The sequence below is a fragment of the Ceratotherium simum genome, chromosome 17 (assembly GCF_057802395.1).
Source record: "Ceratotherium simum simum isolate JZ-2026a chromosome 17, ASM5780239v1, whole genome shotgun sequence".
In the NCBI taxonomy this organism is placed as follows: Eukaryota; Metazoa; Chordata; class Mammalia; order Perissodactyla; family Rhinocerotidae; genus Ceratotherium; species Ceratotherium simum.
Genome location: NC_141916.1, coordinates 54,471,321 through 54,540,686, shown reverse-complemented (window position 1 = coordinate 54,540,686; position 69,366 = coordinate 54,471,321). Strand labels below are relative to the sequence as shown.

The following is a 69,366-nucleotide window of genomic DNA, read 5'->3' as shown; positions in this document are numbered from 1 at the left end:
TTGTGCTATGTTATATCCCCAAATTACAAAAAGTCATTAATGGCTCAAAAGTGCTTCAATGACTCATAAAAATGGCTATGAAGGGGCCGGCCCAGTGGTGTAGTGGGTAAGTTCGCCCGCTCCGCTTTGGCTGCCCAGGGTTCACAGGTTCGGATTCTGGGCGTGGACCTACACACCACTCATCAACCCATGTTGTGGCAGCATCCCGAGGAAGATGGGCACGGATGTTAGCTCAGGGACAATCTTCCTCAGCAAAAAAAGGAAGACTGGCAACAGATGTTAACTCAGGACCAATCTTCCTCACCAAAAAAAAAAGAAAGAAAGAAAGACAAAATAGCAATGAAAATAGAAATAGAGATCTGACAACTCAGAACAGTGTCATCCATAAACAGGCAACAGGATTTTAGGGGGGATATGTCTATAGGTACCGGGGATGAAGGAAAATGGAAGAGTGATTACTTTGCATGATAAGCAAAAAAAAAACCTGCAAATAGGAACTACCACAAAGGTTATCTGGAAATTGAGTTTTATTGACTAGTCATCTCTTGTCCCCAAGGCATTATCAGCTGTGAAATGTCAAATCCTGGCTCAAAGTCATCAGAGATTTTGTATTGGTCACAGTCAGAGCCTACTGATTTTTTTCCACAAGAAGCATAAAACAGTATTTCCCAGAAGAAAAATTTAATTTTGTGCCAAAGACAGAGAAAGGCACCAAGAATATAGCATGTGACTCAAAGTTGCCCTCACTCCTCAGAACAAATACAGGTACAAGTCACACCACGACAGAGAAGACAGACACACCATGAGTGACGTTCATGACATCAATACTTGGCAGTTTTATCAAATGTCACTGTCGGATGACACATAACAACGGCAAGCAACCACCTTCATGCATGCGTGCTGGCATTCAGTTCTCTTTATGGTTGGCTAAAATCCTCTTATACAGACTGTGAGATAGCTTTTAGAAGGGGGAAAACATATATGATGGCAAAGTATTCAATGAATTTTTGTTCTGCTTATCTCTAAAATTCCCTACTACTAGAGAAAAATATTTTGTGTTATTAGAGATTATTTTGTGAGTGAAAAAGACACATTGGAATCAATACAGATGAAACACTGGCTTTGGGAGCAAGAAGGCAGGGAGTTGAAATTCTAATAAAAGAGGTTGTCCCTCTCTCTGCTTTAGTTTTTCTCTCTGAAAATTGGGAATGACAGTGATAGTAATAATAATAATACCTATTTGATACATTTGTGGCAATGATTATTGAAGAAATACATAGAAAGGATTTAGGGCAATGTCTGGCATATAGAAAGTACTCAATAAAGGTTAATTATTATGATGATGATCATCATCACATGAATGCCAGTTCAAACACTGTTTACTTCACAGAGAATGACTGACAGTTCTCAGTAAACTTCCTGAACCCAACTCAGTGTTGAAGGAAATAGAAAATATTTTCACCATGATTCAAATTGCAATCACTAAGCATACATTCTTTTCAATGTGTTCATGTAGAATTGGCAGCAATTACAAGAAACTGCGTCCTTCCCTCAACCCCTGCAAAGTTCACTGACTCTAGAGAGCAAAGGTGCTCACATAAATTTTGTTGTTTTGTTTTACCATTTTGATTGAGATGTAATTACATAGCATAAAATTCACCATTTTGAGGTGTACACTTCAGTGGTTTTTAGTATATTCACTATGTTGTGTAACCATCACCACTATCTAATTCTAGAACATTTCTATCACCCCAAAAAGAAACCCCGTACATATGAGCGGTTAGTCCAAATTCCCTTCCTGCCCTCCATCCCCTGGCACCTGTGGATTAACTTTCTGTCTCTATGGACTTGCCTGTTCTGGGCACTTTATATCAATGGAATCATATAATACCTTTTGTGTGTGGCTTCTTTCACTTGGCACAATGTTTTCAAGGTTCATCATGTTGTAGCTGTGTCAGTACTTCACTCTGACTCTATGGCTGAATAACGTTCCGTTGTGTGGATACACCACGTTTTGTTAATCCATTCATCAGTTGATGGACGTGGGGTGGTTTCTGCTTTTTGGCCATTATGAATAATGCTGCTATCAACATTCATGTACGAGTTTTTGTGTGAACATATGTTTTCAGTTCTCTCGGGTATGTACCTAGGAATGAAATTGCTGGGTCATATGGTAATTCTATATTTAACCTTTGGGAAACTGCCAAACTGTTTTTCACAGCAGCTGAACCATTTTACCTCCCTAGCAGCAATGTATGAGGGTTCCAATTTCCCTACATTCTCACCGACACTTGTTATTCCAGCACCCCCCACCCCGCTTTTTTTTTGTTTTAACTATCCTAGTGGGTGTGAAGTGATATCCCATTCTGGGTTTGATTTGCATTTCCCTAGGAACTAAGGATGTTAAGCGTCTTTTCATGTGTTTTTTGGCCATTTTTATATCTTCTTTGGAGAAATGTCTATTTAAATCCTTTGCCCATTTTTCAATTGGGTTATCTTTTTATTGTTGAGTTGTAAGAGTTCTTCATATACTCTGGACACTAGACCCCTACCAGATATATGATTTGTAAATATTTTCTCCCATTCCGTGGGTTGTCTTTCCACTTTCTTGCTAGTGTCCTTTGACCCACAAAAGTTTTTAATTTTGATGAAGTTCACTGTATCTATTGTTGTCTTTGATTCCTTGTGCTTTTGGTGTCGTATCTAAGAAACCATTGCATAATCCAAGGTCATGCAGACTTTTACATATGTTTCCTTCTAAAAGTTTTATAGTTTTACCTCTTACATTTAGGTCTTTGATCTATTTTGAATTAAGTTTTGTGTACGATATGAAGCAAGGGTCCAAATTCACTGTTTTGCATGTGGATATCTAGTTGTCCCAGCATCATTTGCTGAAAAAGCTATTCTTTCCCCCCTGAATGGTCTTAGCACCCTTGTCAAAAATCATTGACCATAAATGTATGGGTTTATTTCTGGACTCTCAATTCTCTTCCATTGATCTATGTCTATCCTTGTGCCAGTACCGCACTGCCTTGATTACTGTAGTTTTACAGTAAGTTTTGAAAGTGGGAAGTGTGAGTCCTCCAACTTTGTTCTTCTTTTTTCAAGATTGTTTTGGTTATTCTTGGTCCCTTGCATTTCTATATGTAATTTAGGATCAACTTGCCCATTTGTGAAAATAAATAAATAAATAAAGCAGATGTGATAGGAATTTCATTGAATCTGTAGATCACTGTGGAGAGTATTGCCATCTTAACAATATTAAGTTTTCCAGGCAATGAACAGGGGATGTCCTTAGATTTATTTAGAATTTCTTTAATTTCTTTCAACAGTGTTTCATAGTGTACAAGTCTTCCACTTCTTTAGTTAAATTTATTCCTAAGTATTTTATTCTTTTTGATGCAATTATAAATGGAATTGTTTTCTTGATTTCACTTTAGGTTGTTCATCGCTAATGTATAAAAATGTAACTGATTTTTGTATATTGATCAGATATCTTTCAACTTTGCTGAACTTATTTATTAGCTCTAATCATTTTCTTTTTTGGTAAATTCTTTAGGGTTTTCTATATGTAAGATCATGTCATCTGCAAATAAAGAAAGTTTTACTTTTTCCTTCCCATTACATGAGTTTTTGAAACGTGGGTGACACTTCATGACATTGATAGTGCTAATAGAGAGCATTTCTCCAGTTGCAAATGATTTGCTCAAGTAGTGTACCTCAGTGATATATCAGAACATATCACTCAGGACAAAATTTCACAGTTTTAACATTGGGGATAAAATATCAGGATTTCTTAAAGCTAGAACTCTGGCACAGCTGCATCATCAAAGTTTTACTATTTCCCAAAATTTAATTGTTTTTGAGAAAGAAATAAAAAACATATTATTGGGTATATTTTAAAACCACTTTGATAAAATGGTAAACTTTATGTTATGCATATTTTACCACAATAAAAAAAAAAGGGTGGGGCCGGCCCGGTGGCGTAGTGGTTAAGGGCACGTACTCCACTGCAGTGGCCCGGGGTTTGGATCCCCGTAGAGGACCGACACACCGCTTGCCAAGCCATGCTGTGGTGGTGTCCCACCACAGTATAAGGTAGAGGACGATGGGCACAGATGTTAGCCCAGGGCCAATCTTCCTCCGCAAAAAGAGGAAGATTGGCATCGGAAGTTAGCTCAGGGCCAATCTTCCTTGCCAAAAAAAAAAAAAAAATATATATATATATATATATATATGGAAAAAAAATGTGGGACCTATTAAACAAAGTATTTAAAAGAAAAAAAAAGAAAGAAAAGGGTGGTCAGCCCCATGGCCTAGTGGTTAAGTTCCACAGGCTCTGCTTTGGCAGGCCAGGTCCGGTTCCCAGGCTCAGACCTACATCACTTGTCAGCCGCCATGCTGTGGCGGCAACCCACATATAAAATAGAGGAAGATTGGCACAGATGTTAGCTCAGGGCGCATATTCCTCAGAAAGAAAAAAAAAACGCACTTGAAATTCTACATCAGGACAGGAAGTAGTACCTTCCAAAGCTGAATAACACAAAGGATTGGATGAGGAATCCATTTGCACCCACCTTCCAGGTTAAAACAGTCAATCCTCCAACTTTTGAGCATAATATGCTTGCAGACTTAGGTCCTGGTAGTTGGGCAAACCATCTCCACAGAGAATGCTCCCCACAGTTCTGAGTTCACATTTCATCTGCGTACCCAAGACTGTCTGGTGAAGCACTTGATGTTAGTCCTTAAGTTTTCCTAATTTAGCAGAGATAGTTAGAAAAAAGACTGACTAGACACAGGACTTGAGCTATGACATCAAGCTGAATATAAATGCTTTAGTGAAGATTACAAATAATATCTTTCTCATTGATTTAAAACAAAACCATTGTTGTTACTTTTTAAATGTTTTCTTGCATTATTTTAAAATTTGCAACAATTTAAAATTTATCAAAATTTTTGGCACCTTGCGTGTACCAGACACCCATTAAAAATGGTCCAGGGATGCTCAAGTTTGAGAAACACTGATTTAGCAGAAAAAGTGCTGGACTGTCAGCCACGAGTTCTCGATTTTGTCCTGGTTTTGACCTTGGCTATATTTGTCAACCTCTGTAAGCCTTGGTCTCCCCATTTTAGAATAGATTGATATTTCCTGCTCTGGCTTCCTCACAGGGCTTCTGTGAAAAGCAAATGGGAAAATGCATGCACAAGTGCTTTGTAACCTGTAAGGCTTTGTGCAAATGATAAGATGAGATAACCAGCCCTGGTGGTCTAGTGGTTAAGATTTGGCACTCTCACTGCCCCTGTGTGGGTTCATTTCCCTGTCAGGGAACCACACCACCCATCTGTCGGTTGTCATACTGTGGTGGCTGCATGTTGCTGTGATGCTGAAAGCTATGCCACCGCTATTTCAAATACCAGCAGGGTCACCAGTAGTGGACAGCTCTCAGCAGAGCTTCCAGAGTAAAACAAGTGAGGAAGACGGACCTGGCCACACTCTGAAAAAACTGGCCATGAAAACCCTGTGAATAACAGCGGAGCGTTGTCTGATATAGCACTGGAAGGTGAGAGGATAGTCAAAAAGACCAGGCAGAGTTCTGGGTCACTAGATGTCGGAATCAACTCAACGGCAACAAAAATAGGGTGAGATAATCTTTTAAAAAGCCATCTGTCCCTTGGGTTCCCTTTCTTTTGGTTCCTTTGTGTTCCATTTGTCAAACATCCTGGTCCCTCTAGATTTGCACTTGTAAATCTGGCTTATCGACCCCCAACACACCATCTTGGGGCACATACCCCACTTGGCCCTGGTGAGGAAAGTAGCCAGGTCCCCCAAATCTTGCTCTAACCCTTCTGTGCCCCAAGGTTCTCTGTCTCTCTCTCCATTTCCTGGGGTCCTGCCATAATTATTTGGAAAGAGCCGGGCTTCTGATCAATTTGGAGCCTGATAGTTCTCTCTCACACACTGCACGTACCCCTAGGCCCGTCTGCAGAGACTTGTCCCTTTAACCTCACTCGGCTCCTTGCCCCAGCCTCTCTCTCATCCCCTCCCAAGGAAACCCACACCTGAGATTCTACAGACAAAGATACTTTGTCCCCACATCACCTCTGCTATAGGCTGGGAAGTTCTGCTGGGTTCCGAATCAGAAAAGGGAGAGGGCAGCCCCACCCTGAGACCCCACCCTCTGGGAATGGATTTATGCTTCATTGTTGGTGGCAACCATAGAAACCACAGGTGTCCATGAGTCAGATAGTAGTAAACAGGATTCTTTACTAACAGAAGTTGCCTGGGGCAACCCTGGGAAGGCCGCGGCCCTGGATTTCTTGGTTTGGCCTCTGAGAACTTCCTGGAACAGCAGAGCTCCCGGACTGTGATATTAGGTAATGCTAACAAGCACAGATAAATCATTTGCCATTCTTCTGGAGTTCCTTCTCAAGACCCCCAAGATCCTTTGAATGCTTAGCTCCCCCGTCCTGAGCTTCTTTCCTTCCTCAGACTCACCCTGCCGTCTTTTGGCTCTTGACTTTCCTACCTGAGCTTCCTACTCCCTGAAATTCTCTTCCCTCTTCTTTTTACTCAGAAAACACCTATTCATCCTTTAGATCTCAGGCCCTTTATATGTCAGGGCCTTCTCTGATCCCTGGAAGTCACCCCAAAAGATGGAATCTTATTTCTCTCTCACACCAGTAAAGTCTGGAGATACAGGGTGCTCTCCATGGATTCCACAGGGTCCCAGGCTCCTTCCAAGTCTGCCAGCCCTAGGGTGAGTCCCTCAGCCTCGTGGTCCGAGACGGCAGCATCTGAGTTCCAGACAGCAGGATGGAGACAGGAACAAGTGAAGAGGCCGTTAAATCTGCCAAGGAGTACTCAGCACAGTTGGAAGGCAATCAGTTTCCACCAAGTCAAATTCCCTGTAGCCCTCTTCCTAAGATACTCCTGCCTTCAGTCAAGGCATCTGTCAGCTCTTGTCCCCCTGTCCATTGACATGAGCCACCATTGTACCACTTTATAAAAGAAAGTTAGACCTCTTATCAAAGGTGTGCAAGAGCAGAATAGCAGGGATTGTCCCCACAGCCCCCAACAAGGACAGGCAATAGGGTGCACTGTCTGTAGAGAATTTTAAAACAGTAATCAACCAGAAGCCGGCTGCTCTTTATTATCACCTCGGCCAGCACTTCTAAACAACAGTGATAAAACATTCCTCCCTGAAAAAACATTTTTTTGGTCTAAGTTCTACGTCTTGGTTACCATTGACTTTCAATAATAGATACGTAAACTTCAAATTGACCTATTTTTATAACTTATCCTTTAAGAAACTTTATATTCTACGTAGAATTTAATCTGGGAAACTCCCATTATACAGTGAGCCCCTGGATCCCGCCGACTTGGCCCCATGTGCCCCTTTCCAGAGTGAGGCTGTGAGGGCCCCTCCTTTGGAAGCCTCTGAGCTCCCTTCACGCAGCTTGGGCCTCTGTCCCTGGGAAGCACACATCTCTGCGTTGAAACAGTGGATTCAAAGGACACAATGTCAGCAATATGATTATAAAAACGAAGGAAATCGAGTTATTGTACTTCTGTCTACTTGGATTTCCTATTTGTGCCTAAAATACTGAAATGGAGGACAAATCGCAAATTGGACTTTGTTTGGTAAGGGCAAACATGAAATGTAATCATTTCATTTCATGATTACTACTGAAAATAATTTTGTCTAATAGAGGAGGCAGATGTTAAAAACTAATCTGTGCCATTGTCCAACACTGTAGGTAGGCCTCAGCCCCTCTCCACTCCCGAATTTTATTAAGATGTAATGCTTGGAGGGTGAAAGCGTCGTGGCCCCAAACAAGAAGACACCACAACGTAGGTTTTGGTGAATCCTCTTTTCATCAAATCACCCCAAACCTGTGGCAGGTCTTCATGTCTTCTCTGTCATGTTTATATTTTTGTTATGGGCACAATGTGAAATTAAAAAGAAGATATTTTGGCCCATGTTGAGATGTTCTGGATTCAGATATATCATAGAATGGGGCAGCAGGAGTGATCGCAGTATGTTTCCATACGCCCCAAATAGTCCAAGAATGCCTGATTCCTGAGGAAGAATCCCTTGAGTGCAAAGCAGTGAAATACTGAAGGCGATGGTACCTGATATCATGCAGGTGACAAACTCAGGGCAGAGCTCCATGGCTTATCTATTTATCTTAAAAATATTCATGATTCTTTTTTTTTTTTTTTTTGTGAGGAAGATCAGCACTGCACTAACATCCATGCCAATCCTCCTCTTTTTTTGCTAAGGAAAACCGGCTCTGAGCTAACATCTATTGCCAATCCTCCTCCTTTTTTTCCCCCCCAAAGCCCCAGTAGATAGTTGTATGTCATACTTGCACATCCTTCTAGTTGCTGTATGTGGGATGTGGCCTCAGCATGGCCGGAGAAGCGGTGCGCAGGTGCACACCCGGGATCTGAACCCAGGCCGCCAGTAGCAGAGCGCGCGCACTTAACCACTAAGCCACGGAGCCAGCCCCTATTCATGATTCTTAAAAAGCATCTGGGCAACGCCGATCTGCTGTGACGCCGTCCGTGCCCTCGCCGGTTCTCAGGGCGGGAGAAAGAGCTTGGCCAGCACCCTCAGCGGTCCTGCCTGGGTCTGGTCTCCTTTGCATATCTGCATGAGGAGGAAATACCTCACTTCAAAGAGGAGGAAGTGAAAAGTTTCACGTTTACTTACAACAGATGAACACGACTTCTTTAAATAAGAGGAACATATATCAGAGGTACTTTAGTGTTTTATATTTTTGTAAACATTTGTTGACTTGTAGAAAAAAATTTTTCCATAACTTTTGCCTCCAAATTGTTGGATAATGGAAAGTCACATTCTTTTTTTTTTAATTTGGGTACATGTGTCCTGCTTGCTGTCAATCATCAATCACTTTTTGGCTCATGGCTTATTCCTACCATTCCAAGAACATTCCTACTATGTCCTTATTAGATTAATTTAACAATGTGATGTGATTCTCCTGCAAATAATGCATTTAACAGCAATCAATGCATCATTTGTAAGACTCCAACTTACTAGCGATAGAATCTCCTGTTAATTTGATCTGAACCCTAGTTTTTCTAACAATAAATGATTATTTGCCCATTGATGCATTCTATTTATATCATAAACACAAATTGTGCTTATAATATATCAGGAAATGTTCTAAGCTGTTTATAATATTAGCTTATTTGGTCCTCACCAGGACTATATGAGATAGATACTATTATGATGAAGATTTTGAGGCACAGAGAGATTAAATAACTTGCCCAAGACCACACAACTAATAAGTGGCAGAACCTGGATTCAAATCAAAGCTGCCTGACCGCACACTGAGCTGAACTGCACTCTGCTGCCTCTCTGAAGAATTTCGGGAAATCGAGGGGAAGCTCCGCCTGTCCCATCAGGGAAACACAATTCCAGTAAAATTTTTCTTTTTAAAATATATTTATAGGGGCCGGACCCGTGGCTTAGCGGTTAAGTGCACGTGCTCTGCTACTGGCGGCCTGGGTTTGGATCCCGGGCGCGCACCAACGCACCGCTTCTCCGGCCATGCTGAGGCCGCGTCCCACATACAGCAACTAGAAGGATGTGCAACTATGACATACAACTATCTGCTGGGGCTTTGGGGGAAAAAAAGGAGGAGGATTGGCAATAGATGTTAGCTCAGAGCCGGTCTTCCTCAGCAAAAAGAGGAGGATTAGCATGGATGTTAGCTCAGGGCTGATCTTCCTCACACACACACACACACACACAAATATATATATATATTTATGTTTTGATCAATTTTACACTAATAATAATTCTAATGATACGTAGAGTGTAGGAGAGAGAAAATGGGGCTAAATTTTAATAACTGATGAATCTAGGAAAAAAGTATACAAGAAATCACTATATTATTTTGCAAATTTTTTATAAATTTTAATTTTTTAAATAAAAAGTGAAAATAAAAGTGAATAGTTTTATTTTTAAATGTTAATATTGATAATATGCTAAAACTTACATTTAAAACTATAAAGAAAAGTTTTAGATCTAAAAAAATATGCAAGGATGTATATAGCTTTCCAAAATTCTTATGGTAGTGCTAACAAGTACAAAGTTTGAAGACACCAGTCTTAAGGAACATTCAGGAAGCTGCCATGTGAGTCTTTTGCTTTCATCCCATTGGCCAGAACTTGCCATGTAGTCACTTGCATCCCCTCTCACAGGGGAGTTCCAGGAAATCAGACTCCAAGATGGAGATATGAATGGAAGAGGTTTATTAGAAGCACTCTTGGATTCAATCCGTCTGGTGGAGAAAGGAAGCAGGACTGGGCCGAGGGAGAAGGAGGGAGATGATGCAGTCACAACAAAGGCCTTAGCAGATCCCACAGGCAGCTCCGGAGCTAGGATAGCCCTGCAGAGGTCCCAGTTGGAACAAGGGGGCCAGACCCTTCTACTTCCACATCAGCCAGCCATTGGATGCAGGCTGCCCCAGGGAAGGCGCCAGAACCTTGGTGAGCAGCTCTTCAGCTGAGGCAATCTCTGGAAGAGGAACTCAGCTGCAGGCTGTCAGCAGCGTCCACTACAACCCCACTTTACAAAGAATTTGAGATACCTAGACATTAAATAGCTTTCCCAATGTCACAGAGTTGGTAAATGTTTGTATCAGTTATCTATTGCCACATTAATGCTGCACAACAAACATCCACAAAACCTCTAATAACAGGCTGATAATAATTATTTACTTTTGTTCATGAGTCTATAGGTCAGCTAGGAGGTTCTGCTGATTTGGGCCAGGCAAGGCTGACTTCAGCTGGGCTCACTCATGCATTTGTGGCCAGGGGGCAGCTTTCCTTTGCCTGGCCTAGGAAGGCCTCATCTGGGATGACTTGGGTCTCCTCCATGTGGCCCCTCGTCCTCCAGAAGGCTATCCTGGGCCTGTTCTCGTGATGGTGGGAAGGTTCTAAGAGAGAATGAAAGCGCACGAAGCCTTTTGAGGCCTAAGATTGGAGCTAGTACATCGTCACTTCTTCCACTCTATTGGCCAAAGCAAATCACCAGGCCAAGCAAGCCCAGAGTCAGTGTGGAGGATGGTCCCAGGTGGCATAGATCCACAGAGGCAGGAGAACCCAGGGATGATCTACCACAGTGATGGAGCCAGGATGCACATTCCAGAGACTTCACTCTTAACCATTATCCCGCAGTCACCTCCCTACCAAACCTTTGGTTAGTATCTATTCACGTTCCATCAATTAGTGTGCCCAGCACCTTGATGGGCACTGTGGAGGGACAAGTCCTACTCTTTTTTTTTTTTTAATAGATTTTTTATTTATTATTTTTTGTGTGTGCGAGGAAGATCAGCCCTGAGCTAACATCTGTGCTAATCCTCCTCCTTTTGCTGAGGAAGACAGGCTCTGCGCTAACATCTATTGCCAACCTCCTCCTTTTTTTTCCCCCAAAGCCCCAGTAGATAGTTGTATGTCATAGTTGCACATCCTTCTAGTTGCTGTATGTGGGACGCGGCCTCAGCATGGCCGGAGAAGTGATGCGCCGGTGCGCGCCTGGGATCCAAACCCGGGCCGCCAGTAGTGGAGCGCGCGCACTTAACTGCTAAGCCACGGGGCCGGCCCAAGTCCTACTCTTAAGGTGCTTCCCGACTAGTTGAGGAGATGAGACACCCACCACGGAAAGTTTGCTAACAATAAAGGCCAGACAAACCATGGCCTGGAGAGGTCAGGAGGTTCGGGCGGGGAGTGATCTGCGTCTTGCAGGATGTGCAGGGTTGAGTCAGTGAGTAAGAAGGGACAAACAACTCCAATTCTTCTCCCTCCCCCAGGCACTGATGGAGGGGAAGGAGAACAGAGAGGTCAAGGGGACCCACGAGAAAAGTGGTCTTCTAAATCCCCTCTCAGTGGTCTCCTCAGCTCCTTAGGGTTTCCTTCTGTCTGCCCTGGACGCGCACTGAGTGCCCAGCGTGCCAAGGACAATCATATTCAGTTCTTATAGTTTACTACCCACCTTTTGAGCAAGGTGGGCTCCCAGAAAAATCTTTGATTTTACTGGGCAGAAGAATGGACAGAGCTGCCAGAGGGATGACAAGCATAGCGGGCTTTATAAAGGAAGGCGATGGAGCCACGGGAGGGAGAGATCAGGAAGAGGGGCTGGAAGGAGATGGAAGAGAAGGGGAGAGGTTTGAACAGATGCTCTGAAGAGTGATATTTTGGGGACAGGGAGTGATGTGTGAAGACGCATTTTTAAGGAAATGTTGCTGTGTGGTAAGCCGCGGGACCCTGTGCTCCCAGACAACAGCCTTGAGCAAAGCCCAGCATCACTTCTCAAGGCTGTGAGTTAGATTTCTGTCTCTTTGAATGCTGAGAGGACCTTTGGGATCGAAACACGGCAGTCAGCTTTCTTTGGTTTTCTTGCCCTGTGGCAGGCTTACACACAACAACCATTCCTTCTCCTCTAGGATAGTGGTGAAAGGGGCAGGGTTTGGAGGGAGAAAGATTTGAGTTCAAATCCCGGCTTTTCTGCTGGCTGACTTCTCCGTCTTGCAGGTGTTTTGGAACCTTGCCGAGTCTGTTTCCTCATCTGTTATGGGAGGATAATATCTAACTCCTAGAGGGGTTTTTGTGATGATTAAATGAAATAAATCGTGTCAACTGCTTAATTGTGCCTTGCACATGGTAATTGCTTTATTAAAAAGTTAGCTGTTATTATTATAATGATCCTAAAATGTGGTATTATTATCCTCAGTTTACATACAAGGATGGAGACAGAGAAATCAAGTCCGCCTGTCCCAAAAGCCTCTGTGAAGGGCTTGCCTTTGAACAAAGACACTGACATTAAACCAAGAGCAGTAAAGCACATATAAGGCCACGACTGAAGGTCATTTAGGCAGACGGAAAGGATTAATGCAAAATTAGGGTAGAGACCAGCATAAATGGGAGTGAGCTCAGAGGAAGACATCTCCTAAATGCTCACAGGGGTCTCCTATTTGGAGGCTAGTAGTTGGACCAAATGCCTGCTCTGAAGCCTTGGTAGACTTGGGGATTGGATCCCAGCTTGTTCCACATGCTGGCTTTGTGACCTTTGCCGAGTTACTTCACCTCTGAGATTCAGTCTTGCATCTATCAAATGGGATAATACCAGTAGGACCTGCTCCATTGGGTTGTAGTAAAGAGAATGTTGATTAGTCTACACTGAGCATCCAGCACCATGCCTGGCAAACAGGATGGTTCCTGAGACCTAGGTGCCCGCCCATATGAACCCAAACTGAGAACTTGGGTCTCTGAAGGATGGGGAAAGGATCCAGGGATTCTGGATCCTGCTAAAATGACAGGGTCCAGATTGTGGTTCTGGATAATTGTGGTTCAATTATCCAAAGAGGAGTTCATGTTACAGAGAAGGGTATTCCCCGGAACATGAGGAAATTACTTTAAGCTTGAGCTGGAGGTATTTGGGTCAGAGATGAGAAAGAACTTCCTGAAAGTCAGGGTTGTCAAATTAAATTCGAAATAATTATTTAGGACTGTTGGGCTAGCATCTGCTCTAAGAGTAAAATGTCTGCCCATCTTCCTGGGCTGGGCGACACGTGTCATAATGAGGGGCCCAGACAGTCAGTCACCCTGGGCAAATGAGCCTCAAAATACACATGCTGTAAGCAAAGGATGACTGTGACCCTGGACTAAGTGACAAAGGCTACAGAGCAAGTAGAAGTTGACCATAATGGATGTTCTAGTTTTGAAAACATTTGCAAGGACTGACCTGGAGCCTTAAAATTCTTAACTACACGTGCTCAGGCTGAGGAGGTGGAGACCCAGTGTCAACACAGACCTAAGGAAGGAATCTGGGAGCAGCATTGCTGGAGGGGACAGAGGCGAGGACATCTGCCAAGGACATTAGCCAGCATTCCTGCATAGGGAGGAACGTTGGGTTGCAAGACCACATGTCTCCCATTCAACTGGGAAAAGCCAAGGCTTGGGGGCCTGTCCACACTTGGCCCCCACAACCAAGTCAAATCTAATTGCATTTCCAGGGGATGTCACTAGGAGAGACCATGGCCCCCAGGTGCAATGGGGCGAAGGTAGAAAGACATGAAATAAAATGCCTTTAGAGATTATTCACTTTTGATTCTTGCTTGCCATTCTTGAAGGCCTGAGCTGCCTAGGAGGAGAGAGAACTAGGGAACATTCGCACAGGCGAGGGACTCACTGTCATAGCCCTAGGCACGTCTGCTAAGGAACCTTCCAGGGATCCTGAGCCATGAAGGCCCTATTGGTCTGGCTAAGATTCCACAGTTCCTCTGCCCACTGATCATGTCAAGAGCAGGAGGGAACATAGTCAGAGCACAGATCTGGACATTCAGACACCTGATGCCAAGGTCTGCCCCGGGAAATCCCAAGAAGGTCAATCTACCTTTGGAGCCCTCAGCCCCTCTTCTACTCACTTTCTCCCCTCAGCTCTTCCTCAGCTTTCCTCAGGAAAAAGCCCACACTCTCACAGTCTTGGCTTAATACGTTAGAAAAACATCTAATAAACTAACCTCTTCACACTAAGGCAGAAGGAGCCCCTCCTCCCCCCAAGGCAGACATTGCTAAGCCATCTCAGCGCTCCCCCATCATCCACAGAATCCTTCTTAACATAATATTCTAGGGAAACCATTACTAATCCATCACAAGTGGCATGCAAGGTAAAACTCACACAGCGTGTTTGTCCCAAGGGATCAGGAACCTTCAGAAGGAGCACCAAGGAAATGTTGAAACTACAGTAATGAAGCAGGAATGCCAAACTGAAGTTCCGGAAGAATTCCAGGTGTCTAAAACCAAAGGCTGCTCCTCTGGGCAGAGGTCGAGAGATGACAGAGTTGGCGAGTCTGCCTACAGGTCAGTCCTATCCAGGTTCACTAGCAAGTCAATGTGGTTCAATTCCACAAGCACCGGCTGCCAGTCTTGTGCCAGCCCCTATGCTAGGGGCTGGTCCCTGCCCTCAAGGAGCCTTCAGGGACAGGGGCTTCCACACAAATAGCAACAGTAGTGGGCAGAATAAGAGTGGTGCCTTTTAAAGAAACATAGTGGCCCAGGCAGTTGAAAGCAGAAAGTGATCGCTCTGGTTGGGGATTATCAAGAAAAGTTTCCTGAAGGCAGCAGTCCCTGTGGAGGACCGTGAGGGAGGTAGAAGTGGAGACGGGAGGACAAGGGTCAAAGATGTTATGCCAGCTGAGAGGAGTGCCTGAGCAAAGGCATGGAATCAGGCAGGCTGGGGCAGATCCAGAGAATGGCCACCTCCAGGGGTGGAGGAGGGGAGTAGCCTGTGAAGGTGGGAAGTAGACTCAGGGTCATACTGGGAGGTCCTTGAACGCCAGGAAGACAGTTTGTCCTCCTAAACTGCCCCCCAGAGATCGGCTGCTTGGAGGGTGGGATGTGCCCAGGAAGCCCTCCGGGCAGACTCTCAGGAGGCCCTTGGGAAAGCCTGCCCTTTCCCCCTTTCTTTTTATTTATTTATTTTTCTGAGGAAGACTGGCTCTGAGCTAACATCCATTGCCAATCCTCCTCCTTTTTTCCCCCAAAACCCCAGTAGATAGTTGTATGTCATAGTTGCACATCCTTCTAGTTGCTGTATGTGGGACACGGCCTCAGCATGGCCCGACAAGTGGTGCATTGGTGCACGCCCGGGATCCGAACCCAGGCCGCCAGTAGCGGAATGCATGCACTTAACCACCAAGCCACGGGGCTGGCCCTCCCCCTTTCTTTTTAAATACATCTCTGTCTTGGCTCATGCTGTTCCCTCCTCCAGAAATGCCCTTTCCTCCTTCCGGGCCCAGCAAACTCCTACTCATCCTTAAAGTCCCAGCACAACGTTTACCTCCTTTGTGAAGCCTTCCCTGGCTTCCTTATATTGCTATCAGTCCCTCCAAAGTGTTCCCACAGGTCCTGGCTCCTTCCTTATACGTGTAACATATATCAGTGTTCTGTTCACCATTAGTCTGTCTGACTCCCCATTAGTCTGTAATCTCCCAGAAGTCAGGGACTGTTATAGTAGGATTAGGACAATTCCTCATGCTAGAAATATATAGTCTGTATATTCCTAATACGTTGCACAGATGAACACTGTTCTAAGGTACTGGCAGCTGTGCCCAGTGGCCTGGCCTCCTGGTTTTATCTGCCTCACATGACCTGGTGCCTCCCTACTCCAGCCCTCAACTTCCCCATGTCTCCCCTACTCTGGGGCAAGGAAGACACACCCCGTCAGCTGCCTCCTGTTGCTAGAGCCTGCTAGCATCTCATTAACCCAGACGGCCTCCCTCCTGGCCCTGAAAGGTGTGGCCCGGGCAGAGCTCAGGGCTCAGGTGAGTCTCCCTGAACTTCTTGCCTATGAGGGAGGGGAGAAGGGACTTGGGGCCCCCTATGTCAGCCCCAGAATGTTACCCTCATGATGTATCAGACAGAGGCTTTTGATCCGCAGAGCTCCTATCTTGGGCAGACAAGCCAGGGGCCTGATGAGGGGTATCTGCACTAGGGGAGAAACTGAGGCATGGAGGAGAGATGGGACTCAAGCTAGAGATGTGAGGAAAGTCTGGGGCCAGCCAGGAAGAAGGACAAGTATCCAGGTGTCCCTCTCTGGGCCAAGGGCCAAGGGCTCCCCAGTGCCACTCAGCAGAGGCCAGCCCTCCAGCCTCCCAACTCTTCAGGCTTCATTCAGCTCCCTGAGCTGTGTCCCCTCTCAGCCTGTCGCAGGCGTCTTCTCTCCACAGCATGAAGGAGCCAGGGAAAACAGAGGTTGTGAGAGCAACCATCTGACGACAAGGCCGGAACAGAACAGAACACAGGAGTCCCGCCTCCCAGCCCGCGCTCTCCAGGCCACACCTCCAGCTCTTAGACTCCAGCTTTCCCTGGGAACCTCTCCTCCCAGACAGGCTGAAGACAGGCCCTGCGGCAGTGGTGGGTGGAGATTGGATCTCAGCCTGGAGGGGAGTGAAAGGGTTAACTTTCCTCCTGTCCACTGGGCCAGTCTAACCAGCTCACCCCAGAGGCCGTTAAGTCCAGGCTTGTCTCTGATGTTCTCTCAATTTCAATCTCCCCCTTACTCCTCCTTTCTCCTCTTTCTGGGAGACATTGGGAGGATAAGCTAGGGGCCCTTGGCACCGGCTCTCTCTGGGGTGTCATTTAATACTAATATCTCTGGGGTGTCATTTAATACTGCCAGTAATCACCATCTCCTGGTTTATTTATTTATTTTTGTGACGAAGATTGGCCCTGAGCTAACATCCGATGCCAATCCTCCTCTTTTTTTTTTTTTTTTTTTTTTTACTGAGGAAGACTGGCCCTGGTCTAACATCCATGCCCATCTTCCTCTACTTTATATGGGATGCCGCCACAGCATGACTTGACAAATGGTGCGTCGGTGCGCGCCTGGGATCCGAACGTGTGAACCCCGGTCCTGAAGCGCGCAATTGACTGCTGCGCCACCGGGCTGGCCCCCCATCTCCTGGTTTATTAGCTCTCTTTCCCTCATGACTGCTCTTGCCATCCCTGGATCGTGGATCTCTCCCTCGTCCCCTCCCCCTGCCCCTCCCCTTCCCTCTCCCCCTCATACACTCATTCACTCACACACACACACCCCCCCTGATATCGGGAAGAGGAAAGTGCTTCTCGCCACTGCATTCCTGCCCCACTCAATTTCTCTCCCTGAAACTGATCCCACTCTACTGGGAGGCAGGAAGCAGGAGGTAGGATGTAGAGCGTCAGACATACAAAGAACTCTTCTGAACTAACAGAGCAATCATGTAACAGCAAGCTCAGAAAAAGAAATTATTGGAGGGCAAATACCAGGAGGGCGGACAAAATCAGAAACAATCAAATGATGAAGATTCCTCTCCCAAACAAAGCAGAGTCACCAGAGCCAGGGCGAGGACTAGGACCCTTCAGATCGTTTCTGTGTTTAATACGCCAGACAGGAGAGGAGAATGGAGACCCTCTCCCCTAGGGGTACAATGGGATTATGCTTTTGAAAGTGTTTTGTGAATTTCAGAGTGCTCTACAAATGTAAGGAGTTGTATCAATCACTGCATGCTGATATGGGGTGAGGGGAGACCACAGGAGGGGAGGGCACTCAGGCCTGCCCCACCCCCATTACACCGTCTTGCGCTTCCTGATGGTAAGATTTTAAGGACCACACATCCATGGACACTTCTGATTCCCAATATGTAGCGTTTCTGTTGGAGGATGTGTCATGATTTGGGGATGTGAAAATGTGATCCTTTCATGAAACACCCAGCAAGTGCCCTTTCTTGAACAGTGTCTATTTTAGCAGCCGCTGATGGTGCTGGGACCGCCCTTGTGAAGCCTGGAGTGTGCCTGTTTGCCAGTGAAGGGTGAGGGTGCCCCCATCTGATACCCCTGCTCTCCCATCCCCAGTCCTAGGTAATGGGAGTAGCGTTGGGTCAGGCCTCAGCCTGGCACTAGGCGCCATCCCTGGAGCAAAGGCAAAGTCCAGCCTTCCAGCGGACGGCCAGGGCAGGCAAGGGAGAGATAAGGGTCACACTTTGGACTCCGAGGGCAGAGAGCGGTGTGAATGCCCGCGGGGGGACGGTGGGGGGGGGACACCTGTGTCCCACACCCCTTCTGCTGGCTGTCCTGCTCCCCTGCCTGGTTGAAGGAGGAAGACAGGCAAGGGGAGGCGGGGATAGCCGGCCACCCACCGCACGCAGAAAGCGAGGTGGGCACCTGCCCCACATCACTCGGTCATTGCCCTCCCCTCTTCCTGCGGCGGCGCCCAGCCTCGCATTTCTGCTTTATTACTCTGGCGCCTCGGGGGTCTGGCCGGGAGGGGAGGGCGCCAGGCGGTTCCAGCCCATCCGCCCGGACCGGCTGGGTGGTGAGTTCAGGGGCGAAGGAAATAGGGGGAGAGGGTCCTGCCAAGTGGGCTCTGCTTGCGGGGGAAGGGTGGTGGCCGCGTCCCGGGTAGGGGCCCCTGGGTCCCCAGGGCCCCACAGACGTCCGCACTGCGCGGCCGGTCGGGTGCCCGCCGTGAGAGGGCGGTGCCAGCCAGCGTCCCCGCCTCTCCCTCCACCTTCCCTCCCGGCCCGTCCCCGCGCTGCTCGGTCCCGCGGGCCGCTCGGTCCCAGACCCAGGCCGGCAGCGGGGCTGGCATCGCTGCGGGAGCGGTCGGCCACCGGGAGCCCCGCGGGCGGAAGCCGGCAGCGCGGGCCGTGGGCGCCCGGACACCTGCGCGCACAGGTGAGCGGCGGGAGGGCCGGGCGGACGGGGGCGGGGCACCGGGCGGGGGTCGAGAGAGGAAGGGCAGCCCGAGTCAAAGCCAAAAAGGACCATGGGTAGGAAGAGGGAGAGGAAGACAGCCCTTGGAGAGAGGATTTTTGGAAGGGAGCCTGGGAGGCAGTGAACGTTTTCCTCTGCTGCTCATAAATCAGAGAAACCGTAAGAGGAGGGCAGGGCAAGGGCCTCGGGGCCACCTGGAGGGGACCAGCACCTGCTGGAGGCCTCTCCTCTCCGGGCCCTGCCCACTCGGAGGGTGGGTCCCCTACCCAGGGTTAGGGGGAAGGGATGGAGCCCCACAGTGGGCTGCCAGCTCCGCGGAGGTGTTCCCAGAGGCTGGAGAAGACGAAGCGTAGCCTACTTCCACTTGGCCCATCTCTAAGCCAGCGGCCTGACAGCTGTCCCTCCCTCACCTCCTTGTCTGTGGCCAGGAGGGTCCAGGGAAGGGGCAGGCAAACATCACTACGGGCCAGATAGTAAATGTAGCAGATTTTGAAGACTTTACTGTCTCTGTCACAACTAGCAGGAAAGCAGTCACAGACAATTGTAAATAAGTGTGGCCATGTTCCAATAAAACTTTATTTATGGACACTGAATGTGAATTTCACATAATTTTCATGTGTTGTGAAATATTATTCTTCTTTTGATTTTTTTCAACTATTTAAACATGTAAAAAGCATTCTTAGCTTGCAAGCTGTACAAAAACAGGTGGCAGGTCCAGCAGTCTCCAGCCCCCTGCCTCCAGGCCTCCCTACAGCTTTTCCCCACGCTACTATGCGGAAGGGGATGGTGTAGCTAGGTGCAAGGGGAATCCTCCCAGGGGGCCTCCAGGAAGCTGGAGACCTGTCTGTGACCCTTGCTCCCAGCTGTTCTTAGGACTCCAGCACCCTATGAGGCCAGTGTGGGAGGTTGCACACCAAATAGGCGCACATTTGAGGGAGGAGGTACAGCCCCAAGGGGCTTTCTACCCAGCATGTGGGTGCATACCCCACCCCCACCAAGTCATAGATGAGGCCGCCATGCTTCCCCAACAAGAGACCAAGCCCTTGGCCCCCTCCTCTCCCACTCCATCCTCTTTCCCTCCCCATCCCCATGGCCTTGATCTCCAGCCTGGTGCCACCCACTGATCAAGGCTGGCCCTTCCATCCCTGTATTTTCTCTTTGCAGCCTCAAGGGACCCCTCTCTTCTGGACATTGGAGTTATGACCCTTTGGAGGTGACCCAGGAGAAAAGGGATGCAGGCCTTTCGTCTTCCAGATGAGGGTCCCCTCCAAGGACTTGTGGCCTCCCGCATTGAGACCTATGGGGGCCGGCATCGGGCCTCCACCCAGAGTGCTGCTGGCAGTCTCTATCCCCGAGGAGGCCTCGTGCTGGTGAGTCCAGGCTGTGCCCCAAAAGACCTGAGTGGGGCAGGAAGGAGGATATCCAGGCTTGCAAGTCTCTGTCCCCTTACAGGTTCATGGGCTGCTCTATTCCTATCCCTCACCCCTACCTTCTCTCCTGGCTTATGAGTGGGAGGAGGGTGGTGCTGGGCCAGGCTCCCAGGACTCTACACCCATCCCAGACAGCTGGGGCAGGCGAGGCAGAGAGCCAGGAGAAGCCAGGCCCTCAGACAGCTGCTGTTAAACAAGTCTGAGCCACGGAGCTGGGGGGAAGGTCACCAAACCCTGAGGTTGGCACCTCCCAGACTCCCGCCTCTACTTGGGAGGAGCGTGTGGGGTCCCTGAGAACTGCCTCCCTCTGAGTCAGGGCTGGAGGAAGAGCAAAGGTTCAGGGTGTCCCTACTGTACAAGTAGAGGAGGGGTGTGGGGCTGCACCCCAGCTCCACCCTCCTGGCCCACCTCCAATGCTGACCAAGGAAAGGGGTGTGGAGGCCTAGCGGTCTTTCCCTCAGCCTCCAGGCTTCCCTCCACCTTGAGAAGAGTTGTGCTTCCGGCTGGGGGTATCCCCTGCCTTACTGGAGGAGGATTTGGCACTGGGAGACTGGGAAGACAGCTGGGGACTCTCCCAGGCTGAGGGCGGGAAGGGAGACTGGGAAGTATGTGGGTTAAGTCAGGCCACAGCCAGGTCAAGGAATGTGACCAGGCCTGCCTGGGAGGAGACTTGTGGCCGTGGCCTCAACTTCTCACATGGAAGGGTAGCCAGTCCCACTGGCTAGGACACAGGCTGCATGCCCCTGGGGGGGAGGCCGCACATGTGTGTACTCTCGTCCCCACGTGTGAGGGAGGCTGTTGACAGATACGGGAAGCTGTGAGGGACCCAGAGCGCAGTGTGCACCGTGCGTTGTGCATGCAAGCCCTGGTACAGGGAGCACACGTGTGAGTGGGCAGACATGGGGGTATACCCGCCAGAGCCCAGGCATGTGCGTGCCTGTGCTGCTGCTCTGGAGGAGGGCCTGCTTCTGCCCCCGGGGAGTCAGGTTGGCATGTCTTTGCCCAAGTCACTAGGCCTCTCTGGCAGCAGCCTCTGTGACTCAGGGCAGGAGTGGCTCCACACCAAACTGGTTTGAGGGGAGAGGTGAGCCAGCCCAACTTGCAGGGGTGGGGGACGCCAGCTAGAGCCAAGCCTGGCCTCCACCAGCTCTCTGGGACTTCTAGGGGAAGGGAGGCACCCCCAGAACTGCCCCCGCTCCTCCCCCAGGATCTCAGTCGCCGACGCCTCCAGGACTATGTCCCCTTTGCCAAGGGTTCTGGCCAAGCCCGAGGCCTGTCTCCCATGAGGCTGCGAGAACCAGAGCCCGAGAAGAGGCATGGAGTCTATTTTGGGGCTGGCCCACCTCACTCCCCCAAACTCAAGGTAAGGAGTCCCTGTCCTCCATCCCCATGCTTGCACCTGAGCTGTGACGTCCTCCACAGAGGATCCAAGCTGAGATCACGGGCAGCCCCTCCAGGAAGCCAGATTTAGCTCTCAGGGGTACGTCTCTGTCATGCCGCCTCATAAAAATGTGTATTTCATGGCCAAATGTCAAAATGTGGCCTGAGACCACTGGTTCCCTGAGTCCTGTTCTGGTCTCCACCTGAAGGTCCCTCTGAAGTGTTCTGTCTCAGGACACCTCTGGAAGGAACCTTTCTGGTCAGGGATCCCAGGTCAGACCCCTCTGTCCGGGGACATTTCTGCAGACCAGGGTGCCTCTCTATCCCTGTTCCAGCAACACCCTTTCCCCTGTAATCCCAGCCAAGGCCGATCCCTGTCCCCCAGGCTTCCATGTCCCCACTCACTTGCAGTGCTGTTTGCCACCTCCCATTCCCAGACACACACACACACACACACACACACACACACACATGCACACACACATGCACACAGCCCTCCCTGGCCAGGTGGCCTGGGTGCCCAGCATGTGGCCAGGGCTGATCCCCTTCTTGGCTCCTCCAGGAAGTCACCAAGGCCCACGAGCTGGAGGTGAGGCTGCATACGTTCAGCATGTTTGGGATGCCCCGCCTGCCCCCTGAGGACCGGCGGCACTGGGAGATAGGAGAGGGCCGCGACAGCAGCCTGACCGTGGAGAAGTCCTGGAAGGAGCTGGTGCCTGGGCACAAGGTGGGCCTGTAACACAGTGTCTGTCCGCATGGTGTTACAGACACACACACACGCGTCTCACCTCTGCCTCCTCCCGAGGGAAAGGCCTCGGGAAGTGGGGTCATGTGGGGGAAGCATTTGGGGATATCCTGCTCTGGGTTCAAATCCTGGCTCTGCCACTTATAGTGAGACCTTGGTCAAGACAGCAGACCTCTCTGAGCCTCGGTCGCCTCATCTGTAAAATAGGGATAACACCGCCTACACATTGGAGGACTGGTTTGAGGATTAAAAGGTCATCTATGAAGTAGAGCAAGTAGCATTTAAGAAATGGTAGCTGCTGTTCTTGTCATCGTTCCCCCACTGAACCAGCCCTCTCCCCGCCCCAGGACATGAGCCGGGAGCTCTGCCACCAGCAGGAAGCACTGTGGGAGCTACTGACCACCGAGCTGATCTACGTGCGAAAGCTCAAGATCATGACGGATGTGAGCCTCCCACCCAGCTCTGGCCCTACCCTCAGCCATCTCCCCTGTCCCCCGCATTATCCCCCATTCTCCCAGACCAGAAAGGGCAGGGTTGCTGGAGGGGGGAGGGGAAGGATACAAAGAGGTGCCCCTGATTTGAGACCTGGGGATCTTGGGAGAGAGGTTAGCAGTACTGAAGTTGGGGATGGGAATGTGTTGAAGGGCTGGGCTGGGGTCCCAAGAGGAGGAGGTCAGGTGCTGAGACCCTCGTCTCTCCCTGCATCCAGCTCCTAGCTGCCGGTTTGCTGAACTTGCAGCGAGTGGGACTGCTGAATGAGGTGAGTGGGTGCTCAGGAGGGGTGTCTGGTACATCCCAGCTCTGAGCCCAGGGAGTGGGGGTGGGGTCACAGGGAGCCCTCCAGGCTGCCCAATCTGAATTTCCACTGCCCCATTTTCTAGGACACCCCCTGCCCTCCCTACTCCCCTTCCTGCTCCAAGCAGACCGCTGCCCCCCGGACCCGACCCCCATCCAAGCTTAGTGGTCTCACTTGTCCATGGCCAGGGCTGCCTGATGGTGACCTGCCAAGGCATGTGGCTAAGTCTGGCTCCCTCTTCCAGGTGTCAGCTGAGACCCTGTTTGGAAATGTCCCCAGCCTGATTCGAGCCCACCACAGCTTTTGGGAAGAGGTGCTGGGGCCTACCCTGGAGGAGACTCGAGCCTCGGGCCAGCCTCTGGACCCTGTCAGCCTGCAGAATGGCTTTCTGATGGTGAGGCGTGGTGGAGGGCTGTGTGTGGATGGGGCAGGACTGGGAGAGCCCCCAGTGGGGTCCTATATGCAGGGCATGCCTATGCGGCTGGAATCCTTCCATGACTTGAGGGTCCAAGGGCACAGCCCCTCACCCAAATATCACCTCACCTCCTACCCTTCATTCCACAAGTATGACCTCTGTTCCAAAGGCTCTCTGGGCTTCTGGAGACCCTTATGAAATGATAATGCAGCTATTTCAGGGAAGGGTTACATCTAAGCTCTTGGCAACTATAAAATCTTCCTTCTTGGACGGAGATCCTTTGACAAACAGCTGGAAGCAAGAATGAGACCTCAATGAGGCGTCCCCTAGGAGGTGGGAGGAGGAGGTGGAAAGGCCACAGGGGCACCTGGAGCATGGGGAAGTGTGATACAAGAAAGCAAGAGGCCTAGGATCAGACTTTCTTCCACAGTTGTACCCAACCAGGAAAATGTGGGCCTTGCTGAGTTGGAATGGGGTAGAGAGGTGAGGACAGTCTCCCTTGAGCCTTAGGTGGCCCCCTTCCACGGGAGCAGGGCTTCTGGGCAAGCCCCAGGTAACCACCCCACCACCTGGGTGAAATGGGATCTGCAGTGTCCTGAAAACGTTCCGGCTGAATTATTGATGGTGGGAGTAAGTCCAGAGCAGCAGGGCACAGCAGGGGCTGTGGGTGGGAGCTCAGAGATCAGCAGTAGGGGGACCTCTCAGAACCTGCAGTCCTCCTTGGAATCCAGAGGAGGGGGCCAGAAGTCAAGGAGGAGAGCCATCATGGGAGGTGGGGGTTGGCAGGGGCTGGACTAAGGGTCTATGAGAGGCTCTCTCCCTTCCCTGCTCCCCGTGTTCTGCAGCTGGAGCCTGTATCTCATGACCTTCTTCCCCCTGCCTGCTCCTCGCCCCCCGTATCTGTCCCTCCAGTTCAGCCAGCGGTTTCAGCCCTACGTCCAGTACTGCCTGCGAGTAAAGCAGACCATGGCTTACGCCAGGGAGCAGCAAGACAACAACCCGCTCTTCCACACCTTCGTGCAGGTAGGAGGGGGCTGCAGGGAAGGGGGATGGGAACTTAGACAGCCAGGTCATCCCTGATCTCTACTGGTTCCAAGGCTGAGTTCATCACTACGGTGGGGCAGGAGGAAGCTTGCAGAGCCCTGACCCCCTGCCCACCTTCCCTGGCAGTGGTGTGAGAAGCACAAGCGCTCGGGGAGGCAGACGCTGGGTGACTTGCTCATCAAGCCCCACCAGCGCATCACCAAGTACCCACTGCTGCTCCAGGCCGTGCTAAAGAGGACCCCCCAGGCGCGAGCCCGAGAGGCCCTGCATGCCATGGTAGGGGGCCTGGCAGTGCCCTTGGGAGTTGGGGGCTGCGTGGGAACTGATCTCCAGGAACTCTTGTGGGTCTCTTTCCTCGTACGTGTGTCACAGTGTGGCACTGACTGGCCGCCTAGGTTAGAATGCTGTGGCTGTCGGTGATTGGTGGGATGGACAGGGTGAGGAGCTGAGCTGTTCCTTCTTCCAACCCCCACCCTCACCCAGATTGCAGCTGTGGAGTCATTCCTGCGACACGTCAATAAGCAGGTCCGCCAGGGCGAAGAGCAGGAGAGTTTGGTAGCCGCAGCCCAACGCATTGGGCCCTACGAGGTGCTGGAGCCGTCCAGTGAGGAGGTGGAGAAGGTGAGAGAGGGCAGAGGGAAGGGGCTCGGAAAGCAGGGTTCCCAGGCAAACGGGTGAAGCAGAAGCCTGGAAGGGAAGGGGCAGAGGTGCCACAGAGGGTGTGAGAATCCAAGGGACAGAGTTCAAAAGAGTGAAAAGGAGGCACTGGGATGCTCCCTCTCCGTCCAAGATGGGGAAAGATGAGAAGAGAAGGTGCTGGTGACAGAACCAAGAACCACCTTGGCTGACAGGTAGAGACAAACCCCACCCAGTCCCCTGATCCTCTCCTATCTGTGTCTCTCAGAACCTGCGTCCATTCTCCACCCTGGACCTGACATCGCCCATGCTGGGAGTTGCTCCTGAGCACACCAGGCAGCTGTTGCTGGAGGGACCCGTCCGAGTAAAGGAGGGACGAGAAGGAAAGGTGAGGGAGATGTGGGGAGGAGCGGAGATGAACTGCAGAGAAAGAAGAGGGAGGTAATTGGAGACAGGATAAGAGTCAGAAAAGTTGGAAATGGGAGAAGAGGTGTGTGACTGTGGGTCTGTGTGTATATTGGGAAGAGGACGTGGTTCCAGCTAAGCTCTGGTTGTTTGCGTGTCCCTGAGTCAGCCACTTTCATTGCCTATAAAGTGAGAGATGGGGCCAAATTGACACCCCTTCCAGCTCTAGCATTCCACAGTTCTGCACTTGTCCCTGTGCACATGTGCACGCACACCCGCGCCTGAGCCCCATCCCTGTCAAGCCCTTCCCGCTGCTCAGCTGACCCTTATCTCTTTCTCCTATGCGTGCCCCCAGCTGGACGTGTACCTGTTCCTCTTCTCTGACGTGCTCCTGGTGACCAAGCACCAACGCAAGGCAGATAAAGCCAAGGTTATCCGCCCCCCACTCATGCTGGAGAAGCTTGTGTGCCAACCACTCCGAGACCCTAGTATGTCTCCTGCGGAGACCTTTTCCTTCTCCTTGCCTCTTGGCAAGTGGAAGGAGGAGGCGGGATGGGGATCAAATAAGGTCCAGCCCTTGAAGCAGATCTTCTCCTCCACCCAGGCAGCTTCCTGGTGATCCATCTCAGTGAGTTCCAGTGTGTCTACAGTGCCCTCATAGTGCACTGTCCCAGTGCCACAGACCGTGCCCAGTGGCTGGAGAAGACCCAGCAGGCCCAGGTACGTGAAAAACAGGCCTGAGGAAGGAAGGTATGGGCCCCTGGAGCTCAGAAATAGGAGCACAAGGGGAGTAGGAGGAGGAGAGGCTGGGCTCCATGCAGGTTCAGCCTGGACCTCCAGCCCCTTAGGCGCGCCCTCAAGAGAGAGACGCAGCCTTGACCATCCATGGAAGAAAGGCTTTGGCAAGTTAGTATGCTAGTCACTGGGAGAGCCCAAGACAGCATCCCCTAAACAATTATACCCTGAAACAATTAACTTCTACACTTCATCTTCCATTCAACAGACATTAATGGGGCCCTTGCTGGGTGCAGGCACGTGCTAGGTGCTAGGCAATCAGAAAGAATAAGACACCATTCTTGCCCTTGAGGAATATGCACTGCTGCCTAGGTAGACAAATGAGTATACAAATAATAGAAATGTGTACACAGAATGGAACTAGGACCAAGAAGGGAGTATTTCATTCTGTCTGGTGGGTTGCTTCGAAAGGGATGGTGCAGAGGGAGGGTACGCTGAGAAGCCTTCACAGAGGAGCTATTGTCTGCGCACCGTTTGTGGGATATCTAAGAGTACATCAACAAGAGTGGGTGGGAAAGTATTCCAAATGGAGGAGCAGAATGTGCAAAGGTCAGAAATATGAAACAGTTGTGTGTTGAGAGAACAACTAGCCTAGTAGCTCGTATTTCTAGGGCATAGAGCAGAAGGGCAGGCATAGCAGCAGAGAGGCTGGGAAGTAGACGCCACCAGATCATGCCCATCTCTGCATGCCATACAAGGAACTTCAACTTTGTCCTATAGATGACACAGAGCCAGTGAAGGTGTTAAACAGGGGAGTGACGTAGGCAGATGTATGTGATAAAAGCTAGAGGACTTCAAACCAAGAGAGATCCAAATGCAGCTGTATTGGTTACCACAAACTTGGGCTTAAAGCAACAGAAACTTATTCTTTCGCAGTTCTGGAGGCCAGATGTTGGAAATCAAGGTGTCAGCAGGGCCACACTTTCTCTCCAAGGCTCTAGGGAAGAATCTGTCATTGCCTCTTCCAGCTTCTGGTGGCTCCAGGTGTCCTTTAGCTGTGACAGCATCACTCCACTCTCTGCCTCTGTCTTCACATGGCCTTCCTCTCTGTATGTCTCTGTGTTCAAGTCTCCCTCTCCTGTCTCTTATGAAGACACCAGTCATTAGATTTAGAGCCTACCCTAAATCCAACATGAGCTCATCTTGAGATCCTTAACTTAGGATCTTTGCACATGTACAAAGACCCTTTATCCAAATAAGGTCACATTCACAGGTTCTGGGGTTAGGACCTAGACATGTCTTTCTGGGGCCATTATTCAACCCACTAGAGGAGCAGAATGGCCAAAGGAGAGTGGAGATTTGAGTTGGACTTTTAAGGATGGGGAAGACCATAAGCGGAAGACTCAAGAGGGCAGTTGGACTGGATTTATTTGGGGACAGTGACCATGTCTGTCTGAGTCTGGAGCAAAGGGTTTGCGTGAGCGCGTGATGAGAGGCCAGGTTCTGCAGGACCCCAAGAGCTACAGAAGAGTGTGGACTGGATGAGACTGAACTGAATTGGGTTGACAAGAGAGAGCCACCATAGATTCTTGAGCAAGGGCGTGCCATGGTGAGATCAGTGTGTTCTATCTTGAATTGTCAGGTGGCAGAGTGATAGGTGGGCTGGGGGAGGGAGAGATTGGTGGCAGGAGATTTACTGTACTAGTGTGGCTGTGAAACACTGAGGTTTAGTGCCCTGGCTTTAGGGACATGTTGCAAAAAAAAAAAGGAAAAAAAATGGAGAAGAAAGGAGCTAAAGAAGAAGGAAGAGACAGGAGAACCTTAGGGAGACTGTGGTTAAAAGCCTATACTGATGGAATGCATGAAAATATCCGTTCAGACACCAGTTCTACCTCTTACTACCTGGGTGACCTGGGGTGAGTTATGTGGCCTCCCTGAGCTTCCATTTCTTCACCTGAAAATGGATATACATAATAAAAGTCCTTGCCTCATAGGGAAGAGTCAAAGGAATCATTCAGATTAAACAGGCAGCATGGTGCCAGCTCTCAGTAAATGCTCGGTAACTCAGGTCCGCAGGGACAAAGGATGATTTATGTCCCGAGGTTCCTGATGGAAAGACAGCCTTGGCAGAGGCACCCCTGACAGAAGTGAAATTATTAGGAAGAGAAAGCTATTTGTTTGGTTGTTGCTTCCTGGGAGGAGTGGAGCTAGGGTGGTGATATTTAATTTTAAACAGAAGCACTTAGGAAATGAGGTGGTGGGAGACAGCCCAGTGGAGACATCTTAGGGGCTTTTGGAAATATGGAAAGACAGATCTGGAGTTCAGATCTAAGAGCGTAGATCTTAAAAGTTCTCATCACAGGAAAAAAAAATTGGTAGCAATATATGGTGAGTGACGTTAACTAGACTTGTGATCATTTCATAATATAGCAATATCAAATCATTACATTGTACACCTGAAACAAATATAATGTTGTATGTCAATTACACCTTAATTTTTTAAAAAAGGAAGGAAAAGGCATTTGAACAAGGAAAGAAATCTTAGTGTAGACTATTTCTAAACAATGCAACTTCATTATTTTTAAAGAGTTTAAATCAAATTAATTGTTCTCGTAGGGCTCGCTTTAATGAATAGATAACAATGATTTGTCATTAGCACTTTAGGTAATTAGGGCTTCTGAAACTTCTGAGAAAGTGTGAAAATAGTCTTGTTCTTTAAATAATTTTAAGCCTTCTTCCCACAATCTTATCTATGATATCGTATCAAAATGTGGAGAGCTTATCTGAGAAAAGGAAAACCAGAGCTTAGTCTTGGTTTAAATACTGTATTAAAAATTCTGAATTAGGGGAATAGAAAATAAATATGAGGTTTTTTCCATAAAACAAATGAAATAAGGATGAAAGATGGAACCTCAAGATCTTGTGTCCTCCAGTCCTGCGGGGCTGCCACTTCTTTGAATACCCAAACAAGATGGTGACAGTTCTCAGGAAGCCAGAGGTAGGGCACAGGAGTGGGGAGTGGGGGTGGTCTTTGTGACAAGAGTGGTCTCCCATGTGCCCTGACCCCTGCTTCAGGCCCGCTCACAGTCCCCTCTCTCTATGTGGCAGGCACCTTTTCTCCACACCAGTCTCTCCAGCCCAAACGCAGTTTCCACAAGGCCAGACTGGCTGGCAACTGGCACCACTCTAGTGGTTAATCGAGTTGTACTGAGGCTTGGAAAGTGGGAAGCAGAGGACAAAACTGGAAACAAGCCTCAGGGTTCCTGAAGCCCCCGCCTCCCCAGGACAGCAGGTGGGGGCCCTTACTGACAGGCAGACTCCTTTCTTTACCAGCCACAGCATCAGAACTTTTCTCCTCTTCCTTTGGTTCCCAGTCCCATGACGCCCCCTCCCCCCCACAATTCTCCCTTTAGAACCCCCAGGAGACCACTAAAAATTGCTGGTATTTTATTATGCAAACTAGTGTAGCCCCCCACAGTCCTACTCCTGGCTAGGAGAGGTAAGGAAGTCATTTCTGATCCATTACCACGCAGGGCACAATCTCCTCGCCTCCCTTTGCAAAGCAAAGAACCCTGAAACCTTGAAATTAGTTTGTCCTGCTTTTGTCTCACACCAGATTCTTGGGGAATACTTCTCTCTATTGCCATCAGTCTTTGTAAACTGAAGAGCGCAGTAGAAAATCCAGTGGTCCCCTGAGAGAGCAGCCCCCAGGGGTCACACTGTTTTTTCTGCCCCTTACAGAAACGTAGATGTAGATTTATTCCTCGCGGGTCTGGCCAAGATGGCTTAAGCTTTTAGAGAAAATGAGTTTCTCAAGGGGAGAGAGACTGAATCTTGGGAAATGCCCATATTTAGGGGCTGGGAAGAGGAAAAGGAACCAGTGACGGGAACAGAAAGCTATCAGAGGCAGAGGCCAAGAAACCAGAGGGAAAGAGCCAGGCTCCGAGGGCATGCCCCAGCCTAGCTCTCAGTTGTTGTCTGTGTTCTTGCAGGAGTTAGTTCACTTATCTAAGCCCGGTCCGCATCTGGGGAATTGCAGTGATGATGGGAACCACCATGCGGTATAGACGGGAGAATTATGTTTGTCAGCTGCTTGGGACCAGGCCCAGCACTTAATGGACGCTCCATAAATGTTTGTTATTGTCATCAGTAGAAGAAAGGGCTGGTCGGTGGGGCCTTGGCAGGGCCAATTCTGGCTGGGGAAATGCCTCAGCATCTGCTGCTCAGAGAGTCTGTGCCACCTTCAAGAGATGGGCTTTAGTCCATCTCGGGGGACTTCGGGAGGAGGGTGGGTGAATCTGGGAGCCGCTCCAGAGGCAGCGGGAGGGGAGGCATTTCCTCTCAAGACTTCAGTTCTCCACCAGGGCAGAGGAAGAAGAATCGTGCTGGGGAAGCCCTCCCTTCCTTTTCCCGGCTTTGTAGGGGTGTCACATTCTGGCTCAGGCCCCAATTTCCTCTTCCTCTCCCACCCTGCCCCCAACATGTCTCTCATCTTACCCAAGCTGAGAAAATCCTCCCAGGGTTTCTGGGAGGCTTTGGGGTGGCTGGGGGGCACTTCAGACAGCCCCACCCCCTGGTACCTGAGGTTCCCCCACCTCCCTGCTTCTTCCCTGGGTGGGGCCAGGGGCAAGTTTGGCAGAGATGCTGGTATTAGATATTCCTTATGGACAACCCCCACTTCCTTCCAGTTCTTTTCTTCCACACACCATCCCTATCCTGGATATGCAAAACACAAACTTGAACTTGGATTATGTGGGCAAAAGGGCACTACATCTCAGCAGGACCAGCAGGCTGCCCCAGCCCCGCCCTGGCCTCTCCTGCCCTGCTTTCTCCTACTTCCTCTCTACACTCCTCACGCACAGCTGGGAGATGAGGTCTGGGGATGAGGGAGGAGGTCACAGGATCTGGCCTGTGCTGGTTTCCTGCCCCCAGGCACCATCACCCCTTGCTCTGGCCCACAGACCCAGTCTGATGAGACTGCTAAGAATCTTTGCACTGCTTTGTCACTCACCAGACTGTGACTGGAGAGCCAGGGCAAGGAGAGTTGGAAATATAAGCTTAATGTCATTTTCCTACCCCTGTTCATCCATTTCTCCACATCCATGTCTCTTGTCCTGACCCCGCTACCCCCCTGTATTCTGGCTTTGGGAAGGTCCAGGTGCTCACGAGTTGCTGGTTCATATACCTCAAGCTGGGGAGATATTCAAAATATTTAATAAGCAATATGGCATGGGCATCAAATCAATCAGAGTGGAGCATTGTGGGGGGGGGGGGTCCTAGGTCCCCTGCTGTGCCAGATGTTCTCCCTCTAGCTGCTGGATCTTGGGGGACGCGGTAGTCCTGGGGAAGGGAAGTGGAGGCTCTGACAGCAGACCTTTGCTTACCAGCGTGGAAGTACTTCAATGTTTTAACAACAATATGGCCACTCCAGTGAGTACTGATGTCTGCCTGCCCACCACCACCTCCCTTCTGCCAAGCCTCTGCCTGGGACCTGAATCTCCTCCGGTTCTGCTGCCTTCCCTCCCCCTCCCCCTCCCCCAGTGAATGTTGTCCTGTAGGAACGCTTACCCTTCAAGGTCGCCCTTGAAAAACAGCATAGTTGCTGAACTAGGACTCACAGTAAAGGCAGACCCAGGTCTGCTTCTCTCAGCTTGTGCGACCTTGAGCAAGTCCCTTCATCTCTCTTGTTTTCTCGTCTGTAAAATGGGCTAATAGCCATGCTTTCCACCCCCCGCAGGGTGATGGTGTGTATCAAATGACCCGGTGCATGTGGAGGGGCTTTATAAACCACTTCTCAGATGTCACTATTTTATTCTGATGCCGCCGGTACGAAAATGTTGAGGGAGAAAGACAGAAAATACAGTCACGTGCCGCATATATGACAGTGGTCCCATAAGATTAGTATCATATAGCCTAGGTGTGTAGTAGGCTATACCGTCTACCGGTTTGTGTACCGGTTTGTGTAAGTTCACTCTATAATGTTCGCACAATGACAAAATCGCCTAACGACGCATTTCTTAGAATGTATCCCCGTCATTAAGCAACACATAACTGTATATTGTATCCTCTCTCCATTCCACTTGGGACGGTCTTGCTTTCATCTCTGAAGGGCAGCAGAGTCCTTAGCCCAGGACAGAGCCTGCCCCTGCCCAAGCTGGTAGTAGGAGAAAGAGTAACCTGAGGGCCCAGCACTTATACCACCATCACTGCCAATCAGGGAGGGCTTCCTGAAAGAGGGGACAGACTGGATACAGAGCTTGCCAAAGGGACATGAGAAGCAGGAAGAACTGTACAGGTAGGAAAAGACGCCCTCTATTCACCCCACCCACCCCCAGGACCAGCTCAGAGTTCAAATCCTGGCTCCATCCCATTTTCCTACTGCATGACCTTGGCAGTTACATAACCTCAGTTTCCATTTCCCAGTAGTAAAGTAGGAGTAAAAAATAATGTCTGCCTCACAGGGTTGTTGTGAAGATTAAATAAGATAATGTATGTAAAGCACTTAGCATGGTGCCCAGCATACAGCAAGTGCTCAATAAGTGAGAGCTCTTAATGAAAGTATCCCCACCCCAGGTCACCCTGCAAAAGCTGAAGGCAGAGGAATACGTCCAACAGAAGAGGGAGCTCCTGGCCCTCTATCGGGACAGGGACCGGGAGTCCCCAGGCACCAGGCCCTCCACGCCTTCCCCAGAGGGCTCTCAGAGCAGTGCAGAGGGGAGGTAAGACCCACAGGGACCACAGGGGCTCCCAAAGTAGGGGGGCTGCAGGCAGGGAGGGAGAAAAGAGGAACCCACAAGGCTGAGAAATGGCAATACAGCTTTTGGGGGGATTGGGAATAGACTGAGGAACCCAGGCTACAGGATGGAGTAGAACAGGTTGCCACCAGCCGAGCGAAGGGCCGCATGGGACAGCCTAAGGGGTCAGCCAGCCTAAGGTTGGCACAGCATGAAGGAAACAGGCACAAGAGACATGAACTCCCTGAGAGCAGCAGGATCCCCAGGCCAGGAATGGAGACTGAAGGCCAGTACAGATTTGCACAATGTCGGAGCTGCAGGATTCGGCTAGTCCAAAACCGCAGAGAGCATGAGAGGGTCCAGAATAACACAGCTGTTCAGCAGCATGGTTAAGGAGAAAACAGATCCTCTGGCAGATAACCTCAGGAACCCCTCAGCAAACACCTGAGTGCCTACTTGATACAAGGCCCTGCAGGGACCAAGGCCTACGGCTTAAATGCCTTAGAGGAACCTCCAGTTTAGCCAGCGAGATGAGAAAAACAACCTCAGTGCAGTATAAAGGGTGAGACTGAAATAAGTTTGGAGGAGGGGCCATTTCTGGACGGAGTGATCAAGGGAGACTTCCCGGACTTGAACTTGACCCTTCAGCACCTGACTCCTACCATTCACTATTCATTGTAGGACTCCTGAGTTCTTGAGCATCATCCCCCACCTAGTGGTGACAGAAGACATGGATGAAGACGCTCCCTCGGGACCAGATGATACCTCTGACTCTGGCTATGGCACTCTGATCTCAGGCTCCCCCGAGGAGTCCCACTCCCCACTGAGCCGACTACGCTCGCGGGCCTTCCGGCGGGACCCTCGCCTCACCTTCTCCACCCTGGACCTCCGAGATGTTCCTCTGCGCCCCCAGCCTCCTCACCCCCAAGCTCCCCAACGCCGAAGTGCCCCTGATCTGCCGGAGGAAGATACCCAAAGAGGAGGCAGTCTTCCCAGGGGAGACGCACCCACCTGTTCTGAGGCAGAAGATGGGACCTTGGTAGGAGGGAATGTGGTAGTGGAAACCTTGCATAGGGCCCGACTTCGGGGGCAGCTCCCGCCCTCCCCAACCCACACTGACTCTGCCGGGGGAAGCCCCTGGGAGTCCTCAGCGGATGAGGAAGAAGAGGGGCCCCTCTTCCTAGGACCTGGCTGCACCCACTCCCACCACCCTCTCCGTGCTGAGGACATGCTCAGAGAGATCCGGGAGGAACTGGCCAGCCAAAGGATTGAGGGTGTCCCCGAGCCTGGGGACAGCAGGCCTCGGAAGCTGACTCGGGCCCAACTGCAGAGGATGCGTGGATCCCACATCATACAGCTGGACACGCCACTGTCCACATCGTAAGTGCTAGAGGGAAGGTGGCATGGGAGGGAGCAGAGGGGAAGGCTGGTGTGGAGCGGGAGGGGTCCCAGAGTAGGAGGTCGGTGGGGAGGGGGTCAGTAGAGAAGGAGAGCAGTACCAGAGCAGGGCCTTGGCAGGGAAGGGCCCTTAGCCTCACCTTCACCCCAGTTCTGACTTTACCTAATACCCACCTCCTTTCTTTTCAGAGAGGTGTGAGGAACATTCAGGACCTTTGGCATTTCTCCTGGAGGAAATCTCTCCCCAAAAGTGCTGGTCACCACCCCCACCCCTGGACTCTACCTCAAGGACTACACTTCCCACTAAGAAGCCTGGCCCAGGCACCCTGCTTTCCTGCTCTGAGGACTTTGGGGATCAAGAGCTGTACATTTATGTACCATAAAAACACCGGAGCCGACACAAAGTTGTGCATAAAAATGACTGCCAGCCATCACTAGATGAGGGTGGGAAGAAAGAGAATCTGGGGGGGGCAGTGCGGGGGGTCACAGAGCCAGCACAGGTTACTCCTCTGTCAGCTGGCATCCTGGTGGTGGGGTATCTGGCCCAAGCTCAGGGCTTTTCCCATCCCACCCACCAGGACTCAGGCCTCTACCCCAGCCTCCCACTCCCACCACTCAGGAAGACCACTGCCTCCAAGAGCAGAGCTTTAATTCCAGGGTTTAGTGTATTTACAAAAGTCCACAGCTCCAGCCGGAGGCCCCATTGTTCTGTGCTTGCCCCTGCCTTTGGACAGTTCCGCTTACTCTGTGCTTGTCCAGGCAGGGGGCAAAGGGGTGCCAAGTTTCTATAGTGTAATATAATTGATACAAAGATTGCTTATCTGCTGTGAAAAACGCTCAGGGACCAACCAGGGGCCCCTAAGCATCCTTGCTGGGTTTTCCAAACCCAAAATGGGCAGTGAGGCATGGCGCCTTTTATCCCCACAACCCTGGCACACTCAGCCTCTCTCACGAGAACACACACCCCACGCCTCTCTCACCACCACACACGCACCACCCCCCCCCCACACACACACACACACACAAACACGGCTGACCCTCAGGCAGCTGAGAAAAGCTATGTACACTGAGGGAGTAGCACCAAGGAAGTGGCTGCCAGCTCACGCCTGCCCCTCCAAGATCCTTCTTCTCCAGAAATAAGGGGGTCCAGAGGGCATCTTGCACCGTCCTTCCGGACTGCCCGGGGGCAGAAAGCAGCTGTCCTCTGGGCAGCCCCCTGCCAAGGGGGCGGGGGCGTGGCCTCATCGGGGAAGGCGGGGCGCGGGCGAGAGGGAGGCGGGGCCACACAGCGCCTCCTCGATGTCCTCCAGGCAGCCGAGCAGGTCCATGTCGCGGAGCACGCTGCCCAGCAGCTCCAGCGTGGCTTGGCGCCGCGGCGTGCGCCGCCGCCAGGCCGCCAGCATGCTGTAGTGCGCCTCGCGCAGGCAGCGCCCGTTCTGCAGCTCCAGCCGCTCGATCTCATGCTCGCTCAGCCCCAGCCGCCGCACGAACTCCTTCCAGCGCGACGGGGGCACACCGTCCACCACGGCGTACAGCGTGGCCGGGTCGGCTGCGGGGAAGCGCGGTGGTGAGCCTCCAGCGCTGCCCGAGGGCCGCCCCACCCTGCTCCGCTTCTCTCCTCTTCCCGCGGCCCGCCACGCTCCCCGCGCACGCGCGCTCTAGGAGCTCCGCCCACCTGCGCCCCCAGCCCTCTAGGAGCTCCGCCCACCCGCACCCCAAGCCGGGATTCCCTGCGAGGAACTCACTGTCTGGGCGCTGCGGGTGAGCGCTGTCCTCCCACTTCTGAAGAGGGGTGGGGATGGGGGTGGAGACTGGAGCTGCTGTGAGGATGGGGCCAGCCCCCTGGTAGGGTGGAGCCATCTCTCTGGGGGGTGATGCAGCGCTGAAGTTGCGCCAGTCACCAGGAGTGAAATTGGGACTGGGGGTGAAGGTGGGACTGGGGGTGAAGGTGGAGCTGGAGATGGGACTGTAGCCGGCCATGGGACTGTAGCCCGTGGTGGGACCGAAGCCCGTGGTGGGACTGAAGCCCGTGGTGGGACTGAAGCTTGAGGTTGAGGCCAGGGGCTCGGGCTCCCCCTGAAAGGGAGAAGGCACAGCATTAGTAGGGAAGAGGAAAAACAGCCAGGCCCTCTTTATTCTGGATGGGGGTTTGGGCTAGAGGGAGTTAGGGGAGCCCAAGGGTGAAGGGTGATTCCAGGTGATGTGGGTATTACAAGATTATAATGGACAGTCAGGGAAGATTGGGGGTAGTTCCCTGGTTTCATCTTACCTCTTTTACAGGTGTCGATTTCCCACAAACTGAGAAAAAAGGAACAAAGCGTCACAAATTTCACTTCCTCTCTCAGCCCTGGTGCCCTTAGTGCGGCTGGCTGTGGGGACTTGTGGTGACATGCTTCAGGGCCTAAGTGGCCCCAGGGACAAGAGAACTACTGATGCAGTATGCCCTCTCAGAAGCCATCAGGGCCACCTCCTGCCAACGGAGTCCTGGGCAGCGAACCAAGGGGACGCTCCTCATTTCCCTCCATGCTTGTCCATCTTTCCTGCCCAACCTCCTCCCACATCCCCACCCGCACCCCTTTGCCTCCCAAAGGCCCCACTCACCAATGGAGTGGAGCTTGGGCTTCCACCGTCGGTAGCGGCACATTAAACCGATGAAAAGGAGGGATAAGAGGCAAAGCCCAAGGAAGATCACTAGGGGCAACAGCACTGTGGTGCCTGGAGACAAAGCAGATCGTGGTGAGAGGAGAGGGGCTGCGGGAGGTGGCAGGGCCTGATGGGTGGGCAGAGGGGCCGGGATTGGGAGAGGGCAGGTGAGCACGGGCACCGGGTTATTTCTCTTCACCTGGGTCCTGTCGGCCCTTCACACTTTGGGTTGGGGATGGGCACAACTTCATGCACTCCGTGTCTTTCTTACAGCTAAAAGAAGAGAGAGCACAGGTGAATAGGGGCCCTCCCATGGGAAGAACACAGGGGAAAGAAAGAAAAAAAAAACCTGTATTGTTGGAAATTCTTTGCTTCACCACTATTTTAGCTATCTCTGGATATAATGGAAATTATACCTATCTTGGGAATTGATGTAGAGGAATGAAACATAAGTAAAAGACAGAACCGTTTCATTTTAGAACTGGAATTGATCTTGAAGAGACTGTACAGAAAAAGAGTCAAAGCAGTCAGGTATATATTCCAGCCCACTCACTGGCTGATAGTGTGGCTCATACAAGTCATTTAACCTGGACGCCTCAGTTTCCTCCTCAGTAAAATAGGGATCCTGCCCACCTGTCAGGATGGAGGACGAAGTGAGATAATTATGCCTGGCATAGTAAGAACTTGATAAATGGTAGTTGTCACTCAATTGGTATTTTATCGTTGTTTCACTGAGGAGAATCCTGTGGCAAAGAGAGGTTTGATAGAGAGCTCTTTCTTGACGTGACACTGCTAGTGACAATCCCTGACTTTGAGAGATGGGTCAAACATTCGTGTGAAAAGTTTACAAATACATACTGCTGGGGGCAGCCAGAGAGTACTCTAGAAAAAGCACACCTGCCCATGTTGGGAGCTGTTGCTGAGCAGCACAGAGTGAACAGAACTAAATCGGGGCCTAGGCGGAACTTGAGAAGGTGAGTTCTCGGCAGGACCCTGGAAGCAGCAAAAGGCATCTTTGCCCATCTCACCAGCTCATGGTGAGAACTGCAGGGAATGAGGGTAAAAGCTCTCTCAAGAAGAGGCGAAACTTAGTGGGAAAAAGAAAATAGTTTCCTATCAGATACTTCGTAGCTATTTTTTGTGGTTCTTACAACTTCACCAAGTGGATGTGATTATCTTTGCTTTAAGATAAGAAACCTAAGGTTCAGAGATGTTAAATAACTTGCCCAAGGTCACACAGCCAGTAAGTGGGTAGGCTGAGATTTAAACCCAGGTCAGTTCAACTTTAGATCCCTCAGAGTTTCTTCTTTGCAAGTAAGTATGCAAGAACAACCTCTGTGGAGCCAGAGGAGTAAGGAGGCCTGGTCAAAGGGAGCAGGGAGGGAAAATCATAGTGCATCCAACCTAAGATGCCATCAACAATAAGAGGCACCATTATTTACAAGCTATACATGCACGGCTGCCAGGTAAACCATGATACATTGTCAGTTGTTGTAAGATGCACTCTGATTTCAGAGATGTAAAAGTGTGTATCCTAGAATCAAGGGGACCCTGTCCCCCAAGAATCTAAATGTCTAAGTTAGAACTGCAGGTCCTTGGGGTTTGAGCCTCTGTCCTCAAAGACTTCTTAAGATTTGACGAACAAGTTGGGGGGAGGGAGAAGGACTGTCTGGTGTCTTGACATGAAGTGTCTCCCGTTCAAACAGCCCGTAGGAGCCAGAGCACCTGGGGTATCTCGCTTGCCCTGCTGGTGGCTCTCACCCACAGCTGCCCATCCCACCCCACGCCCCCCGATCTGGTGACCGGCAGCTGGCAGAGATACTCACTTAACACAGGACACGCACTCATTCCCTCTCAGAAAGAACCCGGTGTGACAAGTGCAGACGGTGTTCTGTCTCTCCTGGCCTGTGGGGAGAAGGCAGCACAGCTAAAGGAGGACTGCCCCGCCCCCTGAGGACCAGTGGGGGTGGGGGAGTCGCCAGCGTGGAGGTGGTCCACAGACGGCAGGGGTGGGAAGAAAAGGAGGTGCTGCCTCATGGGGCAGGGGTGCAGAAAGGTGGTGACCTTCCTCCTGGGCCAGGGCCCATCCCTGCGGGGGGGAGGGCAGGGGTCAGGAGAGCCGTGCTCACAGGAGAGATGCACTGTGCCGTTGAGGCAGAGGCTGCAGTTCAGGCACTGGAAAAGAGTTTCGCTCCAGTAATTCCGGTACTGGTTCTTCCTGCAGCCGCACACGGTGTCCCGGTCCACCGTGCAAGAGGAAATCTCCACCTGGTACATTTCTGGTGAGGAGAGCAGATGGGGTGTGAGCCCCACCATCACCACAGTGTGTGTGCCTCTGTATCACATGCTCACACCCATGGACTCACATATGCACACGCATTCCTGCCCACACCACCAGCACAGATCTGCATACCCCCTCCCACCCCCGTGTAGACAGGCACACACCTCTCTTAACACCCACTGGACTCGGTCTGTCTAGAGCCCCCGCCAGAGACTCACCCTTCCGGCACTTGGAGCAGCTGAGGCACTGTCTGAGGTGGTTCTCTGAGGCAGTGAAGGTGCCGTTTTCGCACTCCCTGCAGTCCGTGTCCAGCCCCGGGCCGGGACAGTCATTGTGCAGGTAGGTCCCTGTGATCAGGGGTCAGGGTTAGGCTGCAGCTGAGAGTTCGAGAAAGGAGTCCCATGCAACAGCCACGACCGCCTCCCGGAAGTCTCTGGGAGAGGAAAGGAGGGAGAAAATCCCAGCCCAGGAGAGGCAGCAAAGTCAGGAGACTTGGGGTCAGGGACCCGAGGTTCTAGAACATCTAGAAAAAGCAAAGGAAGAAGCAGGGCCCCATAACTGAGAAGACTCACCGTTACCACTTTCTCCTACCTTTGTGGCACTTGGTACAGCAAATGGAACTATTTCGAGGGTGGCTGTATTTTCCCTGGGGACACAGACTGTCTCTCTTCTCCCGGTCCCTGAGGGGAGGGACCAGTCCAGTAACCCCTGAGGGGTGTATTTCCACCGACAGAGCCAGGAGCGCCTGGGGAAGGATCAGATAGAGGAGACCCCATCAGGAGAGGGAGGGGTGGGAGCCTCAGAGGCAGCAAATCTAACGCCTTCCCAGCTCAGTCCTTTCTCAGGGGAACGTTCTCCCCAGCCTGCTCACACTTGGTCCTTCCTCCAGGCTCAGACGCTTGGCACCGGGAGAGCTGGTGCTTAATTGTTCTCTAATTGTCCTGTGTGCTCATTTTTGTCCCTCCAAGTCAAGGCTAGTAGACCCCAGGCCCCGGCTGTATCTTATCCTATTTCCGCGTAGCAGCTAATAGTGCTGGACGCAGGGCAGATGTTCCAGAAATGTGTTTTTGGTTGAGAACTGGCAGGTTACCTCAATTACGACCCTTCTTCCCAACAAGCAGCCCTCAAGACGGGGTGGTGTTTCTCCCCTGGGGGCTGTGTTCACAGTGCGTTCACTTAGGGAACATTCACGGAGGTGAGTGATTAGGATCTGTGCCCTTTCATGTACTATATGTTATACCAGTAAAAAGGTTTTCTATAAAGTCAGATTGGGGTGGAGGTGAGTGATGTTCCTGTGGGCACTGTTCCTGGGGAGTGGGAGAAGCAAAGGAAGTTTCTTTGTACATTTGTATCAGAACCTCACTCCGGATCCCACCCTCACACTCCACACTGCTGTGTCCCCTTCCACCACTGAATCTGCATAGATACCCCAGGTTGGCCAGGGTGGATGGTGAGGGGAGTAAAAGGGAAAGTTCAGGATCAGGGATGGGGTGGGTGGGTGACAAAGTTTAGGTGGGGGCAGGGTGGGCAGAGGCAGGTAGGTTACAGGCAACTAGAGCTGGGCAGAGGCTGATGATCTGGCTCCAAGACCATCAAGTCAGGAGCTGAGGGTGTGCCAGGGAGCCCAGAGGCCCTTTGCACATTGGGGGGATCTGGTCGGGGCATTCTGGAAGGCATGTTCTACAGCCTCCGGCCAAGCCCACAGCACCTGAGTCACTTGCCCAGGCCTGGCTTCAGAGGCAGGGACAACAAAGCAAGGAGTCAGTGCTGAGCTCCAACCCAGACTTTGCCCTTTGACCTCCTACCAGCCTCTTTCTGGCTTTCCCTGGGCCTTGATTTTTTTTCCTCTGCTATAAAGAGCTGCTTTATGTAAAGATAAGAGGATGTCCGCAAAGTATGTTAAATAGTGGGGAGCAACAACAGACTAGTGAGATCACAGAATCCCCAGCCCAGGACAGGAGGGCCCTGTAGCCCACAGCCCCCCTGCAACAGCCCCCTGCAGCCGCAACAGCTCCACATGTCTTCAGAGCAGGCAGGCAGGCAGGTGACACCCTGAGTCAGCCGCTGGGAGACGCTGCAGCAGCCCAGAAGCCTCAGCCACGAACAGGGGAAGCCACACTCAGAAACACAGCAACAACCCGGGAGGGGCACGCTCCATGACTCAGAGGGCCTCAGGCTTCCCTGGCCTGCTGCAGCACTGTGCCATCTCCCCTGAGAACAGGACTGGAGCATCCAGGGCAGCAGGAAGAGTTTGGGCTGGTTATGGGAAGAACTTCCCAAACCTGAAAGTGTGGTTCCTTTCCCCGAAGAAGAGCTCACAGCACCTAAGCTCACTGGCACTCGGAATCTGTCCAGGGGGCTTGGAGCAAAGCCAACACACAGAGACAGTCAGGAAGAAGAACTGGGGGGCTCCAGTTCCGGGACAGACTCGGGGGGAGCTTTTCAGGGAGGCTGGCCGGTGAGGACAAAGCTTCCCAGGAGGGAGGAGAGGGGCCTTCCCAGGGCATGAGTCCTCCTCCCTCTCCAGCACTTTGGGGGTTAAGTCGGATCCGGGAAAGGGAAATCTTTTCCCAGCAGCTCCGCCCAGTGACTCAGGCCAGAGGGAGGGAGGGAATCCAGGGGAGGGGAGAGGGAACCGGCCCGCTTCCCCAGCTCCTCAAGGGTCATGAGTCAGCAGAACGACTGAAGGGACTGGCCAGCAATTGGGACCCCATCTGATCCCTTCCTCCTATGGACCCCTCTCTCCCTCCAGTCAGAACCCCTTTCCTCCCCTTTCTTCTCATAAGAGCCAGGCAATGAACCCCTGTCCCACTTGGCCTGTGTATTTCGGGAAATGGCTCCCTCTCCCATTCCATCCCAAAGGGAAGTCTCTGCCGACCCCTGGCTTCCTCCCATCAGGTCACTACCCACCCCTCCCTGAGGGCCACTCAGCTCCTTCTCACTCCTCAGCATCCTTCCTTTAGACTAGGCCCCGCCCTGGCTCCTCCTTCCAGTTTAACCAGTCCCCTGCAGATAAACCCATTCCCTGGGTTCTCGAAGGAGCGCCCTGACACTCCCCAGTTCCAGAAGGAAGCAAACCAAGGCTGCCCTCCCACCCGGGGTTCACTGCATTCCCACAGCCTGGCTGGTTCTGGCCAGTCGCGTTGGGTTTGAGGACCTCCCTGGGGTCCCCAGACAATCCTTAGGAAATAAGGCCAGTTCGGAGTCTCCACAGGCCCTCCCCCAAGCCCACTGGCAGCACAGGAAAAACTCCAGAGCCCTGAACACTCACTTCCAGGAATGAGGGAGCAAGCAAGAAGGGATGTAAGACAACCAGCACTATTTCCCAGGTCTCTCAGGACCCCCAGCAGTGCCCCAGCCAGCCCACTCTGACCCCTAGGAGCCAAGACCCTCGGGCTCCCCCGCAGTAGCCACCATTTCTTGGCACCAGCTGGCTCCCATGAGCTTGGTCCTTAGCAGCCAACCTGCATCTTGCAGCAAAAACAGGTGAGCTCTGAGCGCCCAGCCCCCAGCCCCCAGCTCAGTGCCTGTCTCCTGGAGCAGGGGAAGGGCAGGAAACTGGGGGGTGCCTGTGGAGAGACAGTTGAGGGGGTGGCCCAGCACCCCTCCAACTCCTCCACAACTTCCGCCTGGGGAGGCTTTCAAGTGTGACTTCCTGTGCTGGGGCTGCAGAGTGGGGCGGAGATGCTGAGAGGACCCTGTGGTCGAACTCCGACCCAGCCATCTCACGGGACCGCTTAGCTGTTCCCTTCGCCACATTAATCTGTTCACTAAATTAAAATGTGTTTGTTCCCTTAATGTCATAGTGTTTGGGGCGCTCATGACAGCTTGTCCTCCAACAACCCAGCTGAGATCCCTCCTCCCTCCCCTGAAGCCCTCCATTAATGACACTTCCCCTACCCAAGCTCATTAGACTCTCAGCCCCCTGTGAACTTTAATAACATAAGTTAACTATATCTACTTTGTGTTGTTATCATAATATAATTATCTTGGGTGAGTAGATATGATCTCCCCAAAGAGACCATAAACTCGAAGATGAGAGATCAGAAAGAATGTGTTGGTCAGAGATAGTGTCTTATCCTTCTGGGTATCTTCTCAGCAACCGGAACTAGAGAAGCAAAATAAACATGGATTGGTTGGTCGATCTAATGACTGACCTGTCTCCCTTTCCCATGGAAGCCAATGAGGGAAGTAGGGAGTCAGTGCTCCCCTGTAGGAATACATTTGTCTCCAGGGGAGAGTTCTCAAACTATCCTCCCTCCTTCCCACCCACATCACACACCCTCACTGGAGATTCTGACAAGTGTTCCTCTCCTTTTGAGAATCACTGATGAGTGAATGCGGCACATATGAATGATACGGAGGCAGATAAGAGTTTGAGAACATCTGCTCTAGCCTGTTAGATGCACATTCCTCTTGGCTATTCCCCGGACCCTTAACAGGCCCCAAACTAAATTTATCAATCTCCTGGCCTAGACAAATGTCATGCCACCAAATGCTCAGCACCAATGTCGAGAACTTTGCCACCCTTCTCTCCTCAGGGCCCCCGTCCCTACCCCTGCTGCCATCTGTCTATCAGTTCATCTTGCCAGTCCTTCCTGTGTGATCTCTCAGACCTCTTCATTTCCACAGGTTGCCTCACACCTGGATTATTGCAACTGTCTTCCAGCCAATTGCCCTGCCTCTTTTCTGCTCCAATCCATCCTACACACTTTGTTATCTGTGTTCAGGCTTCAACTTGCACCCACATTTGTGGGAATCTTCCTCTCCAGGGCCTGACTTCGAACACCATTTCCAAGGGTCACCTCTTCCCTGAACAAGTACTTGCAGAGCAACCTCACTGCCATTCTGAACACATTCCCGGTGCAGCGGGCCCTCAGAGAATCGTTCTGAATGAATGAATGAATTCCTCCACCTGGGACCACTTTCAAGATTCTTTCTTCATCCCCTCCCCCACTCCCTCCAATTTTCTCATTCTCTCTCTTTTTTGTGTGTGTGGGGTTTTTTTGTTTTTTTGAGGAAGATTGGCCCTATGCTAACATCTGTTACCAATCTTCCTCTTTTTTCTTTTTTCTCCCCAACACCCCAGTACATAGTTGTGTACCATAGTTGTAGAGTTGCAGATCTTCTATATGGGATGCCGCCTCAGCATGGCTTGATAAGTGGTGCATAGGTCCTCGCCCAGGATCTGAACCAGCGAACCGCAGGACGCCGAAGCAGAACGCGCGAACTTAACCACTATGCCACGGGCCCGGCCCCGCAATTTTCTCATTCTCATTTATTCTTGTTCCTCAACATGGTCCTTCCACTCCAGCCAAGGTATTCAGCTTCCTGCCATCACCACCAACCCCAACACAAAATCCCATCTCTCCATTCTCTACTCTCCCTCAAACCTGTCTCCCTTCTTTCTAACCACCTGCGAGTCAAGGACTTCAAATATCAGCTCCAAATCCACTTTTCCATGAGGCTCTTCCTCCCTCATCCCATCTGACCAAATCCCTTGTTCCTTCATTCATTCAACAAATAGTTAAGGAGCACAGTCTATGCGCAAGGTCCTGTATGGCTGCCAGGGATGCAGAGATGAACACACTGCCCATGCTCTCAAGAGTTCTCAGTTGGGTCAGAGACAGTCAATTGTAGGCTCTGCGATGTATGCAGGGACTCCTCCGTGTGGCGAAGGACTCCTGAATTGGCCTGGGGAAGTGCATGGATTTCCTGGAACTGAGCACTACAGCCGAGATCCCACAAGCAAGAAAAGGCAGCTGGACTGTGCTTATTCCTCTTTCCAGTTCTGCCTCCCATCAATGTTCCATCGATGGGCACCACATCACAATGCTTTTGTGGATATTTTCCTCCAGGTTGTTCTGAAATCATGTTTTGCTGTAAGCTGTCTTGGCTCCTAGACTGTGAGTTCTTTAAGAGCAGCAAAATCCCATTTGCTTTGTCACAGTCTCTGCTGTATACTTCCCCACCTCCCCCCCAACATACACACACATACATACTGTGTGCTCTCTAGTAACCACTGGGTAGTGAGAAATTGAAAGCTCATGTGCAGACTTACCCAGACACTGCCTGCCTCCTGTTTCCCCTCCAGCTCCAGACTGAGCTTCTGTCCCTTGGCAGCCATAACCCCACCTGGGTTGGATCAGCCCAGGCCCTAGGCTCTTTCCTTTATCTTCAGCCTACCTGTACCCTCTGTTCTCCAAACACAGTAGCCACCGACTAATTACTGCGAACACTGCTAATACTAACAATACAAAAGCTCATGTTTATTGGGTGCTTTCTGTTAGCTATACCCCTGTTCCTCTACTAGAATGTAAACTCCATGAGGGCAGAGATCTGGTTCACTGCTGTAACGCCGGCACAGAGCAGGCACTTAATATAACTGAATACTTAATATATATCAGTCTATCTAATCTTGAAAACAACATTATGAGCTTATGACTATTATGTCCATTTTAGAGATAAAGAAACCAAGGCCTGGAGAGGTTACATAACCGGCTCAAGTTCAGGCAGCTAGTATGTGAGGGAGCCAGGGTTTGAATCCAAGTGATCTACCCCCCCCAGAGAGAACGAAAGTAAGATGACAGGGCAGCCGGATTGGGGGGGCTGGGAGAAGGACAGCCTTGAGAGAAGGGAAGAGAAGATGGGACTGGGGAGACAGGAGGTGGGAGAGGGAGAAGCATAGTGAGACCGTGAGAGAGAGAGGTGCTGCGTGGGGAATTAGGGGCTAGAAACGTGGACTGGAGCAGAGAAGAGAGGCGGAGGGGGGAACTAGAGAGAAAGGGTTTCTAAAAGGAGACTGAGAAGTCTAAGGAGACTATTGAGGGGCCTGACAGAAAAGGAAGAAATGATTAGGAGAGAAAGTGTAAGACCCTGAGGAGAGGAGAGGAGAGGAGAGCTGGGGAAGCGGCAGGTGGGCCAGGGAGGGGAAGGGACCCAGAGGAAACTGGCCAACACAGGCCGGGGAAAGTCCACCCAACTAGGCGGGGAAAGGGGGCTCCAGGTATCTGCACAGTGTGACTCCAGGACACTGGGGGAGATCAAGGAACATGGAAACAATGCTGAGGCAAGAGACAGGGACATTTTCCAGTGACGAAAACAACTTTCTACCAACTTCCCCAAACTGAGCTATAGAAGAAACAGAGGGATTGTCGTTTAGGACTGTGGGGAGGGGGCTGGAGGGCAGGCACAGGGACACTGACAAGGTGGAGATGGTGCTAGCTACCTAGAGAGGGTCAGGCCACCAGAGGCCACCTGCCTAGAAGCTGAGCCAGAGGCAGAGGGTGAAGAATGCCCCCAGGTAGGAGGCCTGGGCCTGGGGAGGGCACTGGGGACGCTCTCCACTGGGTTGCCCTGCCCCCATCCAGTTTCCCATCCACTCCCAAATACCCCCCACCACACAGCATCTCAAACCTACCCCACCAACCCAACACCTCTTCCAGACTCAGTTTCCCCCACTTCACCAGCATCCAACTCCTTCCCCCAACAGAGTCTGCTCAGCCAGAGCCACGGGCAGCCTCCCCTCTCCACAGCTCAACACACTCCCGGGCCAGCCAGCTGACCAAATGGACAGAATCCTGAATCATCTGGACTCTGAGAGGACCGACGTTCCTTCTTCCACTCCTTTCCTTTTCCTACAAACTGCCCCACCCTCGACCGCTCACCTGTCCCTACACTCCCAGACACCCCCAGCCCCAGCCAACTTCCTTGGCTGTCAGAGGCCCGGGCTCGCTTTTCCTCCCTGCCTTTCAAACTTCTCCCGTGCCCCTGACCCAGGGCAGGCAGATGAATGGACAGACCTGAACTTCTGGCAGAGTTTGAGATTAGACCACGCAGGCCTGAGGCCGGGGCCAGGCCAGGCCAGGCCTCAGCCCTCTCCTGGCGGAGGCCCACTCCTGCCCCGTGGTGCCCTTCGCCCACCAGCCCACTCCACCCTTCGTCCCTGGTCTCACCAGTGGCAGCAGCAGGCCAGGCACGGTGGGGAGGCCCATGTCCGGCCAGCTGTGGCCTCTCACTCCCCCATCGGGGCTCAAGCAGTGGTGGCAGCGGCCGGCAGCGGCGGCAACAGAGTCCCAGGATGCGCGGGTCGGGAGGTCCCAAGAGGAGCGTGGACCTTGGGTAGGGGGTTGAAGGTTGAGACGGGGGTGGAGATCACGGCCTGGTCCCAGGGACCGCAAACCCCGAAGGCCAGAAGTGGAGCCTGAGTCCGACGCAGTTCCGAAGAACTCCGAGAAACATTAAAGCAAAGAGGAGGAGAAAGGAGGTGGGAGGGGAGGGGAGAGTGCAGAAGGGGTGTTGCAACAGCGGGACAGGAAGAGCTGTGGGAGGAGGCGGGAGGAGGCGGGAGGAGGGGCCGAAGGTTCTTTAACCCTTTGTGGCTCAGTCAGAGGCGCTGGAGTCCCGGATCCAGCTGCCGTGTGCCGTGTGCCGACCCACCAACCAGACCACTCCCAGCCAAACACCAAGATGCCATGAACGCCCTCCCTCCCCCTCTCACCCGGCCTTTCCCAAATGCTCAGCACAGGAAGATCCAGGGAGTCGAATTCCCTGGGTTCCCGTTCAGATTCTTCCACTTTTTAGCTGAGTGGTCTTGGACAGACAACCTAAACCCTGAGCCTGTTTTCCACTTTTCAAAATGGAGAGATCCTGTGTCCCGGGGTTGCCGGGAGGATTTACTGAGACAAGACGGGAAGATAAGTGCTGATGCGGGATGAGTACTCACTGTGCCTTAGTAACTCTGCCTTTCCCCAGAGTTCACCACTGACACCCTAATCTCGCACTTTCTTGGGAATTTACCCCTCCAACCCAATCCTCAGAGTAAATCCTAACCCTAGTTTTCTGCCCTGACAGGGGCCCTGACACCTGCTCCCAGTCTGGTTCTCCTCCAGTCTCCCCCTGGGGCTCAGCTGCGGATCCCGGCTCAGCCTCCAAACAATCGTTGAACCTCGGCACGGACAACCTCCGCTTAGCCTCGGTTCCTCTTTATTAAACGAGAGGAACAATGCCTAGCCCAGGGACTGGGAAAGTGATGTCGTGAGGATCAATGAGATCATATCTGTGAAAACGCTTTGGAAATTACAGATACCTCCATCAGGTGTTGCTAGTACATTCCCAGTGCCCCTTTCCCAAATACTCTGATACATCAATCCTAATTGATTTACAGACAATCTGCTCAGCTCCCTTGTTTATAGATGAGAACCTGAGGCCCAAAGACACCCTCGGCATGTTCCCCATAGAGCCAGCTGAGACCCGGACCCCCAACTTCAGGTCTAGGGCCCATTTTGCTATGATAGACACATTGCCATTTTTCCATCTGTCCATTTGAGTCAGACCCCCACGCCCTGGGCTTTTTGGGTATTTTATGTCACCCTTATTGTGCAGGACATCTCCCAGATGAATCTCACAACAAGAGTATAATGTTCACCGGAACATCCTCTGGGCACAATGACCTTCTCTATACCCAGCCCAGGCCGACATCCTTCAGCTGCTAAGGTTGCTGGAAGTGCAGGGAGACCCGAGAGGAGTGGGGTCCTAGGGCTTTGTGACTTGGAATCAGAGCTCCTGGACCCTTCTCCCCTTGATCCACTGCTGATCCCCACTCCAGAGGGTTCACTCTCCCTGGCTCTTCCTGGCCTCCCCTCTTTGATCCCAAAGGTAGAGCATCTTTGGATGAGAATGGAGCTTGGCTGCCCCCGCCTCTGGCTGACTTCACTGCACTCCATCTTCCAGCTTCTGAAGAAGCTGGACTCGCAGTGGAAGGAGCTCTCCTCCAACACAGGGAGGCTCCAAGTATAGTATGAGTGGGCCCAAAGCAGAGCTCTTGAAGAAGCAGTGTCATTAGAATCAAGTGCAAGAGTCAGGTGCCCCATTTCCAATGTGAAGAAGCAAGGAGAGCCACAGGCTTCTCAACTAAAAAGTGGGAAATCTACCCCTCACATCCTATGCATTGATGATTAAATGCATGTAAAATGTTTAGCAAGTATTTGCCACATATTAAGCATTCAATAAGTGGTAGCAATATTAATAGTTCGAATTAATAATAACTTCCAATGTCCTATTTTTAATGTTATAAGGGATTTTTAATAGTCTGTGCCAACTGTCAAAGCCATTACACATAGATAGTCTGGCACAAAAGGAGAATTTCTTTCGTTGTTTAGGAAAAATGCTTATTTACTCAGTAAGTTTAAAGTTTTGAGAAATGTGGTATTAAATTGTTCAATAAAGTTTTGTTTAAAAACAAGAAAAGATGATGAGAGGTGGGTAGATGTAGAAAGATGAAAAGCTAACTAGTCTCATGGAGGAGGTGAGAACAAGAACATGAATTCCTCTAGGGGAAGAAGCCATATGGTGAGGATGAGAATGGAGAGATGGAGAACTAGAAGAGTGGCAAGCTAGGGGACGATGGAACTGGCTGTTAGGGCTGTGGAGCAAAGGATGAGGAGAAAAGAGCTTCAGACAGCAGGGACATCCCTCTCCCCCTCGCATGTCACCACACCCCACAGCAGCAGAGAGCGATCAAAAGGGCACTGAACTCCAAGTTGGGGTGACGTGGGCCCTAGCCCTGGCTGTCATTCCAACTCCATGTGTCACAGGGAGACAAGGTGGGTCCTAGAAGGACATCTGGGTTCTCCTGCTAACCCCCATGAGGAAAAGGAGACAATGTAAACCCTTTCTTATCTAGGAAGAATAATATTTAACTCTGATAACCCCAGAGAGAAACTATGAGACACAGCACAACCTCTCCTGGATGTGCTAATTTTGCATGACTGCTCATATGATGTACACTGTGCTGATTACTGCCTATTTCAATAAACACTGTAGAAAAACGCGTGACCCCCCCCAATCCTGGTACCTCCCCTAATCCCCTCCCAACCCCCCTAATTGGCACCCATTTGCTTCTAAAACCCACTTTATCTTGAATCATGTAAGACAAATATATTCTAATATAAGTTTTTATTTAATTTCTGGTGCCTTACATAATGGTCAGGAGGCTCGTGTGTTTGTGAAGGAGGAATTAAACTATTTTTAAAGCTAAAAAAAAAAAAACCCCTCCAGGGTAACGCATAGATAAGGGATGGAGAGAAGGTGGGAATGCAGCAAGCCAGGAGAAATTCCAGCATGGGTTGGGGGCAGAGGGAGGGAGGGGGCGGAAGGGTGGTGTAGCTGACTGCTGTCATCCATAATAGATCCAGCTCTGTCCACAGGTCCTGCCCACCCCACCAGAGGAGAGGGAGCTGGGGATGAGGTGGGCAAGACTGAGTTTAGGCTGCGGCCAAGAGCAGACAAGGGCAGGCTGAACCTGGGGGCTCTGACAGAGGAGCCTGTTGTGACACCACTGTTTTCCCCTCATCAGCTGGAGTCCAGGAAAGGGAAGTCAGAAGTCATCACGTCAGTTCCTGATCACACCCTTTTCTACCTCCCCATTCCCTTCACCATCTCCTCCTCTCTCCCCAAGATTCGCTTGGCTCCTCCGGACAGGCAGATTATAATTGAGGGGAGTAAGACCAAGGCCAGCAGGGCATGGGTCCCCAAAGACGATGAGGAAGAGTAACTTCTGGGTTCCATGTCTGATAGTGGAGTGGGAGAAGAAACAGGGGTTCCACTCAGACATCCCTCAATTTCTCCTTTACTGAAAGCTGGGAGGAGTCTTGCTGCTGCTCTCTCTGTGATGATGCAAGAATGAGAATATATGAGGCTTTGAGGTTCCAGAAGAACCTCAGACTGTCTGGCCCGAGTCTCATTCTCCTCCACCACTACCGGGCAGTAGATGGGGAGGTGGGCAGATGAGGACATTATGTTGCAGCTGGGTGGTGAGTGGTACTCAGCGACTGAAGAGGAGGATTACTGATGATGGTAACTAAAGTTGGGAAGGAAAAGAAAGTTCAGACAGTGGACGGGGACAAGTCATCCCAAGCACTGCCTGGTAGGTCTCCTGGGGGCAGAACGGCACCATGTCTTCGCCCTCCCATCCTAACATGGTGATGGGTCCATAGGAGATGCTCAGCCACGCCCATGGAGGAGCTAGCAGGACAGTCTGTCTCTCCTAAGGCCCCTGAAGAATGCTCACCTCCATAGTGAAGCCTAGGGGTATGGGAGTCTCTCCACTCCCCCCACCCTGAGACCTCCCAGGAACTTGGGCAGTGACCTAGGAACTTGTGTCCATTCCCTACCCCCTTCACTGTGCCCTCATGCAGGTCTCCAGACATTCTTTATGCAAAAAACATTTATTGAATACCTGCCTACTTGCTCCAAGCAGGACACTGGGCTAGACCCTGAGGATACATAAATGAACAAGACTCAGTCCCTGACTACAAGGAGCTCACAGTCTAGTTGAGGAGGCAGACACAAATGAACAAGAAAGTGTAATGCAACATCAACACTCCAGTAGATGTTATGGTGTGCTACATGAGCCCAGAGGAGAAGGGAGTGATCAATTCCGGAGAAGACAGGATGGGGCAGAAGCTTTCAAAGGAGTAGTGGTGTCTGATCAGGGTTCTAAGGGATGCATAGGAGTTCTCCAGCAGATGGTAGGGGAAACTTCCAGCTGAGGAAATAGTTTGAGCAAATATGCAGAAGCATGAAAGACACAGGGCAGAGGCACTGGGGTGTGGCTCTGTGCGGGCATGGGGTAGATGAGGCTAGAAGAGTCCTGGGGCCGACCGGGAATGGCCAAGCCTTTACTACATTGCTCTGCTCCAGCCCCTGCCCTGGGGTGTCAGGGAGGGAGAACTGCCCAAGAACTAACCAAGGGGGCTTTCAGGTGGGGTTCCCCACCCAAGTTCAAGAAAAGGAGCACATGTCTGTGTCACTGGAAAGCAGTGTGGCCAGGCCAGTGTGGGGCTGGCTTCAGTCCTCTCTGGGTAGGAGACCTGCGCATGCCTTTGTGTGCCCTTGTTTGTTTTGTTCTAATCATCAGTTGTTTCCTAGGAAAGTTCCTTGTCAAAGGTCCAAGTTTGGCTTGGCTGATCCAAGGGAAAAGGAGACTTTTCTTGTCTGCACTTGGGAGGGGAAACCAGAGTGTTCTAGAGGCAGGACCAGGGGCTACAGGGCAGGAGCCAGGTCAATTCTGGGCAGCTTCCTTGGGCCCTGTTCTCCAGGCAATTTCTGTGGCCCCTCATCATCCTGCTTCCCTCCCCCAGACCAAAGGCAGTTGGGCAGCTCTGAGAGGAGGCCCAAGACATTCTTTAATCCTGTCAAGGCTGGTCGCCTCCCACAGGGGAAGCGCCTGCCTTCCAGGGGGACATTCTCCTTCCCCCTCAGGGCTCCCTGGGAGTACAGGCAGTGGAGCTGGACCCCACCGAGCCGGAACGAGATGGGCAGGGGCTCAGGGTGGCATAGGCAGGTGGAGGGGCTGTCAAGGCCGAGGAGGCAGCAGGGCCTGGTGGGGATGAGGAGGGGGATGCAGGGTATGGGCAGAAATGGGAGGGGAGGGAGGAAGCTGGAGTGGAGGCCACCTCCTGGGCACCCCTGCGCCCTCGCCCTGGAGACCAGTATCGGCTTCGGAACCTCCGGAGCAGCATGAGGCATGTGATGACCACGAGGTCAAAGATGAGCTCGGCCATCTCCACCACCGACAGCACCGAGGAGCCGAACCACAGGCTCCACTGGCTGCCCAGGTTGGACAGAAGGGTGACCATCTGTAAGGGAGAGAGGCACACTGACCACTGCAGAGGGCCCTAGGTGGGCTCCAGCAGGGATGCCCCATCCCTCCTTACCTGAGGCCCTCACTCACCCCTCTCAGCCTCTTGGTGGCCCCCAGGACCACTTCTGTCCAAGGCATACCCATCTGGCACACCCTTCCCTCCCACTGCCCCCAGAGACATCATCCCTCAGCAGAGCTCCCCTTCTTCCAACCCTCCAACCTCACCCTGGCCTCCTCCCCTTTCTCTGGTCCCCTATCATCAAGGCCCAGACCCTTCTGGCCCCACAGAGGCAACCCCTTATTTTCTCTGACAGCCACCCCCCTAAGACCCCCAAGAGGATCACAGGCTCAGTGAGGCAGGACATACCGTGACAGAGGGAGACTCAGAACTGGTTTTGTAGTTTAGCTCCTCGAAGAAGATGTTGAGTTTGGCAACTCCATTTCTTTGGAGTAAGGGAGAGGGTGGGAAGAAATGGCAGACGATTAACTTCTCGGACCCTCTCAAACACCCTCCTCCAAACAACTGTAGCAATTCCACTCTCCAGTTCCTTTTCCCTCCCAAGGATTCCTTTCCCGGGACTGACCTTTTGTTGTTGATGGTGTAATTGTTCTGTAGGGAGAGCATCCGGAAGATCCAGTCCTGGGAAAGAACAGGGGTGTCAATGGGGTCACCCCCATAGTTTTCAGGCTTACACACCCATACACATACACCCAGAGAAGACCACAGCATTACACACACACACACACACTTGTGACGCACATACATCCCCCATCCCTCCCCCACTTTACCTGGGATGTGACTGAGGGCCATCGTGAATAACCGGCAGAGAGCTGGTAGCTGGTCACACTGGGGATGGGGAAAGGTGTTCAGTGATGGGGTGGGGCTCTCCCACTCAAAGGCTTAGCTGAGTATCCCACATTCTACCAGCCAAGCAGCCAGTTGCCCAACCTGCGCCCCAGGGGAAGGGGACACTCACCTGCATGGCTTCCGGCACTTGGTGAAACAGCCCAGGCGGTCTGACGAGAAGGCATCCTGGAGCTTATAGTAACAGTAGCCTGTGGGTGCAGAGAGGTGCCCGTTTCCCTAGGGCACTTCAACCTTCTCCACCCCACACCCAAGAGGTCTCCCAAGATCCCTGGGCACCCACCCAAGAGTATTATGTAGCATTAGAGATGCCTCCTGAGTGCCAGCACCAAGAAATATTTAAGAAATTAAGCTAAGTGAGGAAAATAAAGTAAAACAGGATACTCCTATGTAAAGATGTGTAGGATATGGACAAAAATTTTTAAATCAAAAAGAAAAATGGGAACAATTGTTGTGTAAGAATAATGAGATTAAACCACAATGAGATACCACTTCACACCCACTAGGATGGCTATAATAAAAAAAGACAATAATAAGTGTTAGTGAGGATGTGGAGAAACTGGAACCCTCATACATTGCTGCTGGGAATGTAAAATGGTACAGTCACTTTGGAAAATAGTCTGGCAGTTTGTCAAAATGTTAAACATCAAGTTACCATATGACCCAGCAATGCCACTCCTAGGTATATACTCAAGAGAACTGAAAACATATGTTCACACAAATGTAACAGCAGCATTATTCACAATAGCCTAAAAGTGGAAACAACCCAAATGTCCATCAACTGATGAATGTATTAACAAAATGTGGTATAGCTATACACTGGAATATTATTCAGCCATAATAAGGAGTGAAGTACTGATACATGCTACAAGGTGGATGAACCTTAACATTATCATGCTAAATAAAAGAAGCCAGTCGCAAAGGACCACATATTGTATGATTCCATTCATATGAAATGTCCAGAATAGGCAAAGCTATACAGACAGAAAGTAGATTAGTGGTTGCCAGGGTCAGTTAGGGAGATGGAGAAGGGACAGGGCCCATGGGTGCAGGGAATGGGTAGTACTAATGGGTACAAAATTTCTTTTTGGAGTGATCAAAATATCCTAAAATTGATTGTGGCAATTGTTGCACAACTCTGTGACGAGATTAAAAACTAAAACTATATTAAAATTGAATTGCACACTTTAAATGGGTGAATTATATGGGATATGAATTATCTCAACAAAGCTGTTACCAGAAAAAAAAAAAAGAATTATGGATCCCCCTCTCCCCTATTTCCCAAATACTAAGTAAGGTTATTTTGTCATTCTTGCTACTTTTAGTCACCCAGTCCGGAAGTCCTTCTCTGTTTCTGACCCAAATTCCTCCATCTACCAGGGCTGGGGATCTTTAATTAGGAAGAATGGGAAGCAGCTGGACGCTTTTCTCTGGGGAGTAAGCAGTCCTCAGGAAACTGCAGACTGTGTTTTTTGTCTTAGTTCCTCTCCCTCATCCTCACAGCTTCTCAGGAATCAGCATTGTTATTTTTCCGTCACCAATCTTCAAACTCAGCACCACTTAGCAATCATTGTTTGGGAGCAGGGGAAGCAGCGGGCCGGGCGACCCGGCTCTGCATGTCCTGGGACGTCACGTCTTCCCTCTGGGCCTCGGCTTGCTCATCTGAGAAAGGAGAAGGTGAGGCCACATGGCCTCTGAGTTTCCCTCCAGCTCTGATGCGCTATGATCTTCTAAGGTCAGCGAGACAGGAACCGGGAGGCCATGATTGCAAAGCACAGGCAGGGGAGAGAGCTGTGAGGAGCAGACCCAGGGAAGAAAGGAGGCAGAAAAGATCACAGACAGAGCCAAGACCGGCAGACACTAAACTCTGGGGCCCGCAGTGCCCCTGCCATATCCCCTGAGAGGCGTGAAGGCTCGTCTCCTCCAGCAGTAGCCCATGCCCACCTCCTCTGGGCACGCTGGGCCTGGGGGAGCCCGGGAGCCTGGTCAGATGCGCCAGATCAGAGGATGCACACCAGGAACGCCAGCCCCACATTCTCTAATCTCTAGCTTGGGATTTTCTCTCTCTCTCAGCTTCCTCGTACACAGCTTCCCTGCTGAATGACTCAGCCATTGTGACAAGGAAAAGGGATTTGCCGCTTCCAGACCAGGATAAGGAAGTGAATCCAGTGCTCTCCAAACTTTTTTGATTGTGCCCTCCTGTAGGTAAAAAATTCTTAAACAACTCTCATATATATATTTGGTTTATAAATTACATATGAGCTACTAATGAATTGATACATATGTACATTATAAAACACATAAAATGGAAGATGTCAGGGAATGAGATAGATGCATATAACTTCTCATATCTTCTTCCTGCACCCAGCGAGCTGTCTTGTGCTCACCGGGCCCTGAGGAGCAAGACCAGAGGCTAATACAGAGCGTGCACTGAAACCTCAGCAGGCACACTGTAGAGCACGGGAGGTTTTCCTCACGTGCTCTTCCTTCCTCCTGCCGAAGTTATTTTTAAATGAGGCCATTCCTTTACAGACACACAGAGGCCAAAACAGAGAGAGAGAGAAGCTCTGAGGGAGGAACAGAGATGGAGGAGAGAGACAGAGAGTGAAAGGAAACTGAGAGAGGCAAGTCCGAGGACTGGAAAATGAGAGAGAGGGAGAGTTAGTCAGGGCCAGCGGGAGCCAGAAGCCGCCCCACAGACGGGGTGCTGAGAGGAGAGGGCTCTGGGAAAGTCCTGGGGTCAGATGGGGCAGGCCCGGGACTCCCTGGAGTCTCACCCCAGGAATTATGCTTCCTGTAGTCACAGAACTCCACACCCAGGGGCCGCGGATAGAAGATGTAGGCACAGCCACACTCCTTGATCATGCTCTCCTGGAAGCAGGAGTGAATGCACACCTGGAGGAGAGGAGAGTGAAGGGGAAGGGGGTTCAGGCCTGCCCTCCCCCACACAGCCCAGAAGAGGCAGGTAAGGGAAGGACAAACAATTCTCTGCCCCGAGCCTCCATCCCTCTTTCCACTGGTCCTCCCCCACACACACACACACTCACACGCCCTCCAGCTTTGACTGACCAACAGTGTAGGCCTGGGAGATGGCTGCCATAGAAACCGGCTGGCCTCACCTGCTGTGTATACTTGGACTGGTAAAGGTTCTGGACAGGGATGTCGCTGCCATTCTTGGTGCAGTCACCATAGTTGCCCCCAAGTCTGTCCAGGGCTTCCTGTGAACCCACACATGCCAAGTCAGAGGTCAGAGGTCAGAGCAAGTGGCCCAGACCTCTTCCTGAATTCTCTGTCTTCTTTCAGTCCCAGGTTGTATCTCCTACCCTGCCAGCCTCTCCTGTCTGCCTCACCTTTTCAAAACATGCCCCCAGTGGCCCCAACACCCATCCCTGTGCTACTTTCAAGGACACTGGGCCCCGGGCATCCCCTGGACTCCTAAGCATGTCTTGAACCTCTTCTCAGCACTGTCACCCAAGGTCCACTCTTCAGGTCCCTACTTCCTGATGCCCCTCTGCCAGCCCCCCGCCCCCGATTTCTGCTCCTCAAGTCATCCGCGTGCTCAAAGCCCAGTCTGCATGACCTCCCTCCACAGTCTTCTGGCTGTCAAGTCCACCTCCCATGCCCTCTCTCTGCCCCTCTGCAATCTGGGGCTCTCCTCCCCCAGGCAGTGTCCTTGCCTTCCTCATGCTGATGGAGGTCTCCACACCAGGCCGCAAGTTAAAGCCGCCATCATCCATAAAGGCAGGCTCATCCTGCCCGTGGACCATTACCCTGGCCCCGGTCACTGTGGACAGCAGGGGGATGAAGTCATTCTGCTCTGTGCGCAGCGTCAGGGACAGACCTGGGGGAGTAGAGTAGGGGAAAGGTCTTGGAGAAGCGTTAGGGGATGGAAACCCTCCCTCCCACCCTGCCTAGTCTCTAATGCTGCAAGGGGAGCAAGGCCAGGAATTGCACAGATGAGCTGGATTCTGAGGGCAGGCAGGAAGGATCCCATCACGCCTGGAACGGACAATGCGGTGCCCATGGGGGAGAAAGAACAGAGAGGACATCACATCCCCACATCACAGGACAGAGGTGGGCATGTTGTGGTGAGGCCCAGAGCACACAGCGTCTCTAGGATGTGGGTGCAGGGCTGTGGGAAGGGCTGAGGCAGAGGTTGAGGACTGAGGGAATGAGGAGTTGCTCACCATTGTTGATCCCAGGCATAGAAGACATCCAGAGGTTGGAGTTGTTCTTGTCATTGAAAGTGTAGCAGTTCCCATACATCGGGTGGTGGAAGTGAGAGTAATTCCTATCCAGGAGAGAGAGAGAATAGGGTGAGAGAGGAAAGTGTAGGGGTCAGGGAGAGTGAGACTGTCAGCACGCTTGTTTCCTGATCATCTGCTATGTGCTGACACAGCACTGGGAGCTTTACCCATGCCACTTCAGTCACTCCAACCAACAGCCTGTGAGGGCATCATCCCCACATCACAGAAGAGGAAGCTGGGGCTCAGAGTGGTCAAGTAGCTGCCCGAGGTCACACAGTGATAATGAACTCTGGACTCAAGCCCAAGTCATCTACCTTCTAGCCCAGGCTCCTCCCACCAGGGCACCTGACCTCACTGGCCTTGTAACCTCTTTCGTGTCACTATGTTGCATTATGAAAACTCTTGCAGTGTCCCTAGCTTCTTACACGTCTAAATCTTAGTTCCCCATTTGGATTGTGATCTCCTCGAGGAAAGGAGCCACATCTCACTCATCTCTGTATCATCTCTGGGTTAACCGCATAGTTCTTGGCATGTAGGAGATAGCTAATAAACATCTGTTGAATGAATGAAATGGAGAAATGGAAGGGAACAGAGTAGAGGAGGGAGTGAGACCAGTGAGAACGTGGAGCTGAGGGGAAGAAGATCAGATCCCAGGGCAGGAATGAGTGGGGTTCTGATTGTATGGCCTTGAGCAAGTCATTTTTTCTAAGCTTATTCTCTTCATCTGTAAAATGAGGAGATTGGAACTAGATGAACTGGAAGACTCCACTGGCCTTGACAAACAGAGGCAGAGTGTGAAATACTGGTGCACATTCTGGGAAGTGCTAGGAAGCCAGCATTTCCAGAGCAGAGGCTGCTTTCAGGGAGAGATGGAAGAAGAGGCTACGGAAGGGAGCAGAGGCCAGTCCTGAGGGGCCTGTGAGCCCTGCTCAGCGGGAGAGGGCACAGGGGCAATGTGGGGGATACACACCATGGGCTGTTTACAGCAGGTGGAATCAATGGATTCGATGGAGTGACAGGGATGAGTCTTACAAACATAGAGCTTAGTAAAAAAAAGTAAAAGGTGAAATGAGATATATAACACAACACTATGTACACATTACGTACACATTTTGCAAAAACACATACAAAGAGATATACATTAAGCACATTATGAGACTATAAGAGAAGCGGTATAACATGGTGGTTAAGAGCACAGACTCCAGAACTAAACTACTTGTATCTGGATCCTAGCTCTAACAAGTATTAGCTGGGGGACCAACCACGTTACTTAATCTCTCTGTACTGCAGTTTCCTCATCTGTAAAGTGGGGATAATATTGGTACTTACTTCACCGGGGAGTTATGAGGATAAATTACACTTAGAACAGTGCTTAGCACTTAGTAAGAGCTATATAAATTTACTATTAAGATTATAGGGATTCATCAAGATGGCTCTAGTCAGAAAGACAGACAATAACAAGTGGAGGATGTAGAGAATCTGCACCCCTCATACACTGCTGTGGGGAATGTAAAATGGTGCAGCCACTTGGAAAACAGTCTGGTGGTTCCCCAAAATGATAAATATAGAATTACTATATGACCCGGCAATCCCATTCCTAGGTACATACCTAAGAGAAATGAAAACATACATCCATTCAGAAACTTGTACAGGAATGTTGATAGCAGCATTATTCACAATAGCCAAAAAGTAGAAACAACCCAAATGTCCATCAACTGAGGAACAGGTAAGTAAAATGTGGCATATCCATACAATGGAATATTATTCAGCCATAAAAGGAATGTAGTTTGACTGATACATGCTGCAATATGGACGAACCTTGAAAACATGCTGGGTGAGAGAAGCCAGACACAAAAGACCACATATTGTATGATTCTATTTATATGAAATGTCCACAATAAGCAATCCATAGAGACAGAAGTAGATTAGTGGTTCCCAGGGCTTTGAGGAGGGGAGGGAAGAGGGAGCGACTGCTAATGGATACAGGGCTTCTTTTGGGGGTGAGGACAATGTTCTAAAATTAGATAGTGGTAACTTGCACAATTCTGTGAATACACTAAAAACTACTGAACTGTATATATTAAAAGAATGAATTTTATGGTATGTGAATTATATCTCAATAAAGCTATTATTGAAGAACAGATTACAGAGAGGAGAAACAGTGTTGGCCATGGGGGAGGAGAGAGGTGAGGAAGTCAAGACAAAGAGCATTGACTTGATTCTGCAGGCTGGGAGAGACACTGGGGGACATTAAACAGGACTAACTGGAACAGTTACGTGCAGTGAAGTGGAGTAAGAACAGTGAAGTCTGAAGCTTCCTGTGGCTGCAGAACGAGGGGAGGATTTAGAGACAGAAAACACGTGGTGCAGGTGGGTTAGAATAACCCAGGAGAGAAATGATGAGGCTCTGAGCTAAGGAAGTGACCCAAGTGGCAAGACTGAGCTGATGGACTTTCCGTTGATGGGGAGGTAGGACAAGAGGCAGGCAGAGTGAGAGGACGGTGGGAAGTGACATTTAGACTCGGTGGCAGGGGTGGGCTGACCGCGGCTCCAGTGCAGGTACTGTCTCTCTTCCCGGCTGGTGGCTGCTGTCCTCAAACACGAAGACTAGAGACAGGAACCAAATTGTGTGCCAGGCAAAGTGTGTGTGCCAGGTGAGGGGTGGCGCAGAAGCAGGGGACACAAGGCCCTGCCACCAGTCTGCAGCGACACGGGAGGGAAGGGCTCCCTGCAGAGTGGAGACGCTGCCTCAGCACCCTTCCTCAGCCAGGCAGAAGCAGGCAGACAGCGCCTGAAAATCGAGGAGCAGGAGTAGAGAGAGGAAGGCAGGGGTAGGAGGGGCCAGGGCTACAGAGGGAACCTCCCTCACTCCTAGTCTCTCCCAGCCCTCAGAGAGCTGCAAGCTGCTATGACCTCTTTGCAATGACATTATGACAGGAGTCGTGACACAAAGAATGCCTGGCGGGCAGTGCGGTAGAGTGGGAAGAATCCTTAGCTAGGGCTGGTCTGGTGGCATAGAGCAGGTCACTGAGTACAAGAGACCCATCATTCATGGCGGTTTACCAAGTACCCTCCCATTTGTTATCTCATGCACTTGGAGATGGGTGTAATCATCTTCTTTATCACTGGAGTAAAAGTGCCAACAGGGCAAGGATTATATATATTTTCCTTTTTGAGGTATTCCACATGCCTAGAACAGTGACTGGCACATAGCCCAGACAGTCAAAAATATTTGTTGAATGAACATTGAATGAATCTCATTTTTTCACCGTTTTACAAACAGTCCCTGGAGAGTGATGTGAAATGCCCAGGGTCATGTGGCCAGGAAGTAATAGAGCCAGAGCAGGAACTCAGGTTTAGTATCTCACTCAGTCCATGCTGTTTCCACCACACCACTACTGCCCACCTCATCTGAGAAAGGGGAGTATGGGACCAGATGGTCTTCCAGGCACTTTTGAGTTTGATGCTAGTGAGAAAGAGGCCTTTGAAAGACAGAAAACCGTCCTTCTAGCCCTTGGTTTCTCGTACCAAGCTGCCTCATTCAGACCCAGCCCCTCAGGGAGCACCAGAAGTCCTGACGGGTGATTCCTGGGGCTGAGGTTTGGACCTGAGGTCAATGCTGCCCCCTACTCCCCACGGGCATTTATTTAGTGAACAAGGATTTCCTGGGTGCCACCCACGCTGGGCCTCAGGCTGACCCAGGGAAGGAGAGCCATGGGGAGCACACGCCAGGCAGGATGGACTCACGCCTGGTTGCAGGAGACTTGATTGAAGCGGCAGGCGAAGATGAAGTTGTCCACTTCGTCCTCCTCTAGGGATAGAGAGGTGTCCGCAGGCAGTCGCGAAAGAATGTTGATGTAGTGGAAGCGGTACCACTCCCTCACTGCATCCACCCCTGACGAGTATGTCTGGTAGAAGCAGTCCGATTTGTTCTGGTTGCACTGGACACAGAGAACAGAGCATCAGAGGGCTGGCAGCAGAGGAGGTCAAGGCAGCGGGGTGGGGTCAAGGTCAAGGAATGAGTGGTCTGGGGTCCTGAGGACTGATAGACTGGTGAGGAGCCAGGAGCCGGGAAGGACAGAAGGCAGAGAGAAAGAGAAGCCCTGAGGAGAGCACGGGATTAAGGGAGCAGCAGGCCAGGGAGGAGGTGCACGCACTGCAAGTCATTTTACAGCCTCTTCAGGAGCGTGGAGCAAGGATTCTTCTCCCCTTTTCACTGTCGGGAAGACTGAGGGATGAAGGTTCCTCCCAGCAAGAGAGCTGGGACGGGAACTCCGGTCTCCTGAGCATGGCCCACTCTCACTAAAGACGGCGTTTCTTCTTCCCTCTCTTCTCTCCCACTTCCTCTTACTCTCCCTTTTATTTAAGTTTTAAAAAAATTAAACCTTAAAACAATTTTTTCAAGTTTCCCCTTTAGTGTCTCCTTATTCTCTGTCTTAGGCCAGCAGAGCCCCAGTTCCCCATCACACTGCAGGACCCCGACTGTGTCCCAGCAGTGGGGACTGGAATTCAGAAAGGTGCATTTTCCACGACAGATGTGACTTCCCGCCGCTTACACGCTCCCACGGGGGCCCCCAGCAGGGAGACCCCACAAGCTGAAGCACAAAGAGATGTTGTTTAATCTTATTGTTCACAATTCATTTATTTAATTAATTAATTTATTTATTTAGCCAGCAAGCCGACGAGGTCCCGCCTCCTATCGCTAGGCAGCAGAGGCGGGTCCGGAAAGAGAGCGGAGTCCCGAGAGTGGGCGGGGCCAGGAGGGCCGGGGCGAGTGGGCGGGGCGGGGCCCTCGGGCCGGGGCGGGGCCTTACCAGTTGGAAGCCGATCTTCCAGTCCTTCCTGTTCACTTGGGGGTTGTTGTCCCGCACGCTGGAGGCCGCGCTGCGGGCTCTGCGGGCCTCTTGAGGCGGGGCCGGGCCCCGCAGGCGCTGCAGGGGGTGCGGCAGGGTCTCCCTGAGGTCGCGACGGCCGCGGGGATGTTCCACGAGGGTGTTGGAGGAGTTGTATTTGTACAGGTCGTAGAGCGTCTGCTCTGTGATGCGGTCCAGTTCCTCCAGTTCATCTTTAATTTTCGAGTACCTGGGAGGGGCGATGGGAATAGGGTCGGACTAGGGGGGCCTAGCGGGAATCCCTGGCCCCTCTGAGCCTCAGTTTCCTCGTCCGTAACCGGGGAGGTCGGTTCATCCGGAGAAGCCTGCGGGGAATAGCTCTGGTGTCTTGTGGGCTATCTGGGGGAGAGAGGGGTGTAGACAGGTGTGTCCGCGGGGGAAGTGGAGGCGACAGTGAGCCCGGCGGTGACAGCATTTATTGCCGCCTGTTTATGTAAGGGAGAGGCGGGAGGCGCCTGTCTGTGAGGCGCTCTTTCCTCCCACTCGCCCTGGCCTAGGAGGGAACCCGGAACTTGTCTGCCCTTTCCCAAGGCAGGAGGGGGTGGCCTCGGCCTGGGGCCGGACACTCCACGGCCCGCGACGCAGGTCATCCCTTCCTGACCCCCTCAGGCAGGGGTGGACTTTGGGCCTGTCTGCCACCCGGCACCTTCTAAATCAGGGGTTCTCAACTGCACTTCTAGAATCTCCCGAGGAACTTTACAAATACCCGATGCTGGACACTCCCCTGCCCCCTCAATCCTCCCACCAAAAGACTCAGTTTTAATGTTTCGGGTGGGGCCCAACAATGTAAGTTAAACACTGCCCAGTATAAATCGTCACATTCCTGCTTCTCAATACAGGGCCTATTATGGAAGTCCAGAGTAAAGGGCCTTAAGGGTAGCATCTACCAAAACAAAACAAACACCTAGAACTAATAAATAAAACAAGGTTGCAGGATACAAAACCAATATACAAAAATTAATTGTAGTTCTACATACTAGCAACAAAAAACTGGAAGATTAAATCACAAAACACCATATTAAATAGCATAAGCAACATGAAATACTAGGAATAAATCTAATGAAAGATGTGCAAAACCTCTATGCTGAAAATCCTGCTGAAACAAATCAAAGACCAAAATAAAAGAATTACATATGTTCATGGATTGCAAACTCGATATATTTAAGATATCTCCCAATTTGATCTTTAGATTAAATACAATCTCTATCGAAATTTCAGCAGACATTTTTGATGAATTGATAGGCTGATTCTAAGATTGATATGGAAATGCAAAGAATCGAGGATGGCCAAAACAACTTTGGAAAAGAAAAGCAAAATTGGAGTACTTACTCTACATGACTTTAAGATCTACTATAAAGCCACAGTGACCAAAACAGTGTAGTGCTTACGTCAGGATAGACAATAGATCAATGGAACAGGAAGAGTGCAGAAATAAACTCACACATATATGGTCAACTGATTTTTGACCAAAGCACCAATTCAATTCAATGAGGAAAATAATTTTTTTTTAACAGATGGTGCTGGAACAACTGGATACTGTATGGAAAAAAAGAAATGAACCTCAACCTCTACCTTAGCCCATGCACAAAAATCAAGTCAAAACGGGTCATAGCCCTAAATATAAAATTCAGAACCATAAAGACTCTAGAAGAAAACATAAAGATACTTTCATGACCTTGGGGTAGGCAAAATTTCTTGGACTAAAAAATATCTAAGGAAGAAATTCTGAAATACAAAGACCTCTTACAAATCAACAATAAAAAAATTTGTTTTAAAAATGAACCCAAAAAATAAACAAATGGTCACCAAACACATGAAAAGCTGCTCAACATAATTAGTCCGCTGGGAAATGCAAATTTAACCATAATGAGGTACCATTTAACGTCCATTAGGCTAATACTAAAAGACCAACAACATCAAATGTTGGTGAAAATGTGGAGCAACTAGAATTGCTGCTGGTGGGAGCCGAAAATGGCATAACGGATTTGAAGGATCATTTAGTAATTTCTTATAAAGTTAATATACATCTACCTTATGACCCAGCAATTTTACTCCTGGATGTTTTACCCAATTCCACTCCTAACTATTTACCGAAGAGCAATGAAAACATAAAGACTTGTACATGAATGTTCATAGTAGTTATATTCGTAATAGCCAAAAAGCTGGAAGCAACCCAAATGTCCATCAATACCACTCAGCAATAAAAAGGGACTGATATAGGGGCCGGCCCGGTGGCGCAAGCGGTTAAGTGTGCGCTCCACTGTGGCAGCCAGGGTTCGCTGGTTTGCATCCCGGGCGCGCACCGACACACCGCTTGTCAGGCCACGCTGTGGCGGCGTCCCTTATAACGTGGAGGAAGATGGGCTCGGATATTAGCCCAGGGCCAGTCTTCCTCAGCAAAAAAAGAGGAGGATGGGCATCGGATGTTAGCTCAGGGCTGGTCCTCCTCACAAAAAAAAAAACAAAAAGGGGACTGATATAGGCAAAAAACATGGAAGAATTTCAGAAACATTAAGTTGAGTAAAATAAGCCAGACACACATACAAAAAAATTCATATTGTATGATTCCATTTACATGAAGTCAAAGCACAGACAAATCTCATTGATGGTGATGGAAGTCAGAAAGTGAGAGGGCCGGCCCTGTGGCTTGGTGGTTAAGTGCGCGCGCTGCGATGCTGGCGGCCCGGGTTCGGATCCCGGGTGCGCATCGAGGCACCACTTCTCCGTTCATCCTGAGGCCGAGTCCCACATACAGCAACTAGAAGGATGTGCAGCTACGACACACAACTATCCACTGGGGCTTTGGGGGGAAAAAATAAAATAAATAAAATCTTTAAAAAAAAAAAAAAAAAAGAGAGTGGGAGAGGGAGAGGAATTGACTACAGAGGGACACCAGGTGATGGAAATGTTCCGTATCTCAATTGTCAAACCTCAAGAAGCACCTAAGATTTGTGTATTTTATTGTATGTAAATTATACCTCAATTAAAGAAAAAGTCAAATACCAGTGCAGGGCCTCACTGGAGAGATTCAGGTTTAGCGGGTCTGGAGTGGGGCCCAAGCAAGGTTGTTTTTACGAGAGCCTCCCGGGGTTGTAAAGTGCAGCTACGTTAACCACTGTCCAGTCCACATTCTCACAGCCCTCCTGCACTCGGCTCCATTTCTATCTGCCTCCAGAAAGGCTAGCTGGCTGGGCCATGGGCATCAAATCAGCTCCAGCTGGCCCTCATCCCCTCACAGGAGAAATGGAGCTCAGGTTGAAGGTGTATGTGACATTCCACGAGAATGTTTGTTATTGGTCATTAAAAGAATGACAATAATAGCTAGTGTTACCTGAGCACTTAGTATGAGCCTGGCACTGTGGTATTAGAAGGTGCGTTATTTAACTTAATCCTCAGTGTAATTCAGCTGTTAGCCACTGGTAGGTAACGCTTTTACAGGTGAAATACAGGTGAAAAACCTGAGGCATGGTGACTTGCTCAAGGTCACATGGCCAGGAAATGAGTCAGAAAGCAGTCTAACCATCACACTACCCTCCATTCTGTCCCTGCAAGCTCCAGCTGTTTTAGGTCGAAGTGCCCCAGAAAGAGCACCGGAGCCCGAATCGGCCGCACACTTTCTAGCTGTGTAATGTCGGTAAACAACCCAACCTTTCTGAATCTTCCCCTCAGTTTCCTCGTCTGAAAAATGGGCATTACACTAGATCTGCCTACTGCATGAAGCTCATAGAGGGTTAAATGAGAAAACACTGAGTGACACAAAGTGAAGAGGTCATCGAATATCAGGAAGACACAGACAGGAGCCTGAAGCCCAGGAGACTGAAGTGTCTTTCTCACGGTCACAAAGGAAGAATCCAGGTCCCCCAACTTGTCTGGAGTATTTCCACAACATCAGCCACCACACTAGGCTGGGCCTCCCTTTCCACCACCACCCCCAAGCTGTCTCAAGTCCCTCTGTGCCCCTCCTCTGCCTCCTACCCCTCCCTCATTCTCATCACCAGCTCCAAGCTGTCTATGTTTCTCTAGCCACATCACTCTTCCCTATTGGGTCCCAGGCTGTGCCTAGGTCAGGCTCTCCCCTCAGTGGCTCTCCTCTCATTCAGCTCCCTCCTGCCTCTTCCAGAGAGGCCTCTGATGACCACCCCCTCTATCTCCTACCTGTGACAAGGCCTCCAGAAGAGGCCAGGCTCCATACAGAATGTCCTCACTCCCCAAGGTCTGTTTCTCTCCTTTTTTTTGGCTTAAGGCAGGAAGTATTCCCATATTACCCCTTCAGAAAAGAAATCTCTCCCTCCCTTTCAGTTGACACCTACAGCTACAAGAATTGACCACTGGGTAACCCCACTAATGACAACAGATCTTGTTTTGCAAGCAGGAGGGCCCTGGCAAGAGGAGACCAGGGCTGAAGAGGGGATAAAAAACGCCAGCAGGGGCTTCAGCAAGACAGTCTAGCCCTTCTAACCTTGACCTCCTACCCAGATCATGGTCACTACCTTCACTCCCATCTTCTCTGGCAGGCAGCCCTACACTGAAGGGTGGGTGAACCCTTGCACAATTCAATCGGGCGGGCATTACTATCTCCATTTCACAGTTGAGGAAACTGAGGCCCATCCCTTAGGCAACTCCTGCAACGTCACTCAGCTAGAAAGTGCTGGAGCCAAGATCTAAACCCAGACCTGTCTGACTCCGTGGCCCCTGCTTTCTCCACTACTTCTGCCTCTGGGCTTGGAAGCACTCAAGATTGGGCAGCAAAATCTCCTTTCCCCAAAACTGGCCATCTCCCCTCCAGCCCCTCTTCTCTGTTCAGGACAGACTGTCAGGGGCAGGAACACTGGGAGATTTGGAGGCTGACACGTCTGCTCTCTTCCAGTCTGTGTCTCCTTATCCTCCCTCCCTCTTTCCCCTTGCCTCCTCTCACAGAAGAGCCCATGCTCACCAGGCAGGTAGCATGGGATTTGCGCAGGCCCCCACCCCACCCACCTGGAGACCCCTAGTAGAGCATTCTCAACCAGCATTCTGGAAGTACTAAGCAGAGCTGGAAACTCACCAGCTTCTTCCCCTGCCAGTGTGCATGGGGGGACCTACCCTGCTCCCTCCTTCTTCCAGGGACCACCTAGAAGCCTTGACTTCCTTTGCTTTGGACCCTCTTCAGCTCTGTTCTCCTCCACTCTCAGCACCTCCAACCTGTCTCCCAGGGGCCTATGAACACACAGCCCCAGTGTAGTCCCTCCACATGTGGCCCTATGAGCTCAGCCTGCCCCACGATGTGTTCATAGGCAGGGGCCCTGCCAGCAGCCTCTCACCTGTGAGCCCCCCCGAGGACAGAGTCAGCTCCTCTAGAGTAGGTTCCGAGCTCTCAGATCACATGTGGAATTCAGTCCTGGCTGTGATATTTTAAGAGCAACAGATGTTCATACAGCAATGAGTGTTCAGAGGACAGAGAGCAAGGTGGTAAGAGTTCTAAACCATCTCATCTAAGGAAAAGTGACAGGAACCACTCTAATCAGCTCTCCAGGCTCACCTCCTAGCCTTGCCACTTTTTAGATGTTAGCCTTAGAGAAGGTACTTATCTTCTCTGTGCCTCTGCTCCGTCACCTGTCGAATGGGAGTGTTAATAGTACTAGGGTTGTTAGGAGGATTAAATGAGTGAATATATGAAAAGTAGTGAGAAGAATACCTGGCAGTGTAGGTGCTGTACAACTGCTGCTGTTGTTCTCATTATCGTTACTGTTATTACGACTATTATTGGAGAAGAAAAAGCTAAGGAGACACCGGAGCACTGCCTGCCCCTTA

At 50.9% G+C, this 69,366-nt stretch overlaps 3 protein-coding genes across 5 annotated transcripts in view; 1 reads left to right on the top strand and 2 right to left on the bottom strand.

Annotated features, from left to right (window-relative positions):
* The first annotated feature begins 19,014 nt into the window (after positions 1-19,014).
* PLEKHG6 (pleckstrin homology and RhoGEF domain containing G6) lies at positions 19,015-35,467 on the top strand. Of its 2 annotated transcripts, XM_014793903.2 has the most exons (16): positions 19,015-19,246; positions 20,450-20,655; positions 21,923-22,078; positions 22,658-22,822; positions 23,188-23,283; positions 23,550-23,600; positions 23,881-24,030; positions 24,964-25,074; positions 25,222-25,371; positions 25,579-25,716; positions 26,000-26,119; positions 26,492-26,624; positions 26,741-26,856; positions 33,445-33,590; positions 34,287-34,985; positions 35,193-35,467. In XM_014793903.2, exons 2-16 carry the CDS (start codon positions 20,518-20,520, stop codon positions 35,200-35,202), a joined length of 2,379 nt encoding a protein of 792 aa, XP_014649389.2. In that variant the 5' UTR covers positions 19,015-19,246; positions 20,450-20,517; the 3' UTR covers positions 35,203-35,467. The 2 variants fall into 2 exon arrangements, with proteins under 2 accessions (XP_014649389.2, XP_087298997.1); XM_087442871.1 differs by lacking the exon at positions 25,222-25,371.
* A 168-nt stretch (positions 35,468-35,635) lies between these two features.
* TNFRSF1A (TNF receptor superfamily member 1A) lies at positions 35,636-48,879 on the bottom strand. Its single transcript, XM_004438832.3, has 10 exons — positions 47,883-48,879; positions 40,519-40,672; positions 40,146-40,274; positions 39,776-39,925; positions 39,473-39,551; positions 37,846-37,919; positions 37,605-37,718; positions 37,273-37,301; positions 36,749-37,079; positions 35,636-36,552 (listed from the first exon to the last, which is right to left on the bottom strand). Exons 1-10 carry the CDS (start codon positions 47,919-47,921, stop codon positions 36,245-36,247), a joined length of 1,407 nt encoding a protein of 468 aa, XP_004438889.1. The 5' UTR covers positions 47,922-48,879; the 3' UTR covers positions 35,636-36,244.
* Positions 48,880-50,868: 1,989 nt separating this feature from the next.
* Positions 50,869-69,366, bottom strand: part of SCNN1A (sodium channel epithelial 1 subunit alpha) — a 23,596-nt gene continuing 5,098 nt past the window's right edge. For both annotated transcript variants that reach the window (XM_087442864.1, XM_087442865.1), the window contains 11 exons: positions 63,499-63,766; positions 62,432-62,625; positions 58,625-58,728; positions 58,115-58,278; positions 57,557-57,655; positions 57,215-57,332; positions 54,550-54,628; positions 54,362-54,419; positions 54,157-54,212; positions 53,940-54,015; positions 50,869-53,567 (listed from right to left, as the gene is read on the bottom strand). In XM_087442864.1, coding sequence (XP_087298990.1) covers positions 53,187-53,567; positions 53,940-54,015; positions 54,157-54,212; positions 54,362-54,419; positions 54,550-54,628; positions 57,215-57,332; positions 57,557-57,655; positions 58,115-58,278; positions 58,625-58,728; positions 62,432-62,625; positions 63,499-63,766 — 1,597 coding nt within the window. In that variant the 3' untranslated portion in view covers positions 50,869-53,186. The remainder of the gene's footprint in view (positions 53,568-53,939; positions 54,016-54,156; positions 54,213-54,361; positions 54,420-54,549; positions 54,629-57,214; positions 57,333-57,556; positions 57,656-58,114; positions 58,279-58,624; positions 58,729-62,431; positions 62,626-63,498; positions 63,767-69,366) is intronic.

Excerpts from the sequence above, each read along its gene's own strand:
- PLEKHG6 (XM_014793903.2), top strand. The coding sequence starts at position 20,518 with ATGCAGGCCTTTCGTCTTCCAGATGAGGGTCCCCTCCAAGGACTTGTG. Across the intron at positions 23,601-23,880 it reads GAGTGGGACTGCTGAATGAG|GTGTCAGCTGAGACCCTGTT; the intron begins GTGAGTGGGTGC and ends TCCCTCTTCCAG. Across the intron at positions 26,625-26,740 it reads CCAACCACTCCGAGACCCTA|GCAGCTTCCTGGTGATCCAT; the intron begins GTATGTCTCCTG and ends TCCTCCACCCAG.
- TNFRSF1A (XM_004438832.3), bottom strand. The coding sequence starts at position 47,921 with ATGGGCCTCCCCACCGTGCCTGGCCTGCTGCTGCCACTG. Across the intron at positions 39,552-39,775 it reads CGGCACAGTGCATCTCTCCT|GCCAGGAGAGACAGAACACC; the intron begins GTGAGCACGGCT and ends TTCTCCCCACAG. Across the intron at positions 36,553-36,748 it reads TCACCCGCAGCGCCCAGACA|CCGACCCGGCCACGCTGTAC; the intron begins GTGAGTTCCTCG and ends GCTTCCCCGCAG.